The following is a 65,815-nucleotide window of genomic DNA, read 5'->3' as shown; positions in this document are numbered from 1 at the left end:
GATCTTGGGCTGGCCCGGCGCCCTGGCGGACGAGAGGGGACACGTGAGGCGCACACACACCAGACACGGGTCATCTCTGACGCGTGCCCTCTGCCCGCACACTCAACGGCGCCAGAAAGCTCTGGAAGCCACCGAGAACCCGCGGGGAGGGGCCGAGAACTGCATTTGAATGTTTCCAAAACAACACATTTTAAATCTCATTGTGATCGACCTCCTCTTCTCTTAAAGTTTTTCCCGAAACCCAAACCCAAATGAGTCAGGCGGTCCCTCCCACGGCAACACAAGAAGGAATGCCCGAAGCATTACACCCAAAGGGGGCCCCCGGGTGCTGACTTTCCCCCTTTGGCTCATCTGCGATTTCTGAAATTTCCACCCAAAGTAACGGACCTCGCGGAGGATTCGCGGGTCTCTCTTCACCACGTGAGCGTCCAAAACGGGGAAGCACCTTGTGCGACCTGGGGTCAGTGACCGCACCTCTGTCGCCTGAAAAGTGGGGACAAACCCCTGCCCCGCGGTGCTGCTGCGCAGCGAGGGCTCACACGGGAGTCTACGCTAGGGTGACTGCCCCCTTACGGGGGCAGAGGCCGCAGCCCGAGTCCTCGAGGTCAAGCACACGGCACTCCACGCAAGGGTGACGCGCCAGACGGAGGGCAGGACACGGCCGAGCGCAAGGATGGAGAAAGGCGGCGGGGGAGTCGGGGACCGAGCGGGGCGGAGCCCCGAAGGCGGCACCAGCAGGGCGCACGCGCAGGGGGCGAGGCGGAGCCGGGCACACACCTGCTGAGGCCGTCGGGCTGCACGGCGGCGCAGGCAGGCAGGGCGGGGGCCCTGCCGAACTGCAGGCGCAGAGGCTGCTTGGGCTGCAGGCGGCTGACGAGGCCGTCGCTGACGGGCAGCCAGTCCAGGCTGGGAATGAGCAGCTGGCTGGGCAGCAGGCAGCACTCGTCGACGAGCGCCTCGTCCGGCTCGCTCGTGGGGCCCTCGTCACGGCCTGCGGGGAGGGGACCGTGGGGGTGCTGCGCTGGGCGGCCCTGCCCGGAGCGGGGCACCGAGGCCTCCTTGGAGCTCGGAGCAGCGGTCCCGGGCTCAGGCCCCAGCTCTACCCTGACCTCCCGAGCGTCAGGACCCACTTATTCGCTTAACGAGTACACGGGCAGCGCGGGGCGTCCTTCCGAGAACAGGGCCTGCCGCAAACACGCGACCCGGTGACACAAGACAAGCAAACGGGCGCAGACGTCTAGCGAGCACCCGTGCTGGGCGCTGGGGACCACGACCGTTCAAGCTGGGGGAGCCTGCCCTGGGGGAGTGGGGCGTCTCGGCCAGGACTCGTGTTTTGATGGGGGGACGAGAGCCGAGGGCCGGCGTCTTACAGCAGATCCAGAGCTTGGTGAGCAGGCGAAAGAGCAGGGACATGCTGTCTTGGGTGTCTGAGGTGGCCGTGTACACGGGCAAGCAGCTGGGCTTTAGCAGGCCCCAGATCCGGATGACGACCATCAGCTCCCGCAGCATGCCCAGCGAGGTGCCGTCCCGCAGGAAGCTGTGTCCCGGCCGCAGCGGGGAGCCCTGTGGGGGAGGCACCCGGGCCACAGGCCTAAGCGCGTGCGGCATCCTATCCTAGGACCCCGGTGTGCGGGGAGATGGGCCGGCTTCCCTCGCACAGGCCGGGGGAGCCCCGGGCACCGGCCCCCGGCTTTTCTGACGCGCAACGGACGGCTCCGGCTCCTGGACGCCACGCAGTGCCAGCAGGGGAGGGGAGGCGGTCCCCCCCCACCCCCCACCCCCCACCCCCCGGCACGTAATGCGTGCGGGGGCGGGGACGCGGCCCGCTGGCTCCGGCGGCAGCGCAGCCGGGACCGTGGAGGCGGGCTGGGGGGAGGGGCCGCACCTGGTTGGGCAGACTGGCCAGCAAGTAGAGCACGAAGTCGCCCACCCACTGCAGCAGCTGCTGGAGCGCCTGCAGCGTGTTCATGTCCAGGACGAACTCTTCCGTCTTGAGGTTGATCATGACCTTGTCTATGTCTGGGAGGAGACGGGAGGTCAGGCGCCCCCCGGCCTCACGGTTCACGCACCCGGGGGCCGCGCCGACGCCCGGCAGCACCCACTGCGAGAGCCGGGCCCTGGGTCAGAGCGGCCCCTCTGCGGCCCCTCTGCGGCCCCGCCCCCCCCCCCCCCCAGCCTGGCCCGGCCGATGCTCCCCTGGGGCGAGCCCGGTGGGGGCCGGGGCGGCACCCACCGGCGTCCGTGATCTTGGCGCAGACCTCGGTCAGCCGGTCACCGGGGCTCTTGTCGGGCGTGTTGAGGAAGTGTGGGCGCAGGAGGGACTTGAGCGTGGAGCTGACGGCCACGAGGAAGAGCTTGGCGTGGTAGTCGCACACGCGGGCCACCGTGCAGGGCGACAGCTTGCACAGCGAGGCCTTCATGGCCAGGATCCGGGTGGACAGGACCTGGGCGGGCAGGTGGCGTGAGCGGGCGGCCCCCGAGGGGCCCGGAAGCGGCGCCCTCCCCCTCCCCCCCCCGCGGGGCGGGGCAGCAAGGGCGAGGGGCGGGGCGGGGAGGCAAGGGCGAGGGGCGGGGCGGGGAGGCAAGGGCGAGGGGCGCCCCCCCCCAAAGAGGCCCTCCACCTGCTGCAGGGCCGCGTTCTGGCGCGTGTACTCCTCGTGCAGCCTCTCCACCAGGCTCTGCACCATGGCGGGCTGCACGTGCAGGAGGGTGTCCCACCAGTCGTAGCCGGTCACCATGCAGTACTCCAGCAGGAAGAGCAAGTGCCGCAGGGCCAGGCTCACGTCCAGCGCGTGGCCCATGGAGGGCGAGATGCGAAGCATGCTCAGCTGCAGGGGAGGACGGGGCGGGGAGCGCTGCGGGACCCCGCACCCCCTCCCCGGGCCGTCCCGCCGGCCAGGGGGTGGGGAGGCCGCACGCGCTGTGTCTGCGCTGCGGCGGCACCTCCGAGGCCCCGTCACACCCGCCCGGGGCTTCTGGGGGACCGGCCTGTCACCAAGCTGCGTGGCCGGCGCGGACCCACTCGAGGGCCACGGGGGTCTCCGCAGAGACACAGACCCTGTTCTCCAGAAGCGGAACGCCTCACGCCAGGCCAGGCCCGTCTCCTGGAGACCCCAACGGCGGAGCAAACGAGCAAGGGATTCGCTCACGAGTCAGGAGTCGCAACGTGAATGCAGAAGCCGGTTTCCTAGTCAGCACGGGAGGCGGGGGGATGGGCGGGCACGGCCACAGGGTGAGCGCACACAGCTCGCCCCTTCCTCCAGGCCCCCTTCCTCCAGGCCGAGGCCAAGTCCCTCCGGGAACAAGGACACCCGCTGAGCACCCGCTACCCTTACGCTTACGTGCTTCACCGCACTTGATTCCAGAAATCCTACGTGAACAGCAACCACCCCAACGGCTCCTGCCGAGCACCTACTAGGCGCCACAGACCACGCCGCAGGAGCTTTGATTAGACCTCAGAGGCGACGGCCTCGGGCCGGGGAGCAGCAGGGAGGCGGCTCTGAAGCTTACCTTCCCGTGGTTGTCGATGCCGACCAGGGCCAGAGACGTCCAGGAGAGCTGCATGGCCTTGAAGTGGACGGCGGGGCCGGTGGTCCGCGGGCGCTTGATGGCCGGCTCGTCCGCGGAGCGCGGGGCCGCAGAACTGTAGAAGACGGCCATGCTCTGCAGCGACAGCCGGTGCACGATGTGGACGCTGCCGTCGTGAAAGGCCAGGGCCAGCCCTACAGGCCAGAGCACAGGCCGCTCAGCCGCCTGGGGGCCCGCCCAGGGGAGAGGCGTGGCCCCAGGCCACCCACAGCCCACCAGCCGTCCCCCACAGCCAGCCGCTTTCCCCGCATCCTTTGCCAACAGCCCCAGGTTCGGGCTACGCCCCACCTCCTCCCCAAGGTGTGGCTGACGGGAGCAAACGGGTCCCTTCCAGGGAGACGGTGGGAGGGGACGGTGAATGCAAAGGCCCCGGGGCCCAGGAGCACACAGGGGCCTCGAGGGGAGGATGGGGGGTGGGGAGGCCTAACCCCCACGACCAGTGGGCGGCAGGGTTAGGGCTCACGTTGAGTCCTGACTCACCTGAGGTCAGGGACACCTGCAACTGAGCCCAGGACCGACACCTGAGGCGCCATAACAGAGCGCTGCCTACCTAAAAAGTCCGCCCCAAGTTCCCAACCTCGTCCTTACTGGTCGCTAACAGCCCTTTATGCACGCAGTGTTCCGTTAGCCACTCTCACGGCCTGGGAGCGTGTGGGATCCCGGAAGCGGGGCCGCCTGGCGGACAGGGGCGGGCCCCACGGCCCTAAGACTTGAGCCCCGGGCTCAGAGCCCACCGCCCCCAGGGGCTCGCGCCAGCTGTACCGAGGCCGGGGTAGAACTGGGTGTCGCTGGCCACCTTCAGGTCAGTGTTGGTGAGCGAGATGGGCAGCTTAGGCAGCGCCACGGCAGACACGCGGTCCAGGTCGTTGGTGGCCGACAGGATCCGCCACTTGAGAATCATGGGCTGTTTGTCACCAACTGAAAAGGGGGCCGGGGGAACGGGAAAACAACAACAGAATGAGAAATGCCACACGGCAGACCCCCGCCGGGGACGCCAGGCACGGCCGCCCCAGCACCCCCGTCTCCGGCCCTGCGCTGGGGACCCGGCCCCGCTCCGTCCCTCAAAGCACTCCATAGCCCAGGCAGCGGAAGGGTCCACGGCAGGCACGTGACACATGTGGGCCACCAGTCCTGCCCTGGGACCTCGCCCGACCAGGAGGCCACAGGCAGTGGGAGGGAGGCCGCCGTGACCCCGGCTGAGGCTGGAGCAGAGAAGCAGGGTGCACCCCGCTCCCGGCCACCACAAGCCCTGGCGACACAGCCAGCTCGCGGCGCGTCTTCCGGTGACGGGACAGGTCCTGGGCGGAGCCCAGCTCGGCCCGCCTGCTAAGGCTTGAGCTGGACGGTCAAGGGGCCACAGATCCGCGCCCCTGCACCCACACCCCCCGGCAACAGGCAGAGTGCTTTCCGGGCGTCCCGGCGTGGCTAGAGGGCGCGGGCCAACATGATGCAAGAGGAGACACAGGGTGGATTTGCCGGGACGTGCCTGGGCAAGCCTGCAGGGACACGCGGCCATGGGGGGAGATCAGGTGCACGGCCCACGCTGCCGGAAGGTGACGGCAGGCACACAAACCAGGGAGGAGCGGCGGAGGCGGCGCCCCCCCCAGAGCCGCGCGGGGCCACGGCTGTGAGCCAAGTTGAGCTGGTTGTTACACGGCACAACCAACCGTCAAACAGCGTCTCCCAGCCGCCCACCTGTCTCGAGAGCTCGGCTCTGAACGGCTTGCCACAGCTCATAAACCTGCCGCAGACCCGAGCCCCCCAGGGGAAACTGAGGCCCAGGGAGCACTGAGACTGCCTGAGGCCAGAGTGTAATTTCGCATCTAACAAGGATGACGTCCAGACAGCACCCGCGGGCCAGTGGTCACACCGAGCACTGCACAAATGCTACGCGATGGCTGTGGCCAGGCTGGCCCTGGGGCTGGTCACCCACTGCACTGGGGCATAGGGACCGTGCAGACCTGTGTGGCCCTGCCCGCCACACACGGTCATGCCGGCCGCCAGCGACGAGCTCACTCAGGACGCGGGGTCCGGGGAAGGTGCTCCGTGCTAACCACTGGGCCCCCGCAGCGGGCAGCTTCTGTAACCACCCCATGGCCCCCGTGGGGGGGCAGGAGCTGCGGGGCCTCTTGACATGGCTTCATTCGTAGTTCCCGCTTAGCACCCTCCCGAGCAGCGAACCGCTCCAGGGTCCATTAGCGCTAATCAGCAGAGAGCCCTGCTCTCATCAGCTGCAAATGCTATTTGTGGGCCCCGGGGGGCCTTCATCCCCTCTGAGCTCCGGCGGTGAAAATCAAGTGGCTTTTCCGACTTCGCAGTCATTAAAGGCTGGGCCAGCACGTCCCGAGCTCTGTCGGGGGGAGTGGGCACGGTCTTCAGGGAGGCTGGCACCATCTGGAGCCACCGGGGGCTCCACATTGAGTGCAGGGACAGGGGAGGGGGAGGTGAGCCATTGGGTACGTCCTGGGGAAAGTCCGTCACCCCTCTGGGTCTGTTTCCTCACCGTAAACCAGGGTTTCTGGAGGGTTCTGTTTTTAGGATTAAGTGCCCTCTGTGGCCCAGGGGACCGTGTGTACCCCCAGCCCTGCCGCACCGCCTGCTTGCTCCCCTTCGCTCAGCCCGCTCTAGCTCCTGCCTCACGCCCCAGGACCTTTGCACCACAGCTCCCTCAAGCAGGCACATGCTCCCCGCAGGAGGTGTGAGAGTGAGGCAGTCAGGCGACCCGCCCGTGGGATGACCGGGTAGGACCTCGCCTCTCTGAGCCCCGGGTCAGGTGGCTGTCTGGGACAGGAGCGAAGAGGCTGCATCGGCAGGGGTGAAGAGGGTGGGGCAGGCTGACACGGCCTGGCTGCTCGGAGCAGCTCCCTCACGCTGCCCCGGGAACGGGGAGACTCACCCACAGGCGAGATCTGCTGGAAGACGTTGTTCACGGGAAGCCCCTCCTTCCGCAGAGACCAACATTCCACGATGCTGCTCGTCTGGCTGGACGCACACAGGAGCACCTGCGGAGGCGGCCGCTGGTCAGGAGTGTGGAGCCGGAATGGCGGATTTCCCCCAGGGGAGAGCAAGGGGGAAGCTTCACGAAGCCGGGGCCTTACACTGGAACCCGGGGTGACCGCTGGACAACTGCCCCAGAGACGTCCCCGTCCTGGTCCCGGGACCCGCAGGCTGTGGGGCCCAGCGTCCTCACGAGGTCCCCACGAGGGTGGGGCGAAGGGTCAGAGGCAGAGAGCCGGGCGGACCCCACGCTGCTGGCCGTGGGGATGAGGAGGGGCCGCGAGCCCAGGATGGGGCGCCTCGGGAAGCCAGAAGAGGGGGACACGGGGCTCCCTGGGGCCCCGGGGGGGGGGTGTTAGCCCCACGTCCGACCCCGGACCCCAGAACTCGCGGGGAGGAGCGTGCGGCCAGGGGAGCGGGCCCGGGGCAGGACTCACCTGCTCTGACATGTCACGGGCCAGGAACTTGAGGTGGGTGATGGCGGGGAACTTGTCCTTGCGGTTGAGGTCGGTGGTGCAGCGCATGAACAGCGAGGGCAGGATCTCGGTGTCGATGCGGCACTTCTCGCTGACCACGCTCACGCACACCTTGTAGAACTGCACGGGGGAGGCGCTGCTGCCGTCCGCGGTGGCCACCACGATGTTGCCGCCGCCCGTGAAGGCGATGTCCGCCAGGGCCACGCGGCCGCGCAGCCGGCACAGACTCTCTGTTGACGTCAGCACCTGCCCGCTGGGCTTGAGCAGGGACACGGTGACCAGGCCGCTGACCGTCACCGCGATCCAGCCCTCCATTGGCTTGCCGCCGAACAGCGTGAGGGACGGCGAGAATTTGACGCGGGAGAACTTCTCGCCGAAGCTGGAGGCGCCCGACTGTGGGGGGAGAAGGGAGCACGGGGTCTGCTTACTGCCGATGCTGGACCCAGCTGAGGACGTCAGCAACAGATGGCCTGCCCAGACTTTAGGGGTCTGCCCTTTGTGACCTGACAACCCCCCCTCGGGGTGCAGAAAGAGGAATTCTGGGGTGCACTGGATTCTGAGAACAGCTGTCAGTTAAATGAACGGTTCACTGAGGATACCAGCCACCAGCTGAATGGAAGGTTCATTAAGGACAGCAGCCATCAGTTAAATGGGGGCTCACAGAAAACACAGGTGCTGACAGCCTGATTGAAGGCATGAATCGGGCGAGTTGGGCCTGGACTAGAAAAACCAAAGAGTGCTGGTGGCGGGAGAGGAGGAGCCAGATGGCGGGGGGACAGGCAGGGTGCACGGTCTCACCTACTGCAATGGCACCGGCTTGCTCGGGTGAACACCCACCTTTTCCACGTGCAACGCCAGCTTCACCCCATTGTGCAGCCAGGACAGCGCCACGATGGGGTCCCCCTCCACCAAGCTGCCCACAGAGCTCTCCCAGCTGTTGGCCAGGTGGTCGGCCATGCTCCAGCACTTGATCTGCCCGTCAGCATCAGCCGACAGGAGCCGGGAGCCTGTGGACCACAAATCCACACTGCAAACCCTCAGGGTGCACAGGGGCAGCGATTCCAGTGCGTTCAGGGCCTGGGAGGAGCAAGCTGGTGGAGGCTGAGCAGGGGAGTGGCATAAGGTGTGTTCGCGGGGATGTGACAATTGTAACAGATTGAGGGTTCGAGTCCCAGCTGTGAACTCTGGGGACGTGACCAGGAAGAGACAGAGTGTGTTACCCTGAGATTCAGGATCAAGGGAGAGCATCGCTATCCCCCTCAGTCTTGTAGAACCACCCATGCCCAGGCCGGGCCTCACCTGACTGGTCCCACTCCAGGCAGGTGATGGCCTCGCTGTGCTCTGAGTTGACGGAGTGCACATCCCAGGGGTGTTCCGTATCCAGGATGTGGATCATGCGGGTGAGGTCTGCGGGGACAGCACACAGCACAGCAGCGGTAACAACCAGGAAGCTACGACAACCCCGGGAGGGGTCAGGGATGAATCCAGCGACCATGCCACCCACGGGGGAGTCAGGGGCGTCTGCTGCTGACCACACAGACAGCCTCCACACAGGTGCTATGGAGGAAGAGGCTTCTGTGTTCCCTTGGAAACCGAAGCAGGCCTGAACCTGGCCACGGTGTTTTTACAAGAGACACAGAAAATAGAACAGGGAGAAAATGATCCCCAAAGGCTAATGATGGGCATCTCTCCACGGTCTCTTCCCCTTTAAATTTCTCTGCTTTTCTGTTTTTTTCCTAATACGTATTACCCAGACAGTAAAGGGAAAACAGCCCCCAACTAAGTACCTTAGACGTTTTCAAATGCAAGATAGTAACATGGACGGTCTGGAAGCCTTAGTGGACCCCGCTCCCTTGCCCCATTTCATCCCTCGGGGGTGATTCCAGCACCGGGTATAGGGAGCACAGCATCTGGCCTCTGCACACCTGCGAGCCTGGCGTCCTCACTACCCCGTTATGGATGAGAAAACCCTGAGAGGGCCCACATGGGTGAGGGGCAGCTCCCAGGCAGGCCTGGAGACCCAAAGTTCCCCCACAGGGACACACAGGAGCGGGGCTGGGGTCAAGGAGGCACACACCTTGGTCGTCATTTCGAAGGTCGGTGGTGAAGGCAATGAGGTTACGGCAGGACCAGGCACAGGCCAGAGGCACCGACGGACAGTGGGTACTCTTGGGCCATCTCTCCCACTCGCAGACGTAAGCCAGATCCATTGTGCCCACAGGCCACAGGTCACACCCTGAGGACAGTCACCAGCTCCTGGGGCTGGGGGGGGGGGGGGAGACTGGCTCATCAGTGACATTCACTGAGTGCCTGCAGGATGCCGAGCTCCACACTGGACACCCGGTTCCCACAGGGAATGAAAGGAACCCAACCGATTCTCTACGATTCCCTGCCCTTGGGTCTCATGTGCTGTGTGATTGAAGCTGAATTTTAAACAGGGGGACGGGGAGGTCTCGTCAGGGAGACAACATCAAAGCAGAGGTGTGAGGGAGCAAGACACACGACGTCTGGGGGAAGGTGGAGGGGACAGCAAACGCAAAGGCCCAGAGGCTGGACGGAGCCTGGGGTGTTCAAGGAGTGGCCAAGCAGCCCAGGCAGCTAGAGCAGATGAGTGAAGGGAAAGGGGGCCAGAGGTGATGAGGGTGGGTGGGGGGGGGGCGCTGGAGGCCTTCACCCTAGTGGGGTGGGGGGGAGCCCGGGGAGGGCGATGAACTATTTACATTTGCGCAGGACCCCTCCGGCGGGCTGGAGTGCACCACCAGGGGTGGGGCGGAGGGGAGTGCACTGGTCCCCGTAGGCAGCAATAAAGGCAGTGGGAAGCGCATGCAGGGGTCGGGCCTGGGTCCATCCTGGGGGAAGAGCTAGGAGACCCCATCCAGCGGAGGCAGAGAGTCGTGCCCCAGGCGGGACTTGCTGAGCCCAACAATGACAATGCTCTACGCGCAGGCACCGATTACAGGTTACTCCTTCTTTCACAGAAGCGCCGTCAGCTCCCTTTCTCTGAGTCATGACCCCCAGGTCCCGCTACGTCTTCGAGCCCAGACCAGGGACACCAAGGCCCCTCCCACAAGCCCCCCGCAAGTCTTTTAAGTTCTGCCCTCAAAGCCCCAGTCCCCATCCCCTACAATCTTTCCTTTCCAGAATCCCCTCCCAGTTTCCTCCTTGAGCCCCCGAGCCCGGCCTAAGCTCTCAGACTCCACCCCAGGGACCCCAAACCCTTCACCTGCCAGGTGTTCACGGGGCCCTCCTGGTCCCACCGCCAAATCCCCCGTTATCCTCGAGCCCCACCCCCAGCCCGGGCCAGACCCCCCAGTTAGTCCCCGGCTCCACGCAAGTTTCCGCCACAACCCCCCAGACCCCGCCCAGCGACCCCGGCCAGCCGCGCGCCCGGCCCCCTCTGACCCCGCAGGCCCCGCCCCGGGCCCGCGGGTCCCCGCCTCCTCCGGGCTGCGTTCCCACCCTCCCCCGGCCGCGGGCGCCGAGCGGACGCTGGCTGTCCCCTGCGGGCCCCGAAGCCCCGCGCTCACCAGGCCGGCCCAGGAGCCAAGCTGAGCAGGCGGCCGCGGCCCCGAGTCTCTCTAGCTCCCCGGTTCCGGCGCCGCCATCTTCCCCGGGACCAACGAGTCGCCCGCGCAGCGCGGCCGCTTCCCAGAGGCTTCTGGGACGGCGGCGACTCCGCCCCTCTTCCGGGATATTTGCATATGGGACTTTACAGCGTCCCAGCAGCCACCTGAGTTATATTTGGTGGAACAATGAACACTTTCTCAGTTTCAGTGAGTGATCGCATTTGATCGCACTATATATTGTAGGAATCTAGGGGAAAGATGGATCGCTGACTCCTTTTAAAAGAATTCACCCTTTGTGTAAAGACATTTTCTTTGGGCACTATAAATATCCTTGTGCTGGGCCGCACGTTTGTGCTCGCTTCGGCAGCACATATACTAAAATTGGAACGATACAGAGAAGATTAGCATGGCCCCTGCGCAAGGATGACACGCAAATTCGTGAAGCGTTCCATATTTTGCTGCTCTACTCCGGGCTCTTCCGAGCGGGGAAACTGAGGCTCCACAGGTGAAGCGACTCTCCCTTCACAGGCCCTTCCCCGATTTTCGGGTCCTCCCGCGGGCTGCAGGGGAGGGCTGGAGGCTTCGGGCCTGGCCCGGCCGGGGCACCCCGCGGGCAGGGGGAAAGGCTCCTCGTGCAAGTGGCTGCACCCTCTGGGACCCCGGGCCTCCGGCGTCCATGCCAGCCACGTGGACTTCCGCGATTTAGCGTCTGCCCTTAAAACTCTTAGGATGCGTGTTAAACGGGCCCCCGCACACCCAAGCGCCCGGACCCGGCCCGAGAGAAGGAACCAGGCTCCGTGCAGAAACACACAGGCCTAGCTGGAGCCTCCCGCGGCTCAAAGTGACAACGACGGGGGTCCCGGGGCTCATGTATAAAAACCCCACAACGACGGGGGTGCCTCAGAGAGACCCAAGGCTGCGAGGGCCAAACCTGGACCGTGACCAGAATAACACCGGATGGCCAGTCGAGCTAGAAAGTAAATCTTCATGCGTCCCAAATGGTTGCATAAGTGAACGCCTGAGGGAGAGGAGACAAATGTCCCTGCGGCATTCTCAATAATTAACATAGATCTTCTGTCCTCAGGGAGGTGGTTCCCAGCCCCCAGTCCTCTGTGTGGGGGGCACGCACTAACGCCTTCCGGCCAGGATAGTGCGGCGGGGAAGGAGCTTCCCAGTGCGGAGCCCCACCGGCACCCCCGGCCGGGAGACCAGGCTCGATGTCAGCAGTGAGGAGCCTCGTGGGCAGCGGGGCCCCCAATGTGATGGCACCAGCGAGACGCTTCCCTCAGCGTCTGAACCCCCCGCTGGGTTCATCCTGCAGGACACTGGGCCAATCCCGGACACACACAGGGAGGCCACGTGAAGACGCAGGCAGGGGCTGGAACGAGGTGGCCACAGGCCAAGGAATGCCAGGGACCCCCAGAAGCTCGAAGAGGCAAGAAGGCCCCTCCCCTGGAGCTTCACAGCCCTGCCACAGGTTGGGTTTCGACTCCGGCTTCCAGGACTGGGAGACAAGAAATTCCTGTGGTTTTAAGCCACAGCTGGGGTACTTTGTCCTGGCCACCCCAGGACGATCACACAAGTGACTTTTTGGACGGTGGGCGGCTGGGAAATGGTGGAGCTGGGGTTGGAACGTGGGCACCTGGGAAGGGCACGAGCCAGGCGGCAGAACCAGCGGCCTCTCCCTACACGCCTCCTCAGTGTAAGGCTTCATCCCCAGGCCTTCGGCCCTCAGCGACTGAGACTCCACACATCCTGAGCACCTCTGTGCACCGGCCCCCCCCCCCAGCCATACCCCCAAGGAAAGCCCCACAGCTGGAGACCAGAGAGCAGAGCACCAGAAATTTATTGAACTCTCCACTTTTCCCAAAGCACAACTAGACACACACACACACACACACACACACACACACACACGGGAGGGTCCCCCAGCCCTGCTCTTGTGGGACATGCCAGGGTGGCCAGTGAGAGGTCAGCCCAAGGCAACAGGCCAGAGCTAGGCTAGGGGGAGGGCAAAGGGACACGGACAGGGGAATGGGGCAGTCCTAGGGCAGAGGCTTCTGGCTGGAAGAAGTCCTGATCCCGCAGGATGAAGGGAGGAGGGGTGTAGAGCAAATGGGGCCCCAAGAGCCACCAAAAGCCACCCGTGGAGGACAAACATGTTCCAAAAGGGTGGCAAGACCAGCCTCTAAGATGCAGCCCCTGTCCTAGGGCGTGGGGCACACGCGCAGGCGCACACGACAGAACACGCCTGGAAACGGGGCGGAGCCCCAGGCCCCCCCCTCCCCCACATCCAAGCCAAAAGCTGGGGGATGGGGGAGGATCAAACAGGGACTGGAACAAAGTCCCCCGATTTATCAGTTGGGGCAAGTTTTTGGTTTTTCTTCCCAAAAGGGAAATTTAAAAATCTACAACAAATCATGCCAAATTCATTAAAAGTGATAAAAACCCAGCCTGTCGCTCCTTGCTTAAGTTTCAGACGGGGCCGAAAAAGCTGAACGAAGAAGGAACACGGAAGTGACCAGGCCGGGTCTCCTCGCTCAAACTCAAGTCCCGGAGCGGGGAGCTGCAAGGCCAGGACAGTCCGGCGTGGGGGGCCAGGGCCTCGCGTTTATCTGGGAGAGGCGGGCTGGGAAGGAGTCAGAGTGATAGCCCCCCCCCCAGGGGTAGAGCACGTCTGCAGGGACAAATCCTCCAAATAATAAAGATACTTTAGCGAATGGCACGGGAGGCCTGGGGGAGGGGAGGCCGGGGGCGGGGGAGGGGGGGGCGGCCATCAGCTGCGCTGCTCCAGATACGCGGACAGGAGCAGTCCCGGTGGCAGGAAGTCCAGGTGGCGGTTGCTGACTTTCATCTGCCTCTTGCCCTCCAGGTCCGCACCTGTGAGGGGCAGGGGGCGCAACGATGAGGACAGCATGGGGGAAGGGCCCACGAGGTCACCGCCTCCATCCCTGCCCTCTCGGGGGGTGGCGGGGGGGGGGGGCTGCTTCCGCATCAGGGCTCGAGTGGCCCAACCCCCACCCGCCCCACCGCCCTTCACTCCCGAACCTGAACCGGCCATGCACACCCGAGCTCATTCCATCTCCCCTCCTCCCATCTTGCCAGGGCCCCTCCTCCTCCTCCGTGTCCGGGCCGTGGCCCAACTCCTGCGGGGAAGCACCCCAGGACGGGGTAGCACCCCCAGCCCAGCCCCTCGGTCCCGAGTCTGTGGGAACAAAGGGAAGGGAGCGTGGGAGGGGCCGTCCCTGAGTTGCCATGGAAACCGTCACCTCAGCAACTCCGGGCAGGAGGGCGCACCCAGAGGCAGTGAGGACTCTCCCTGGGGCACTGTGTCCTGAGAACACCCCCGTGGTAAAAGCGGAGACACAGGCCCCAGGAGGGGGACTCGCCGAAGTCACCTGGGCGGCACGGTGGAGGAGGGCTGCAGGGAGAGCTGCAGCTAAACAACCTTGCACCCAGCATGGAGCCAGACGCACAGGGAGCTTCCAAAGAACTCGAACTTTGCTCATGCTGCCCCTCCTCCTCCAGAAGCACCGCCCCCCCGGTACCCAGGCCCTCTGTGACTCGGGCCTTGGTGTCCCCAGGGTGCATCAGCCAGGTGGGGCCCCGTGGGTCGGCAGCACTTACTGGCTGAGATGAGGTCCATGTACTGACAGATGGCGTGAAGCAGGAGTCTCTCGAAACTGGAGAGGAACGGAAGGTAAACGGTGGAGAGCCAGAGCCAGTCCCTGGAGGGGCACATTGGGCTCATCCCCACCCTGTCACCTGTTGTCCAGCATGGCCGTGTACACGGCCTGGGGAGACACAGAGAAAAACCTCAGCAGCCTCTCCTCCCAGGTCTCCAGAGTCTCCTGCAGGGGAAACAGGTCTAGGGGTGAGGCCAACTATGAGGCTGGGGCCAAGCTGTCTACACCCCATGCCCAGGGGAGCCTCTGGAGCCCAAAGCCCTGGGTTCAAACGTGGCTTCTGACCTGCTATATGAAGCTACATAACCCTTTCCGAAGATACCAGGCACTGAGATATCCCCATGCTTCTGAACCCCTGTGCCCTCCTCCTGGTGAACTCCTACACATCCCGCAGTACCCACTGTCATTGCCCCTGCCCCTCCCACCCTCATGGAAAGCCCATTCCCGGCCCAGTTCCTGCACTCTGATCACACTGGCCTGTGTACTGCCTTGTCTCCAATACCATCTGCACTGGGTAACGGACTACCCCTGACACCACCACCAATTGAGAAAGTGAGGAAAAAAAGGTAATTAAAAAAAACAGGCAGGTGGAAAAAGATGAGGCCTGGCCCGGTATTCACCATGGGGATGCGGCTCCGCTTGAGGACAGTTCTCAGACGCCGGCTGATGCGCTGGAAGCACTCACGGGGTGTGTAGGCTGGGTCCTCTGCAAGAGTTCTGGGCTTGGGGCAGCGTCTAGAGCAAGCCCCTGGCCCGCCCCACACACCGGCTCCTCCACACCTGTCCCTGGGCACCGCCCACACACTAGGCTCCTCCCCTCCCCGGGCAACGCCCCCCCACAGGGCTCCTCCCCACGTCTCCCCCAAGCACTGCCCACTCGCTGGGTCCCTCCCCACTCCCCCCCAGGCACCGCCCACACGTGGCATCACTCCCCTTGTCCCTGGGCACCGCCCACACGCCAGGCCCCTCCCCACCTCTGCCCGGGCACCACCCACGCACTGGCTCCTCCCCTCCTCTCCTCCGGGACCCGCCCCCACACTGGCTCCTCCCCTCCTCTCCCCCGAGCACCGCCCACACACCTGGCTCCTCCCCTCCTCTCCCCCCGAGCACCGCCCACACACTGGCTCCTCCCCTCCTCTCCCCCGGGCCCCGCCCGCACAATGGCTCCTCCCTGTCCCTGTCCCGCCCACACACCAGGCCCCTCCCCACCTCTGCCCGGGCACCACCCACACTGGCTCCTCCCCTCCTCTCCCCCCGAGCACCGCCCACACACTGGCTCCTCCCCTCCTCTCCCCGGGCCCCGCCCACACATTGGCTCCTCCCCGTCCCTGGCCCGCCCACACACCAGGCCCCTCCCCACCTCTGCCCGGGCACCACCCACACACTGGCTCCTCCCCTCCTCTCCCCCCGAGCACCGCCCACACACTGGCTCCTCCCCTCCTCTCCCCGGGCCCCGCCCACACATTGGCTCCTCCCCGTCCCTGGCCCGCCCACACACCAGGCCCCTCCCCACCTCTGCCCGGGCACCACCCACACACTGGTTCCTCCCCTCCTCTGCCCTGAGCACCGCCCACACACCTGGCTCCTCCCCGTCCCTGGCCCGCCCACACACCAGGCCCCTCCCCACCTCTGCCCGGGCACCACCCACACTGGCTCCTCCCCTCCTCTCCCCCGAGCACCGCCCACACACCTGGCTCCTCCCCTCCTCTCCCAGGGCCCCGCCCACACATTGGCTCCTCCCTGTCCCTGGCCCGCCCCCACACCAGGCCCCTCCCCACTTCTGCCCGGGCACCACCCCCACACTGGCTCCTCCCCTCCTCTGCCCCGAGCACCGCCCACACACCTGGCTCCTCCCCGTCCCTGGCCCGCCCACACACCAGGCCCCTCCCCACCTCTGCCCGGGCACCACCCACACACTGGCTCCTCCCCTCCTCTCCCCCCGAGCACCGCCCACACACTGGCTCCTCCCCTCCTCTTCCCCCGAGCACCGCCCACACACTGGCTCCTCCCCTCCTTTCCCCCGAGCACCGCCCACACATTGGCTCCTCCCCGTCCCTGGCCCGCCCACACACCAGGCCCCTCCCCACCTCTGCCCGGGCACCACACACACACACACTGGCTCCTCCCCTCCTCTGCCCCGAGCACCGCCCACACACCTGGCTCCTCCCCGTTCCTGGCCCGCCCACACAGGATCAGCTAGGCGTACACCCTCCGTACCTCTGGTCCCCCCAACCTCCCGTCCAGGCCCGCACCTCTCCTTCGATCCTCCCCGCGGCCGGGCCCCCTCCTCCGTGCCTTGCTCTTGCCCTCATCCTCCAGGTAGCGGAGAACCCGTTCCTGCTCCTCCCCAGAGCGGTTCATGAAGTCATTCCAGACCTAGAAGAGAGGCGCGCTGGACCCAGGCGTCCTCAGCCCCGGGTTCTCCATATGGCCAATGCACACAGAGGGCCACAAAGTGTGCGGAAATACCCCTTGTAGACACGTTTGCCCGCTACAGGGTACCCGCAGACCGCTCCTCCAGCAGGGATTGGTATGGACCAAATGTGCCCTCGGTGGAGTCCTTCATTCCCAATGAGGGGCAGATGAATCGGGAGTGCCGGAAACTTCTGGGGTACGTGGGAGTTCTGGCTTTGTCTGGGGATCCCCAGGGAAACAGAGAGGGTGGGCATAGAGGAACCAGAGGGGGATGGGTGCAGATGGGTGCTCCTGACCGAGGGACCAGCATAGGCCGCGTGCGGCAGCGGAAGCGAGAACAGAGAGGAGGCCCGCGTGGCCGGAGCAGAGGGAGGCAGTGACCAGGGCACGGGGGCCCCACCTCCACGTAGGTCTCATTGCTGCAGGCCTCTGCGAAGATGCCGGGTGCTGCGGGGGGGGCCAGGTCCCCATCGTCCAGACCAGCTGTGCCCCCGTCTGTCTCCAGCAGCGTTAGGAGGTACTGGGCTAGATGGAAACAGATGGTCTCTGGGCTGGGGGGTGGCATTTGGGGCCCCCCAGTCTCCTTAGAAACCCAAGGACCATGTTTCCTCCCCTGGCCTCTGTATGTATGTAGGGCCTTTACGCTCTGGCTCACACTGGTCTCCCCACCCCCGTGCTCCACCTGTCTTTCCCAGAAGGCGCAGAAACCATCTAGCCTCCACCTCCAGAACTCCTCCTTCTCCGGGCTCGTTGAACTCCTATGCATCTTTCAAAACCTGAGCTCCAACGCCCAGAGCTCCGTCTAGCCCACCGCCAGCATTGCCAGCTCAGGGTCAGACTCAGGGTAGAAGCACCGGGTGATACCAACAGACACACAGTTCTCATCTGGGCCCCAGGAACCCCCCCCCCCGGAGGTGCCCCCAGCCCCCGCTCACTGTTCTCTAGACGCTGAAGGCTCTTCCGCCCCTTGGCCTTGGGCACGAGGTCAGAGTTCCGCACGGCCTGGTTGATGAAGTGTTGCTTCCGCTTGGATGCTGACAGCCTCTTCACCTGGGAGCCAGCTAGAGCGGGCAGGCAGCCCGGAAGGGGCCTGTGGGCCGGGGTTGGGGTGGGGAGGCAGGCCTCAGGGCCAACACAGGCCAGGACCCCCACCATGGCCACTGCCGCTTGGTTTCCCTCAGCAACGGGAGCCCTAGACCCTTAAAATTGCCGTTTGTTTCATGGTCACATCCCCCAGGAGGCCCGTACAGTCGTGATGACAGATTAGTAAACTGGGGCTCGGAGAGGAGCAGACACTGGCCTGCATTCACACCTTGGGTGGGTGGCCAAGAAGAGTTCCCAGGCTTCCGGATCTTACCGCAAGCTAGTGGGACCCAGAGTCTCCAGGTTTGAACACTGCCCTCCTCTTGGAGTTTTTCTCAAGAGGCCTTATTATTATTATTATTTTTTGAGACTTTTTAAAAGTTTATTTATTTACGCAATCTCTGTACCCAATGTGGGGCTCCCAGCCGGGCACCCCATCAAAAGACTTGATTTAATGGAGCAACCCCCATGCCAGCAGCAGAGACACCGAGAAACATCCCCCGGAAGCTGAAGGTGACGGCCAAGTCTATCTGCCTTCTGTCCCTGGAGTCCCCCTGAAATGTGCCCCCCTTGGAACTAATCTGCTGTCCTCCAAGCAAATGGCATTAATGTGTAGATGAATTAGCCGCATGGCCAGGCGTCCCACTGGGGACCCACGGGCCAGCTGCAGACACGACACGGGGCCGGGACGGAGCGCTAGATGGAAACATCCTGGCAAGTTCCGGCCTTCCAGGTCAGCCCCTGACGACCCCCAGACCACAGGGGGGATGGTCCCCACTGGGCCACAGAACCCTCACACTGCAGGGGCAATGGTGGATCCTGACCCTCAGGGGGTCTGGGCGCCAGGATGGCCCCTCCCGCGTCCTAACTCCCTCTCCCTCTGTCTGCTCCAGCCACAGGGCCTCCTCACCGCCCCTCCGGCAATGCCACACGCCGTCCCACCCGCCGGCCTGTACCCCCTGCCCGGTGCACGCTCCCCCTGCGTCTGAATGGCTCACTCCTTTGAACGTTTCCTTTGGCTCTGTTCTAACCTGTCAGGGAGACCCCGGCCCCTTTATGCAATATGTCACTGCTTTGTTTTCCTGATCACCGTAGACTGCCAGCCTCGTCCACCGAAGTCCCCACGCACTCACCCACCGAGACTGGCACCCAGCAGGTGGTCCGAAAACCGACTGCCGCATCGGTTCTCAAAAAAATCCCACAATTCCAAGACTGAGTAGGACTCCGAGTCCAAAATGCCCCCCAAACCTTCTGGTACCCAAAGTTCCCAGGACACAAATTAAAAACAGAAGTGTGGCCTCTTCCCTCCAAGCCACCAGTAGGCTCTAGAAAACCGTGAAACTCCAGGACTGTGGCAGAGACCTTGTAGGGGTTAGGAATGAAGCGAGTGCTCCGTGGGGTCTATACATATGTGAAGCGTCCCCAGCCTTAAGCATCTGTCCTCTGTAGAATGGCCATTACATCTTGGTCAAAAAGCAAACAGGCTGATGAGACTCGGCACGGCATGAGGTCACAGTGGAGCGGGTAAGCAGCACGGGCTCCCCGGGGAACAGTTTCTGCCAAAATCCATGCTGCTGTCTGACGAATAAACTCACACACGCACTAGTACCCATCAACAGGAGCACACGGCAGAGGTACGGTTCGGGTCCTGGAATCTCAGCCCCGAGTTCAAATCCTAGCTAGGATGCTTCACGGTGGAACCGGGAGCCTCAGCTCACTCTCTGCCAAGTTAGGACAAGAATGGCCTCTGTGTGGGGCGCCTGGGTGGCTCAGTTGGTTAAGCGTCTGACTCTTGAGCTCAGCTCAGGCCCTGATCTCTGGGTTATGAGTTCAAGCCCTGTGTTGGGGCTTACATTAAAAAAAATAATAATAATAACAAACGGCCCCTGTGAGTCTGAAAGGGGACACTCGGGGCCACAAGGGGCCAGGGCAGACATCAACCCAGCTGCAACTTGCTTGGTTTCCTCCTGTCATGGGGAGCTCACCCCCTCTGCCACGCTGTTGTGAATACTCATTTTCACCATCACTATCGTGCGGGAGGCTGGTGATACTATGTTGAGGCCCATTAAATTAGCAACTGAGACACAAAGTCATTATCTCAAGATCCCACAGTCGCGAGGAAGGCGACCGGCCGGCACGGGGAGAGGTAAGTCAAGTCAGCACAGAGCCAGTGACTGTGAGGCCGGATCCACACTGAGGGCTGCCTCCCTGAGGCCCACCCCAAGCCCCAGTTCACCGTAGCTCTCCCCGGGCTCCAATGTCTATGTCTCCACCCTGGCAGCTGGACAGCGTCCAGAACGGCAGCCTGGTGGGGCTGATAACAGAGTCCGCATCCGGCGCGGGGGGTGGTTATCAGGAGATGTCAGAGCAGGGCTGAGTCCTCAGGACCTGGGGCTCGGAGAAATGGGGCTTCCCCACCACCTCTTGAGAGTGGCAGAGCCAGGATTTGAACCCGGTCGGAACAGCAACACCCCCTTGAACCATTCGGCCTCCTGCTTCCCTCTGGGCCCCTCAGACCACCCCCCACACCTGGTTGAGACCCAACGGGGCCCTCCCTTGCTCCACCACCATGCATGGCTCCCCAGAACCCTGAGGGCAAGGCCCAGCTCCATCTTGACCTGGCATCAGAAGCCCTGCCCTGCCCTGCACCGGGACCACAGGGGCCTGTGTCCGGCCCCATAGGCTTCTGGAGGGCTCGCCACCCTCTCGTGGGCCTCCTGCGCTGAGCCGAGCCCTGGAAATCGAGTCCCACCACCAACTCAAGCTTGCTGACCTCAACCAAATTCCAGCAGGAGACAAGAAACGTGTGGTCTCCAGGGCCAACGACCGGGCCTGGTCCCCGCTCGAGGAAGAGAGGACAGCAGAAGCGGGCAGGACAGAGATGGCAATACCCACAAGTGCCCAGCAAATCGGATCTGTAACGAAGGCTGACGGGAGAGGGACGTGTGGCAGCACAAAGGTTGTGTAAAACACACCTACACATCAAAAATCAGTGCCTCACCCCATCCTCTGCTCCCTTCACCGTGCCCCAAAGCCCCCAGGAACAGTCTACCTCAGGGCCTTTGCTGAGCCTTCTGCCGGAAGTACCTTTCTTGGCACAGTCTGCCGTCGGCTCAGATGCCACCTCCTGGGAGAAACCGCCGTGCTCCTGGACAGCCCGACCAGCCCCATTACCCCGCCTCACCTGTTGCTGCCCAGAACCAGCTGGTCTGCTCATCTATTTACTATTTAACCCTCCTTTCCCGAACTACACGCTTGCAGACGGGATGGGGTCGGCCCCGCCCCTGCTGTGGCCCGGGCACCTGCCCACAGAGACCGCTTCACGGATGGGGAAACCGGCAACGCAGACGGGGTGCCTTAGGCTTCCTGGACCTGACAGGCCTCAGGAAATGCCCGTGTCCTCAAGGTGCCTGTCCAGTGAGGGTGGACAGGCCCCAGGTAGAAACAGCTGCTAAGTCAGCTTGGGTCCGGGGAGAACAGCCTCCTTTGTCTCCCCCAGTTCTGTTCCCCGCGGGTTCTGAAAGGGGGCCTCTTGCCACCTGCTCTGTTGGGCTCCGGGGTACCTTCTCTGGCACCGGTCCCCCTCCCCCAGGAACAAGCAAGAGAGGAACCTACTTCCCCAAGCAGGAAACCAAGGGGGGGAGGGCTCCGAGCGGAGGTGACTCAGGCTGGGGCGGGGCCCCGCGGCCCCCAGCAGCGGCCACACCCCGGGGGACACGGGGTGCCGCGGTGGCACCCACCTGGCAAGTTAATACCCGCTCCGGGTGCTTAAGGCCCCTTCAAAGAAGGGAAGTCCCACGTCTGTGGAGACCCACGTGGCCTCCGGGCAGGTACCGGGCGGAAATCGTAACAGCACAGCGGCAACGAAACAGAATGAGACGCTTGGGACAACACAGAATGCGCGCGTCCTTTTGCGGGGCACCTCTGAGCGCAGGGTCCCTGACACCCCCCCACCTCGTCCCAGGCACTGCGAGAAGAGGCCGCTGGTCTATCTCGTTGTACAGATGGAGAAACTGAGGCACAGAAGCTGGAGTGACCGGCACACGGACGGACGACGAGGCAGCCGATTCCTCGCTCCCCGCCCCCCACCCCCCCAGGACCAGGGCGACAGCGCGGTTTTCGGCATAAACACCCCGCTTCCGCGGAAGTGTGCCCGGCCCCTCTGGGGTCCCACCTGCAGCGGCGGCCCCGCCCCCTCCCGCTCCCGCTGACCCGGTGTTGAAGCACCCCCCCCCCCGTTAAGTACTCAGACACGAACAAAGAGCCCTGTGTCCTCGGGGGGTGGGGGCTGGAAAACCCCACGGGGCGCGCACAGGACTGGCTGTGGGGTGCAGACCCCGCGTGGGGGGACAGCGGCTCGTGCGTTAGCGCCCGCAACACCAAAACGGACTCGGGGGACGCGGCGCGCAGCGACACCACCTCGCCACCTCACCCGAGCGGGCGGCCAGGCGCGCGACACCCCCAAAGCGAGACAATACGCGGGCGCGGGGCTGAGGGGGCACTTCTGGGCCCCGGGGGCACGCCAACGCACGAACCGGGTGCCTCCCTCCGCCCAGCAGACGCGCGGGCCGGCCGGGGGCGGGATCCCCCCGGGGGACGACAAAGCCCCCTCCTCCCACCCCCACCACCGTCCGGGGCACCCCCAAGGAAAAGGGGCGGGGCGGGCCTGGGGCTGCAGCCGGACCCGAGGGGAGAGGGGAGAGCGGAGAGGGGAGAGGGGAGAGGGGAGAGCGGAGAGGGGAGAGCGGAGAGGGGAGAGCGGAGAGCGGAGAGGGGAGAGCGGAGAGGGGAGAGGGGAGGGGCCCCGGAGTCCTGGAGGGCGTGCCCCGCCCGCCCCGCCGCGCTCACAGCGTCCGCCGCCCGCCGGGGGCGCTTCCCACCGCCGCCGCCTCCGAGCCGCCCTCCGGGTTCTCCAGCGCGACCATGGCTCGGACGCTGCTGCCGCCGCCGCCGCCCGGCAGGGCCTTCTCGGGCCGAGCAGGAAGTGACGGGCGCCCAGAGGCGGGCCGGGGCGGGGCCTGGAGGCTGGACGCGCGGGGCGGGGACCGAGGCCGCAGGGCCAGCCAGATCCCGGGGCACACACGGGGAGACCGAGGCGGCGGGTAGCGAGATCCCCCCGCCCCCGAAGCCTGGAGGCCGGTGGGCGGGGCACCCAGCCTCCAGGGGCTGGTCGGGGAAACCGAGGCCTGGGGAGCTAGGAAAGAGGGGGGCATCCATCTCAGAGGCAGGAGACAGATGAAATGACCCAAGCCGCGCCCCCACCCCGGCCCCCAGCCCCGAGTCCACCAGACTCTCCCAGTCCTGTTTCAGTGCGGCCCCTGGAGCCCTGACTCCTTTACTCATCTCTGAAAATAGACGTTAAAAGGGGGGGGGGGGGGCGCCTAGGTGGCTCAGTCGATTAAGCTCTGACTTGGGCTTGGGTCATGCGGTCAGTGGGTTCGAGCCCTGTTGGGACTCTGTGCTGACAGCTCCGAGCCTGGAGCTGCTTCAGATTCTGTGTCTTCCTCTCTCTCTGCTCCTCCCCCACTCACACTCTGTCTCCCTGTCAAAATAAATAAGCATAATAATTTAAAAATTTTTTTAATAAAACAATTTTTTTTTTTTTTTACATAGGGCAACATCAGTTCCCACCCCCTTTCACCCCTGAGGATTTGTTCATTTAACCAATGTCCACTGTCAGCAGGGCCCAGTGATGGGCTCTGGGGTGTGGCAGTGGCCAGGACAGACCCTTCCCCCTCGGAGTGGGGCAGGAAAGAGGAGTTCTCCGAGAGAGGGACTGGCAGGCTGCAAAGTGAGAAGAGTGTGTCAGGCAGAGAGGACAGCCAGTGCAAAGGCCCTGGGGTATCCAGAGCGACCGGAGCAGGGTGATGAGTGAGCATGAGGGGGAAGGAGGCACAGGGCCGAGGGTGGACCCGTGAGCCCTGCGGTCCTGTGATGGCGGGCTGGGAGCAGAGAATCGAACCTGTGGAATCTGGCCGGAATACACCCTTCAGTCTACAAGAAAAGTGGAAACCAGGACCACGTGAAGAGACGCCACAGGGAGACAGCGGCCGCAGACAGCCTGTTGGAAATCGTGCCGGAGAATGACCGGATCACTTTAACAAACACACAGGGTAGGGAGGAGGGGCTGCTAAAAGAGCCCCCAAAGCACGTACTATGTGGCATCATACAGATAAATGTGAAAGGAGCCAAATGAATCAAAGGTGATATAAATCCAGAAAGAAGGCGCCTGCGGGGGGGGGGCGGCCAGCAGGGGGTCCTGGGGGGGTTGGTTCCCGCTGGTTCTGGGGGGCGGGGATTGGTTCCTGCTCCCGCCCCCGAGAACTAACTGCCCAATAAATGTGCTAATTCTAGAGCATGCGACCGGGCCTCCCCCCCATTCTGGGGTCTCCTTTCTGGGGAACCTGGGTTGGTACCCTCCTGACACCCGCCTGGACCCTCGGCCGCCCCAGGAGCTGCCGCTGCTCTCCCCACAGCCCCCACCTCAAAGAAGTTTCTCTTCCTTTTCTGATTGTTTAAGCCGTTGTCCAGAATCGTCCTCAAGATGGAACGCGGGTGGACAGAAAAAGTATCTGGGGTACGTGGGGTACACGTGCCCTTGCAAACTGCCCTCCACCTGGTTCCTACCCCCAGTGGCACAGGTGCCCACGCCCCCAGTGCGAGCGTCCAATAGGGGCAGCCAGTCAGGCAGGGGGCCACACCCCCATCCACAGCCAAGGAGTCCCCGCAGGCTGTGTACTTCAAGAACAGATATCTTCTGGGGGCGCCCGGTGGCTCAGTCGGTTAGCGTCTGATTCTGGCTCAGGCCACGATCTCGTGCCCACCTTGGGCTCTGCGCCGACAGCTCAGAGCCTGGAGCCTGCTTCAGATTCTCTGTCCCCCTCTCTGTCTGTCCCACCCCCCCACCCCCCGCTTGTGCTCTGTCCCTCTGTCTCGCTCTCAAAAATAATTAACGTTAAAAATACATATATGAAAAAGAACGGGTGTCTTCGAACTGCCAGTTCCCCGGCAGACCTGCCCTGCTCTGAGCCTTCCATGGCTCTCCCGTGCCCCTTCTCCCAGCCTCTGATGGGGGCTGGCCTCCCTGCCAGCCAGGGCCCACCCACCCGGAGCCCCAGCCACGCGGAAGACTAACAGGGCGCCTTCTCTGGTCTCTGTCTTGTCCCCGCCGCTTGCCTGTCCTCTGAGTCTCAACCCCCTGGTTAGGCGCGCCCTCTAGGGTCCACAGCAGCGTCCACACAGCCTCCCCCCTCCCCTCTCCCCTGGTCCCCCGAGCCCCACCTCCAGCCTGTCCCCTCCAGGGCTCCGGGGCCAGACTGTGCAAGGAGAGCAAAAGGGGGAGAAGGTGGCTGTGCACGTGAGTGGAGGGCGCACGGGCAGGTGAAGGAGTGGCCAGCGGCTGCGGGAGAGGCGGGGACCAGGGGGGCGCAGGGTATAAAGTGGCCGCGGCTGCGTCGGCAGCAGAGAAGCCGCCCTGCCCGGCGGAGTCGCCCTCCGGGTCTGGTGGCCTGCAGCCGAGACCCTTCCCAGGCTCCGCGGGCGTGTCCCCAGCAGGCAGCGACGAGGAAGGCCGCCGCCTGGGCGCAATCCGGCGGGCGGCCTGGGGGAAGAGGGCGGCGAAGCCATGCGCGCCGTGGTCACGTCCGCGCCCAACGCGTCCTGGTGGGCGCCGGCCAACGCGACGGTCTGCCCGGGCTGTGGCGCCGACGCCTCCGACGGCCGGGCCCCTGTGCCGCGGCCGGTGGACGCCTGGCTTGTGCCGGTTTCCTTCGTGGCGCTGATGCTGCTCGGGCTGGCAGGGAACTCGCTCGTCATTTTCGTCATCTGCCGCCACAAGCAGATGCGGACGGTGACCAACTTTTACATAGGTGAGCGCCCGGGCACCTGCCGGCCACTCCGGGGGTCCCCTGAGAGGCCCAGGGGGCCTCCTAGCGCGCTGTGCTCTCCCAGACGGCACCCCCGCCCCCCGCCCCGTGCAGGGAGCAGGTCCCGTCCCTACTGTCCCTGACTCTTGGGCTAGAGCTCGAGAACTCTGGAGTCTGGACAGTGGCCGGTGGAGAGCTTGGCCTGGCCCTGAGGAAGGTGTCTGGTTAAAACGTGGTTCTTGTGACACGGTGTCCTATGAATGAAAGTAGGGAGAGGGGCTGCTAGGCCCGCGGGATCCCGGTTTGCGACCCTTGCGCAAATGAAAGGCTCGGTTCACACATTTGTATGATGGGCCGACCGACTTGGCTCAGGTGAGTGCTCGATTTCCTCTATTCTGTGGTGGCTGCTGGGCAGCGCCACTGTCTCCAGCTTGCAGACCCGGAGGCAGGTTCAGAGGGGATTGGGGCGTGCGCAGCTTTCCCAGCCCCGACGGGGACGCAACCCCAGCTCTCCCAGCCGCGACGGGGACGAAACCCCAGCTCTCCCAGCCGCGACGGGGCGCAACCCCGGCTCTCCCAGCCCCGACGGGGGCGCGCCCTGGCTCTCCCAGCTCGGACGGGGGCGCGCCCCGGCTCTCCCAGCCGCGACGGAGGCGCAACCCCGGCTCTGCCAGCCTCCACGGGGGCACAACCCCGGCTCTCCCGGCTCGGAAGGGGGCGCAACCCCGGCTCTCCCAGCCCGGATGGGGACGCAACCCAAGCTCTCCCAGCCTCGACGGGGGCGCGCCCCGGCTCTCCCAGCCCGGACGGGGACGCAACCCCAGCTCTCCCAGCCCGGACAGGGGTGCCCCCCGGCTCTCCCAGCCTCCATGGGGGCGCAACCCCAGCTCTCCCAGCCTCGACGGGGGCGCAACCCCAGCTCTGCCAGCCTCCACGGGGGCGCAACCCCGGCTCTCCCAGCCGCGACGGGGGCGCGCCCCGGCTCTCCCAGCCCGGACGGGGACGCAACCCCAGCTCTCCCAGCCCGGACAGGGGTGCCCCCCGGCTCTCCCAGCCTCCACGGGGGCGCAACCCCAGCTCTCCCAGCCTCGACGGGGGCGCAACCCCGGCTCTCCCAGCCTCGACGGGAACGCGCCCCGGCTCTCCAGCCCGGACGGGGGCGCGCAGGGCGCAATGACTGTCGCTCAAACGGCCACGAAAACCCGTACTGAGGGGATGTTTGACGTGTACGAATGGGGGACTGGAGGGCGCCCCAATTTCTCTGCCGAAGGACGCCGGGGGATCTTCCAGGCGGTCTTGCGGGTTACTCGGAGAAAGGCAAGGAAAGGGTGGGGGCTGGGCCGGGCTGTTGGGTGGCTGAGGCCCCCGCGTGTCCCCTCCTGCAGCCAACCTGGCGGCCACGGACGTGACCTTCCTGTCGTGCTGCGTGCCCTTCACGGCCCTGCTCTACCCGCTGCCCGCCTGGGTGCTGGGCGACTTCATGTGCAAGTTCGTCAACTACATGCAGCAGGTGCGCGGGCTGGGGAAGGGGCCGCGGAGCCCAGGGGCGGGGCCGAGGAGGAGGTGGGGCCTGGGCCTGGGGACAGGAAAGGGGACCGCGTAAAAGGCAGAGATACAGTTAGGGACCGGGCTTGCGGAGGTGGGCCGGCGCCAGCGGCCCGGTCAAACCCGCACTGGGATCCCCCTCTCTGCCCCTGGAGGCCCTCCCGCGGCATGTCCCGTTTGTGCCCGGGTGTTTCGGTGTTTGTGCCCGGGTGCGGGTGGGGGCACCCGCGGGGTGGGCGCGGACGGGGCAGGCCCCACACCGCACACGGGACGAAACGCCCGCTCTCGCCCCCTCCCCCAGGTCTCGGTGCAGGCCACGTGCGCCACCCTGACGGCCATGAGCGTGGACCGCTGGTACGTGACCGTGTTCCCACTGCGCGCCCTGCGCCGCCGCACACCCCGCCTGGCTCTGGCGGTCAGCCTCGGCATCTGGGTGGGTGAGTGCAGCGCGAGCGCCGCACGGGGCGAGGCGGGGGGGGGGGGGGGCGACAAGCCTTCGTGCCCTGGGCGCCCCCACCCCCACCCCCCGCCCCGCCAACCGCCCCTCACTGGGCTTCGGCCGTGCGTACATCTGGGAAATGGGCGCTGCCGCCGAAGGCGCGGATCCCGGACGACGCGCGCCTACGAGGCGCGCCCAGTGACGCTGCCCCAGGGGGCACCTGAGGGTAGGCGTCCTGGCCTCCTGGCGTCCCTCGTCCCCGGGGCAGGGTCTTCACCCTGTCGTGTGGCGCAGGCTCGGCCACCGTGTCCGCGCCGGTGCTCGCCCTGCACCGCCTCTCGCCCGGGCCGCGCACCTACTGCAGCGAGGTCTTCCCCAGCCGGGCCCTGGAGCGCGCCTTCGCGCTCTACAACCTGTTGGCGCTCTACCTGCTGCCGCTGGTCGCCACCTGCGCCTGCTACGGGGCCATGCTGCGCCACCTGGGCCGCACCGCCGTGAGCCCCGCGGCCGCCGAGGGCGCCCTGCAGGTGAGCGGCCGCCGGCTGGCTGGCTGGGTGGAGGCACGGTGTGGGGGACGCGCGTCTGGAGGAGCCGGGGAGGGGGTGGGGGGAGGGGCGGCGAAGTGGGGGGGAGAGGGGGCGGCGAAGTGGGGGGGGGGACGTGCCAGGCTCACGAAGGGGAGCTCTGGGGGCGCCCGGCCGGCTCAGCGAGTAGAGCAGGAGCTCACGGGGTCGCGAGTTCAGGCCCCACGCCGGGCCCCGGAGCTTACTTTAAGAGTGAGCGACCGGGGGCGCCTGGGTGGCGCAGTCGGTTAAGCGTCCGACTTCAGCCGGGTCACAATCTCGCGGTCCGTGAGTTCGAGCCCCGCGTCGGGCTCTGGGCTGATGGCTCAGAGCCTGGAGCCTGTTTCCGATTCTGTGTCTCCCTCTCTCTCTGCCCCTCCCCCGTTCATGCTCTGTCTCTCTCTGTCCCCAAAAATAAATAAACGTTGAAAAAAAAAAAAAGAGTGAGCGACCACGGAGGGGGGCCCTGCGGGGTGGCCCCGGCCAGCCCGCAGCTTTTCCTCACCACCCCTCCCCCCCGCAGGGCCGGCTGCTGGCAGAGCGGGCCGGCGCCGTGCGGGCCAAGGTCTCGCGGCTGGTGGCCGCGGTGGTCCTGCTCTTCGCCGTCTGCTGGGGCCCCATCCAGCTGTTCCTGGTGCTGCAGGCGCTGGGCCCGGCGGGCGCCTGGCACCCGCGCAGCTACACCGCCTACGCGCTCAAGATCTGGGCGCACTGCATGTCCTACGGCAACTCGGCGCTGAACCCGCTGCTCTACGCGTTCCTGGGCTCCCACTTCCGGCAGGCCTTCCGCCGGGTCTGCCCCTGCGCCCCGCGGCGGCCCGCCCCCGCCGCCCCCCCGACGGAGCTGCGCCGCCTGGCCGCCCCCCCGGCCACCGCCGGGCCCCCGAAGCCCGGGAGAGTGCGGGTGTCCTGAGGGAGCGTCCGGCCCCAATCCGGGCGGATTCTGCGGGGAGAGAGCTGGGCCCCTGTGGGACAGGTGCCGTTTGAACAGCAGCCGCTCCTATGTGGTTATTAGTATCTCGGTTTCTGTGCAAGATAATCATAGTGAAAACGTCCCCCCACCATGTCCCCTCGCTACGAATTTGCTGTGATGTCTGCTCCCACTGATATCCTAATTACTTACTTCTGTATTTCCTGAAATTGAAGACACTTTGATACTGGCACTGTCTGGAACGTTCCCCCAAAGCACCGACGGACGTCTTTCGCACACTGCCTTGCAATCGTAACGTTATAAGCTTCGTCCCATTTTCAGAAATACGGACGTGTGAACAGCGTGCGATTTTTAAAGTGCTGAAATAAAGTAGTGTTACTGCTACCCGGTGAGTGTCCAGCGTCCCGGCTGGGGAAGGGGCGGGTGCCACGGAGTGCACAGGTACTCCCTGGAGCACGTGCACAGAGCCGGTCGCGGGACGGACGGCTCCTTGAGAAAGCGCCCCACAGCGGAGGGAGGCAGAGGAGCGGCCGATTTTCACTCCCGGGCCTGTGGGGTAACCGGGCTCGGCTGGGCCGGACCTGGAAGGCCCCAGAAGGCCTTCCCGGCAGGCCTGGTGGCGGAGCAGTCCTCTCCCCACCCCTGTGGCTGTTGGGTTTCCTCCCCGCACGGCCGCCTGGTGCTCCCGGAAGTCAGGCTCATCCCTTGGCACAGGTTCCAGGAAGAGCCTGGAGGCCCGGGCTCAGAAGCCCCACACCGCTGTTTGCACCCGGATTGCTGCGAGCCGTCAGAGCCCCGCCCCGCCCAGACGTCGCTTGGGTGGGGCTGCCGGCGCAGGATTAGCTCAGCCTTCCCCCGACAGCCCTGCCGGCTGAGGCTTAGTCACTCCCGCAGGACCCCCGCCCATCTCCGGGAGGGCTCCAGGGCGCCCAACTTATCTGGAAACGGCACGGCCCTGCAAGTAATCCAAACTGGCAGCGATGTTCATGTGAGACCAAGAGGCCAAAACACAGCTCATTTCGACACTCGCCTGAAGCTGGCTTGTTCTTGGCTTCAACACCAGCCTCCAGACCGGGCAGGACAAGAGGGTGGAATTCTCCCCTTTGCCCACAGGCCCTGCCGCCCCCGCCCACTCCCTGCCCTCCAAACTCACCCTCTCTCTGCAGCTGCTTGAACTGCTGTCATCCCTCTGGCCTCTGGGCCTTTGCACGTGCAGGCCTGGCTGTCGTGCCAGCTGTGCCCCACTCATAAGCCTTCCTGGAGCTCTCTGCGCCCAGTGCTGCCCCCATCACGTTTCTGATGTCCCTGTGTTGTACCTGCTGGCTGCCTGTCTCACGTGGTCCCCCACGAATGCCCAGCGCCCAGCGCATGGTCGGGCTGATTAGATATTTGCGGGATGAATGACCAAGTGTGTTGTGGGGGTTAAGAGAGAAAGTGTGTGCAGAGGGAGTGGCACAGTTTCTGCAGGAAAAACGTGTTTTTTTTTTTTAAAAAGAAGGTGAAGGGGGCTCTGGGGTATTCACGTCAGAGAAATAAAAGCTCCGGGACAGAAAACCCGCACACTTAGCTCACCTGCGGCAGCCGACACGCGGTACCTTGGGCGTCCACGACACGCGTGTGGGCAAGCACACTCGCCCACCCACACCATGGGACACAACTCAGCAGCAGACAGTTGTGGGCGCGGGGCAGACACGCGGCCCCTCGGACGCATCTCCCAGAATCACGCGGGGAAAATCAGGCAACCCCCAAGGTTACACGACGCGTGTGGTTCTAACAGCACCTGGAGGAGAGAGCGTTATGGGGATGGAGAAGAGACCGGTGGTTGCCGGGGTGAGGGCAGTAGGGGCGGTGAGCGAGGTGGGCAGGGGGCAGGAGGGACCCTCGTGATGGCACACTCCTGTCCCATAAAACGGGGAAATCCAAAGAAGGTGGGCGGATCGCATCAGTGTCAAAATCCTGGTTGTGATACCGTAGTGCAGTGTTACAAAATGTCACTGTCGGGGGAAGCCTGGCCAAGTTCTGCGTCAGGATTCACGATTATCTCAGGAAAACACACAACGTTGAAGGGCTGAAAGGGAGGTCTAGGAAGAGGAGTCGTTTGGGGCCCATTTAGCTGGACCTCGTTTTCGGAGCCCCTCCCGTGTGCCAGGCTCTGCGCTGGGGGTCGGGCCACGGCAGTGAGGAGGGGCTTCCTGTACACAGTCCCTGCCTGGTCTCGGACGGAAGGGGCAGACTACCTGGAGAGATGCAGAGTTAGAGCAGCAGAAAGGGTCATGAGAAAGACATGTGTGCCCCTCGTGGGTCACTGGGAGCCTGACCTTGGTGGGGGTGAGTCCGGGAAGGCTTCCTGGAGCAGGCAAGTCTGGGAAATGTGAACGCAGCTCGGAGGTGGGGGAAGAGCACAACAGATGGGGAGCACAGACAGTGCAAAGGCCCTGGGGCAGGAAACATCTGGTGAGAAAGAGCTAGAAGGCCTGCGGGGCCAGAGGAGAGTGCAGTGGGAAGACTGCCAGCTGCAGGGATAAGCCGGATCTTTCCTGAGGGTGATGGGAACCATGGAGGCTCCTAAGCAGGGAGGGACACGGTCCAAGGTAGGTGGAGACTTTTCCAGTTTATTATTTCATTACTACCACGGGTCTTGCCTTTTGAGCTGCCAGGACCAGGCATATGCCAGCACAGCCCATCCGAGAGAGCGGGTGGGATGGGCCTCAGGGCCACCTGATGGGGATAAACCCTGGGGGTCTGGGGTAGGGAAAGGGGCTAATTTCAATTTCCGATAAACAATGAAAAACTTTTTAGTGTAAGTAGGTCCTGTGCAAAACTTAGGATACACTTAAAATTTAACCGCGAATCCGGTATTTATCTGGCAATTCTACCGTAGAACATTCAGAAGGAGCCACAGGGGAGAAAATAACTCCGCGGGCCTCAGTTTCCCCGTCTGACCCGGGAAAGTCGTTTTCAGGGGACACGGCGCCACCTGGCGGCCTCAGGCGCCGGCCCCGCCCCTGACTGCAGTCCCGTCGGTGCCCGGCAGGTGGGGCGCGCACCCCACCGAGGTTCCCGGCTCGACCCCCACAAAGGAGCCGCCAGCGCTAAGGGGCGGTCGCTCATGCGAACCCCATACCAGACCCCGGCCCAGCGTCTCCCCGATGCGGAATGGGTCAAGCGAGCCGCATCATGAACTCCCTGGGTCGCAGGCACTTTCGTCTCCTCGGTCTTGTCTATGAGAAAATATTAAACGTGATACTTTACTGTTTTTACAAAACCTAATATAATTTAGGCTGGATTCATTAATATACATCCGTTATTGGTACATTTGCTTTTCTCTTACTTTAAAAGTTGTTACAATCGCATTTTCGTGGACCCCGGCTTGCAGGGCCAGGGCAACCCGGGAGCCAGGTGCAAGTGACGGAAAACAGGGTTGAGTCGTTTCCACGGGGCCCAGCACCCCTGTCCGGGCTTGTTTGTTTTGGAAATCAAGACGGTGAATTGTTCCCCTCCACCTCTGTATAGACAGACGCCAAAAGTCCTGTGGGATGAGGGAGGGAACACACGAATTCACTCAACCAACATTTATTGAGCAACTACTATGTGCCAGGCACAGCCTCAGGCCTGGAAACCCTGCTTCAAGCAAGGAAGAGTGGGTCAAATGAATACCGGAAGTGAATACCGGACGTATCAAAAACAGAAGCACCTGGATGAAGACAAAACAGGGTGACATGATGGGGTCACGCCTGACCCTGAGAGGTCAGGGAGGGACCCTCTGAGGAGCAGAGGCTCCAGTGTGAAGCAGGAGAGGGCACGGGCCATGGGGTGACCTGGAAAGGGGACGCCACACAGAAGGACTGGCCAGTGCAAAGGCCCAGATGTGGGAACATGTTTGAGGAGGAAAAACATGGGGAGGTGGACTGTTTGGGATCTGGGTGAATTTTTTTTAAAACTATTTTTTCAATCTTTTTTGTACATTTATGTATTTTTGAGAGACAGAGAGAGACAGAGCATGAGCGGGGCAGGGGCAGAGAGAGAGGGAGACCCAGAATCCGAAGCAGGCTCCGGGCTCTGAGCTGTCAGCACAGAGCCCGACGTGGGGCTCGAACTCACAAACCCGAGACCATGACCGGAGCCAAAGTTGATGTTTCACCAACTGAGCCACCCAGGCGCCCTCCCCCGCCTTTCTTTTTTGATCTGGGTGAATTTTTAAGAGGGTGCTTCCCCCACCCTCCCCCACCCCTGAGTGGGGAGCTGGCTACTTTGTCCCCGGGCGGGGGGGGGGGGTGTCCCAAACCCGCAGGGGCCTTGCAACATGGTCTGGACGGGAAACCTTATAGGACTTGGGTCTCTGTACCCATTTCCCAGCTTGCAAAACAGAGACCAAAGAAGGGTCAGCACCCAGTGGAAATCACACAGCAGGACCAGGAGGACCGAGGTGGAACCAGGGCCTGCTGCCCACTCCCAGTGGAGCCAGCAAGTCTGTGAATCAATTCCCAGCTCCCTCCCTGGGCTAAAAATAGGATGGCCTCACTGGAGGCAGCTGGGAATCCTGCAGCCCCTCACCCTCTAGGACTGGGCACCTCTGGGGAAGTCGCTATGTATGGACAACTCTCCCCAGGGAAATGGGGGAAGGGCAGCACCCCCCACCCCGCCCTTGAGAGTACCCCGCCGTGCCCCTCCTTTTGAGCAGAAGGAAATGGAACCCTCCAAACGAGTATACAAGGAATGAATTAACGTGGACTCCTTTGGGGGTGCCTGGGTGGCTCAGCCTTTGAACGCCCGGACTCTTGATTTTGGCTCGAGTTGTGGTCCTACATGATGCGGAGGCCATGGCATCCGGCCCTGCGTTGGGCTCCCCACTGAGCGTGGAGCCTGCTTAAGATTCTCTTTCTCCCCCTCTGCCCCTCTGTGTACACGTGCGCTCCCTCTCTAAAAAAAAAAAAGTATAAAAAACAAACAAAACATGGGCTCCTTCTACAGGGGAAGACGGAGGCAGAGAGGCTCACGAATCTAACCTGGGTGGGGCAGGGAGTGCCTTCCGATGGCCTTGGCTCTATGATGGGGAAGAGGCTTTGCTGCACTTGGCAGAAGTGGCTCCTGGTGGGGGGGGGGTGCCTGGACCCTTATGGTGGCTTTCCTCCCCAGCTCACCTGGGTCTCTCCAAACTTCCCCTCTTTGGGCAGATGTCTCTGAAGCGGCTGGGAGTGGGTGCTTAATAGCCTAAAGGTGGAGGCCTCTCACCACCTGCTGCCATTAGGCTACAGGAGGCCCTGGGGCTCCAGGGCTGGGTTCCTGAAAGCGGTGGGTGGGCAGGACTCCAGCCCTGGGGTGGGGGCAGCCTCCAGGCACTCATCCCCTGGGCTTGGGAATCCCACCCCCCACCCCCACCTGAAGCAGGAAACCTGCAGTTTGCACTGGAGGCTTGAGGTCCTGAAAAGATGTCAGTATCGTGAGCCTTAGGGTACATGAAACCAACACTGAAAACCGGGGGCCCAAGCTCCACCCGGTAGGACCGTGGACAAGTGGCCCCCAGGCCAACTGCCCACCCGTGCTCCCACTTGGTTCACATCTGGGCTGCAGCCGGGCCCCCGCAATTAGTCCCAAGGGTGGCCCCTGGACCTCAGACCTCCCAGCAGAGCCCACATCCACATCCCCACCTTCGAGGCGCCCTACTCTGTGCCTCGGCGTCGCTCTCTTTGAAATGAGGACATTAAGAGTCTCTCCTACACAGAGATGTGAACGTGCATAGGGCACATGGCGGGCAAGGGGAGGCTCAGAATATGAAAATTATTATCAAGTTATTATTACCAAGGAGATTATCTTGTCTCTCCTCCTAGAGGGTGACAGTCGGGGGCAGGGGTCGTCACGATTTCACAAGGAGTCTTCCCGAGGACCAGCACGCACTCCCCCACCCCCACGCTTGTGTCCAAGCAGCGCTGCCCGCCCCCCCCCCCCCGCCCCCGGCGGCAGCTTTCCCTCTCCTAGGCCTCTCCCCACCCTGCAGCACCCCCGACGAGGGCCCTGGCCTCCTCCCCTAGCCCCCGGCCTGCTCTCATTTCTCTTCCTCGTAGCTCCAGTCATCACCGGGTCTTTAATCCCCATTTTACAGATGTGGCAACAGAGGCTCTGTTGGGGGTGGGGTGGGGGGGGAGGGGCGAAGTCTCTAGCGCCAGGTCGCTGGGGTATGGGACAGGAGTGAAACTCCGAGCCCGGAAGGGCAGGCCCGTCCTAGATGCCGGGAGAGCTGGTGAAGGGGTCCCCGACCCGGCTCGGGTCCCTCCAGCCCGCCCTGGCGGAGGTCTAAAGCCCTCCCCTCCCCCTCGGATGCTCCCAGTCCCTCCCGCGCCCTCGGCGTCCTGTGCGCTCGGGGCCGCGGCGCGCACTTTGCCCACCGTCCCTAAGCAGGGGGCGGGGCCTCCCGCGAAGCTGTTCCCCTTCCCTTTTATTATTTATTATCATTTAAAGGGGCCGTGACCTGAAAATTTCTGGCCACTCTCTCCCCCTCCCCAACACTCCTGGGCTGGTGGTGCGTCCTCGGACCGAGCGCGGGGGTCGAGGGGGCGTCCGGGAAGGGGGAGGGGGCCTCACGAGACCCCTCCCCGCGTCCCGGGCCGCAGCGCTGAATCACCGGCGAGGTATTTGCATCTGAGAGCGATTTGTCACCCGGTGATTTGTCTGCGGGGCGGTGAGCGCGCCGGCGGGGGGAGGGGAGGGGCGGGGGAGGCCGCGCGCGGGGAGACTCTTACCAATCGGGTCGGATGGGGGTGTAGACGCGGACTCGGCGGGCGGCTCGGTGAGTCGGCGCGCGGCACAAACCCGGCGGCGGCCGGGAGCCAGCAGCGCGCAGCTCGCGGCCCGGGCCGGAGGCCAGGCGCGGCCGGGGCAGGGCCGGACGCCAGGCGCAGGGCATGCGCCCCCCGAGCGGGCCCTGCGCGGTGAGGCGGGGGGGAGGCTGGCCTTTTAAGTTGCGGGTTCCGGTCCCGGGTGGGCGCAGTGCGCCCGGGAAGCCAGTGAGGGGGGGTCTCCAAAGTTGGGCAGGCACAAGGGTGGGGGCCCAGGACCGGGAAGGCGACTCCGGTGGGTCCGAGTTGGGGTGGTTTTCTCCGCGACCCCCCTCGGAGACCTCACCCCCTACCACATTGCGCTAGGGCCGTCGGGGGTCTCGAGTGAGCGCCGCCCCCCACCCCCCAGCGGAAGGAAATGGTCTCTAGGCGCGCGCGGGGGGCTGCGCTCTGGGTTCTTATCTCATTTTTTTTTCTCCCCGGAATCGGGTGCTTTATTCCCGACCCCCGAGCGGAGTGGGAACGCCGGGTGGGGAGGGCAGTTCCCTAGCGACCCTCGCCAGCTTGGAGGGCTTACTTATGAAGTGTCGGCTCCGGAGCTGAAAGGGACCCCTGGAGGGGGACCCCCCTCCCCATGCCCGCGCCCGGGCGTGGGTTCGGCCGGGCAGCCAGCGCTCTGGCGGGGATCCCCGGGAAAAGCCCCCCCCGCCTCGGTCAGTGCCCCCCAGACACAAAAGCGGGCGCAGGAAGCGCGGGGAGCGCGCGTTTGTCAACTCCAACGTTCGGCGTCCGACCCCAGGCGGCGGATTTGTCAATAATCTTCCGTTTTTAGTCGCCCGGGCCGGAGGGGTTGCCCCCCCCCCCATGCAAATCGGTCGCTTTCCAAGAAGCCTTTGAAATCCGGACTGGGGTTTTTGTCGTCTTATTTCTTCTCTTTCTTCGGTTTTTCTTTTCTCACTTCCTCCGGGCCGCCCCACTCCCGACTCTCCTAGCCCCCTCCCCAGCTTTCTGCCCCACCCCACCCCCTCTTCCTTTCGTGGAGTGAGGGGCCCCTTTCGCCACCCGCGGGCCCCAGCCTTGCACAACTCTTTAAATAACCGTGTTTTGCAAGGCCCCGGCCCAAGCGGGTGACCTCTCTCTCCGGGAGGCATTGGGGGGAGGGTGTGGCCCAGGATCCCTCTGGCCCCCTAGTCAGGTTCCAGCGACCACCCAGCACACCCCCACCCCTGCCTGGTCCTGGCCTGCGAATGCCTCTCCCTTAGGGTTGTCATAAAGTGGGGGGTAGGGGCCGAGGACAAAGGGCTCTTGGGGGAGGGGTCTGGAGGGGGTGGGCGTCGCCAGCTTAGGGTTAATGGCGGCCATGGGGGCCCCAGGCAAGGCCCAGGGGAGCTCTGGGGTTCCCACCTGCCCCCTCCACCAACCCCAACGTGGAGGCCTGCCCTGCTCCCCTCCCCCACTGGGCGACCCGGAAGGGTCATTAAACCCAGCAGGCCCGGGGGTGGGAGGCTGGGGGGGGGGGGGAGTGGCTTCCTCTGGCCTCTTCCTTCTGCCCCCCAAAGAGGAGGGGGGTGTTGCCTGGAGCGTTTCCGTAGGGAGGGGGGGGGCTTGTCTTGAAGTTGTCAAATGTGGGGGAGGGGTAGTGGACCAGACTAGACACTGGGCATGAAATGTCCCCTCAGCACTTCTTAGGGCTGGTGGGGGGGTGACCACCAGTCCTGGGAGGGGTGGAGAGTGGGGGGCTTGGTGCTACTTCGCTGCCCCTAAGGACACTGTACTGGTCACCCTCTCGCACTGTGGCCTCTGAGAGGGTCTTTGTGCCCTGAGACCCCGTCCCTACTGGTTACCAAGGTCCTTTGGGGCCATGACCCTCTCCCATTTCCCACAGGGGTCACCCACCGCCCCCCCCCCCACTGCCCTTTCACCTATCCAGATGGAAGCAGCAGGGGGTCTGGGGAGAAAGCAGAGGGCCACTGGGTCCCTGTGGCTCTGCAGGGCCCCTCCCCTGACTGGGTGTGTTGAGGGGGGGTCTGTACTGCGAGACTCCCCTGAGTGGCGTCAGGCTCGGATTAGCAGGTCACTATGGGAGTTGGGAAGGTGGCCAGCCTGGGGAATGGGTGTGAACTAGCTAGCGACCAGGAGCCTCTGCCCTCCGGCCCCTGCTGTGTGTGGGTCCCTGTCTGCCCCCGGAGTGGCTTGGGGGTTCATTTGCTGGGTTAGGGGCAGTCTCCTGTCCCCTCCCCCCCTCTCCCGTCCCCCTTCCCCATGATGTGCCGTCTGTGTTGTCACTACTGGGCCTGTTGGCTTCTGCCCGGTTTGTTTTACTGGCGGTCTGGGCGGGTGGGGGTGTGGCCTGGGCTTGGGGGGGGCGGGGAGCTGGGGTGGGACCTGCGTCCTTCTGTTTGGTGAGGCCTAGCAATGCCAGGTTCCGGGTGTCCCTGCCTGAGACCTTGGCAATTAGGGCTGCTGGTGGTTTGAGGAGACCCCAGGCTGGGGCGCAGCTCCTTGCCTTCTGGGGGCGTTGGCCCCATTTGGGGTCCCAAAGGGCAGGAGGACTCCCCTGCAGAGATCACGTGGGGTGGTGAGGGAGGCTCTGATGTCACTCAGATCCTGGTTCAAATCCCAGCCTTGCCGGGAACGTGCTGTGTGTCCTCCAACAGGGCATCTCCTGGCCTCAGTTTTTCTCATCCGTAACATGGGGACCATCCAGCGCCTCCTTCCCTAACGCGACATGGTGCCTGCCGTGTGCCTGCCTTTACCGTCACAAACTTGCTTCGTCCCTGCTTGAGCACAGAGGTGGGCGCTGTCAGGACGCCATCTTGCAGATGGGGAAACTGAGGCCTAGAGAGGTCAAGGCTGAGGAATGGGATGGGAGCGTGAGTGAGGAGGGTGATCGCAGGACCTGTATACAGGAAGCCCTCGGTCTGGGCCAGCCACAGTCTTGGTTGGCCTGAGTGCAGGGGGGTGGTGCCTGGAGCCATCTGGACGGGGCTGCACCAGCAGGGGTCCAAGCAGCACCTGGAGCTCGGAACCAGAACCCGGAACCCATCTGGACTCTGGTGCCTGGTAGCTGGCTGTGGCCAATCGGAGGCCGGGAATGCCCCGTCCCCCTGCTGTGTTTATGAAGCAATAATCCAAGGTCTTCCCCAGGAGGTGGGGTCAGGACTGGTGGGGGCCACCTTCAGACCCTCAGGAGTTCAGTGCAGGGTGACCCCGCTTCCCAGCCTCCCAGAGGGCAGACACGGGGGGGCGGATGGGGAGAGCACCATCTACCACCTCCAGGGAGGCCTCCAGGTCTGCACCCTGATGGGAATGGTTGGGAGAGATTTTCCCAGAGGCCTTTGCGGTCTGACCTCAATCGGGAGGACGGGGCCGAGGAGCCCTGGAGTGTGGTCTGACGGTCTCTCCTGCTGCCCCCAGGTCTCTGCAAACCCGTGAATGAGCCAGACACCAGCCGCCGTTGCCCGGTGCCTGGCGTGAGAAGGAGGCACCGCTGGCATGCCCTCAGCCTGAGCACGGCGGCCCCCGCCCCCACCCCCCGCCATCCTGCACTGTCCCGGCTCCCCTGAGGCCCCCACACTGCAGTGCGGCCAGGCCCCCTCCCCGCAGGGGCCGCCCCTGCCGCCCACGTCTGGTGCCCGGGGCGGCCCGGCCCGCAGGGCCATGAAGCTGCAGGCGGTGATGGAGACACTCCTGCAGCGGCAGCAGCGGGCACGCCAGGAGCTGGAGGCCCGGCAGCCCCCACCGCCCCTGCCGCCCGAGCTGCCTGCCGGCCCCCCGGCCCGGGCCAGGGCTGCCCCGGATGAGGACAGAGAGCCGGAGAAGGCCCGGATGCAGCGGGCCCAGATGGCCGCGCTGGCCGCCATGCGGGCCGCTGCTGCGGGCCTCGGACACCCGCCCAGCCCCGGCGGCTCTGAGGACGGGCCCCCCGGCCTGGAGGACGAGGACACGGCCCGGGAAGGGGCGCCAGGCTCACCTGCAGCCCCGGGCCGAGGCCGGGAGGCACCAGGACGTGCCGAAGGTGACGAGCACTTGGAGGACGCGGGCTCCGACGGCGACCTGTGAGTCGGGGGTCTGCGGGCTAGCCGCGAGCAAGCGGTGGGTGAGCGTTCGATGCGTACCAGGCGGCTCTGGGCCCTGGGGACACAGCCGTGCGGGCAGGACCAGACGCTGTCCTGCCGACTGCTGAGATCCGCGCTGTCCCTTAGAACCTTCTGGAGGACGGTGGACACGTACCAACCAGGACAGGAGCCACCGTTCAAATCGCGGGGGCCCTGAGTTTGTAGCTTTATGCCATCTTGATCTAAGGGCACTGACCACGTGTGGCCAGGAGCCCCGGGCCCGGCGAGGCTACAGCAGGTTCAGTGGCCCCGGGGGGAACCTGCACAGAACGGGTGCTGGCTGGCCCGCTGGCGCGTTCCGCCTGGATCGCGCGCAGGCCCCGAGCTGAGTGCTGGCAGGGCCCCGGCGGGACCCTTCTGGGAACACGTTGAACGAGCAGAGAAACAGGGTGATTGTGGGTTGTGAGAAGGAGTGCCGAGAAGACGAAGGATGGGGGTGGGGAGAGGTGTCTGGGGCTGGGAACAGCATGCCTGGCAGAAGGAACAGCCTGAGCAAAGGCCCTGCGGCAGGAACTGGCTGGGCGACCCTCCAGGCCCGCCAAGGAAGCCTGTGCAGCGAGTGCAGGAGGGGTTAGCAGGTGGGGCTCTGTGCCGACGGGAAACAAGACAGCGTAGACTGTGGCCCACGCCCCTCCCAGCACCTGCAATGGGGTGGCGGCCGCTCTTCTGTGCAGAGAGAGGGAAATCGAGGCCCTGGCGAGGAGCAGACCCTGCCCTGGGGCTGCAGTGAGCTGGCGCCATCTCCCCTGACCTGTGCCCTCTGCCTGCCCCAGGAAGCCAAAGTGGGAGGAGGAGGAGGAGGAGGAGGAGCTGGAGGAAGAGCTGGACGAGGAGGAGGACGAGGAGGAGGAGGACGAGGAGGAGGACGAGGACGAGGAGGCGGAGTACGAGGACGAGGAGGGGCTGGGGCCCCCGGGCTCTTCCGGCCTGGGTCCCGCGGCTCTCATCCCCCGCAGGGCCCCGCCGTCCCAGGCTTTCCGGGGTGACGGCGGGCCCCGGGTGCTGGGCAGCCAGGAGCGCCCAGGGGCCGGCCTGGCCCACGCTGGAGGGGCCGCCCACGTGGCGCCCCAGCTGCAGCCGCCGGACCACGGGGACTGGACGTACGAGGAGCAGTTCAAGCAGGTGGGCCGCGCGTCGTGACGGGGGCCTCGGGGCGGGCGGCACCCAGCTGCACGCTGGGAGCCCTGCAGAACGCCCGGCCGAGGTGGGGGCCCGTGGGTGGGACCGGCCGGCCGTGGAATGCGCGGATGTGGGGGAGGGAGCAAAGCCAGGAGAGAGAAGCGTGGGGGCTGCTCGGGCACGGAGTGCGTACCAGGAGGACCCGCAGAGAGACGGCAAGGAAAGGGGCCCAGGCAGAGGCCACGCGACCCGACCGGGTTCGGCCTGGGTTGTGCGTTCGGGGTGAGGCCCAGCGGGTGGACGTGTGGGCAGAGAGGTGGGGGCTGGGGCATACGGGCCGGAGGCCTTGCCGGTCAGCGTGGAGTCTGGCGTGTCGAGGCCACAGCCGTTGGTTGAGCCGGGGGTGGCCACGTCGCTGTGGACTGCAGAGCGGCTCCCTGGGGCTACAGAGGGGCGGGGAGGAAGCAGGGCCGTCCTGGTGCCTTCCCTGCGGGCGGCCGGGGCAGAGGAAGTGGCCGGGCGGGGGACCCTTTGAAGTTGGGCCGAGCTGGGCTGGGCAGATGGAAACCAGATGGCGTCCGGCCGGGCTCACATTCCAGTCCGTGGCCAGCTGGGCCCTGCCCCGACCTCCAGGAGTGGCCGGCGGGGGACCTGGCGTTCCCCGGCCCAGGGCCTGAGCCTCGAAGGGCTCCACTGGACAGGCCAGTGTGTGAGAGCTGGGAGGTGGCTACGAGTGGCCTCCCAGAATTGGCTGGGGGCCCCTCTTGGCGGAGCTCTGGAGGAATGGACCAGGAACTGGCCTCCGGGGACAGGGGCATGGGCTCCAGCCTCTCTTGGGGAAGAGCGGTGTGCATCCTGCAGTCTTCCGAGACCTGCCTCAGGCAGAGACAGGACCCGTAAAGTAGAGGACCTGAGATCGGACACGTGCTGAGGGGGACAGGCCAGGAGCTATGAGGAGGGGAGGGGTGTAGAGGGGGGACGGTGCCCCCCACACCCCCTTCCTGCTGGAGGCTCCACCCCTGCGTGTGGACGCGCTCCTGCTCCCTGCCTCAGTGTCTCTCCCCTTCAGAAGGAGACACCAGCGGGCTGGGTTTCTGCCTGTCCCATTTTGCAGATGGGAAAACTGAGCCACGGTGTTGCTCTTAACGTCCTCTGGGTCCAAAATAACACAAATGGGCACAGTGTGGGCAAGTTATATTTACTTGTTCACGGAATATTTACAGAGAGCTCCAGGCTCGGGGGCTGGAGAGCTGGATAGATGCACCCAGCATTATAGGGTCATGGCCAGGCCCAAAGGGAGACTCAAGGCCACACAGTCCTTGTGAGGTCAGAGTTCGACAGGACCCCTAACCTCCCACCCCTGCTCAGTGGCCTCAGCCCCTGGGGCTCAACACTGACTGGAGGCAGGTCACAGGCTCAGACCCCAAAGCCCCCGGGCGTGTCAGGAACAAAGGGCCACGGTAGCCACCCGCACTTGTCTGGAACACGATGGTGATATTTCAGGGATGCCCAGGGGTGGGGAAACCGAAGCCAGAGGGGGTCAGGGAACCCCAAGCCACGTGCATGTGGTCAGTGTCAGGGTCATACTGAGCCCCTACAGACAGAGCCCCCGTGCTGTGGTGTGGAGGTCCGTATACCAGGAAACACTGAAACTGCTGAGGCGGTCAGGGGGGGACACGTGGGGGGCCAGGTGGGAGAAGCCTCTCGGGCTGTGCCGTGAGGGTCAGGTGCACGCACACCGAGGGATGGTGCACCTGGCGGAGAAGACGGCTTGGGCAAAGGCTCTGAGGCGGGACCCAGACTGGCTCGTGTGTGGAGGCCAGATGCTGCCAGGCTGGGCCCCGCAGGAGACGGAATCAGGTCCCCGGGCAACGGGGCTGCGGGAGGTGCGGGCCGGCGGGCGGGGAGGGCCTCTCTGCAGCACGGGGACTCGTTCCCGCCCAGCCGCGGCAGGTCCAGCTGGCCGAGCACCTGTGTCGCCGGTGTCGGCACTGTCCTGGGCCATGTTGACTCTGGCGCCTGCCCCACAGCCTTCCTGGCACGTGGCAGCCGGGCCGGCCGGCCGCCCACTTGGCACCGTCTCTGCCTCTTCCTCCCCGGTCTTGGCAGGGCCTGGGCCGACTTCCCCTACGAACCCTCGATAGCCGTGAAGTTCCGGGTGGCTGCAGGTCCCGGGGCGGCCAGGGCGGGGAGGGACCCGGGGCAGCAGGCTCGTGGCCACGGAGCCTTCCCTTGAGTCACTGGGGCCTCCCCGCTGTAGGGCCCTGGGAACACGCGGGGACGGGGCCCACGCGCCTGGAGTCCGTGGCCAGGATCGGGCAGCTGCAGCAGCCACTAGGATCTCAGGCTCCTGGCATCACACGTGGCATCCTGGTGGCTTCCTGTCCCCGACACAGTGTGCCTGGGCTCTAGAAAGTGGCATTGCGGGATTTTAAACCAGACTTTTTTTTTTTTTTTTTAACCCTGCCCCCCCTCCAGCAGACTTTTAACCTCAGATCTTTGGCTGCTTAAGGATCGGGATCCCTGGTCTCAGCTCCTCAAACGTGGGGACTGTTTTCAACAGCTTTATTGATATCAAGTCTCATAGCACGTGATTCACCCAAAGTGTGCGACTCAGTGGCTCCTAGCGTCTACGCGGAGTTATGCGTCCATCACCCGTCTCTTTTAGAACATTGTGGTCACCTCAAAAATGAACTTTTGTAAATGCATCTTTTAGTTCTTACGCCCCCACCCCCTCTCCCAGCCCCTCCCCCACCAGCCCCCTTCCTGTGCCTGGATGAGCCTGTTCTGGACGTTTCACACACGTGGGCCCACACCCCGTGTGGACTCTCGCGTCCGGTTCCGTCTCTGAGCGTCGTGTGTTCAGGGTCCGACCGCGGGGCGGCGGGTGTGCGCGCCTCACTTCTGCTGCGGCCGAGGGACGTGCGCGTGCGTGGTGGATGCACCTGAGGGGTGTGCACGCGCACGGCGGACACGTTCAACTGTGGGTGTGCGCGTGCGCGGCAGACCTGGTCCCCCTGTGGACGTGCGCGTGCGCAGTGGACACACCGGAGTGGCGTGCGCCGTGGATGCGTTCGTCTGCAGATGTGCGCGTGCACGGTGGACGCGGTCGTCTGTGGGTGTGCGCGTGCGCAGTGGGTGCACCGTGTGTCTGCCCTCACCTGTGGATGGCGTCGCTCACACCTTGGGCTTTTGTGAGTCGTGCTGCCGTGAGCACGTGTGCGCGTTTTGTGTGGATGTGTGTTTTCAGCCCTCGTGGGCACAACCCCAGGAGTGGGATCGCTGGGTCGGGCGGTAACTCTGTCTGACCTTTCGAGGACCCGTCGACCGCTTCCCCCACAGCGGCACCGCCGTTTTCCTCCCCGTGGCCGCACGAGGCTCTGGCCTCCCCACGTCCTCACCAGCACTTGTGATCACCAGCGATTACGACTTTGGCGCCCAAGTCAAGGTGGGGTGAGGTCTCACTGTGGTTTGGGTTGGTGTTAAACGTAGGGGTGTCTTCCCCCGCTTTTCAAGGTGATGTCCTTCCGCTGCCTACCCTGTACACGTAGGGTGACAGCTCCGGCTGGCACGTCACCTAACCGTGCAGGAAGCTGAGGGGCCTCTCACCGGGGTCCCCTGCACACACCGTGGATCCTGCCGGGGAGCGCACTTGAGTGCTGGACCTGTTGTTCTGACGGAGATTGGCGTGGGGTGGCTGGGTCGACCGCCCAGTGACACGGATGAGGTGTCTGCGCTGGGACCGGACTCCAGGGTGCGCTGGAGAAGTGGACACACGGGCGGGGGGCGAGCCCTACCTCGGCTTTGGGGCTCTGGGGACCCCTGGGCCTCTGTCCCCTTTGTCTGCAGTGGAGGCGACGGGTCCAGGGCCTCACATCAGGTGTCAGGACCTGGGGCCTGGACACACACGGGCACTTAGGTGGGAAGGGCCACCTGCTGCCTCAGGCTCCAGGCCCCAGGGGCCTCTGTGTCCTCGCTGGGGACCCTGCCCAGGCCTCCTGGGATCCATTTTATGCCTGTGGGTGTCCTGCTTCCCTACAGCAGGCCCGGCCCAACGCAGAGTGAGGCTGGGGTCACATTTCATTTTTTTTCTGGCCCTTTCATCTCGCTTAGGTTTTTTTTTTTTTTTTTTTGGTTTTTGTTTTTTCCTAGTTACAGAAGATACACGGCTGCTTTTTTAACTCCATTTTCGATTCCAGAAGTAACACTGGATACCATTGTCGTGGAAGGAGAAAGGGAATTTGCTGGCCTTCCTTTGGCCATTCATGTCCAGAAATGTGTCCTGTAAGGTGTCAAAGTGCCATGTCTCGGGCTGCCAGGCTGGCCGCTGCTCCCGTCCTCACTCAGTGTCTCTGTGGATCCGAGCGCTCCCCGTCGCTGGCTTCTCCTTAGCTACTGTGGTTTCCCCGTGGGGCTGACGACAACAGTGTCTGTTTCCCTGTTTGCCTGTTGTAAATGATGCTGCCATGAACATCTTTGGCCCTGGGCAACATAGGGTGGGGGTGGGGATTTGGGGAGGAGCTGACAGATTTTCTTTGTCTTGCCTGGGAGCCCCCAAGGCTGCAGGGAGCCCTTAGGGATTGGGGCTGGGCCAGGGGGAAGGTTGAGGAGAAGGTTGCCCAGACGCTCTGGGGCTGGGGCTTTGCGGGATACGTAAGAGTTTGCTAGATGGAGAGAGAAGGGTAGAGCGTGCGTCTGGGAACAGTGTGGCTGGAACATCCAGTAGGAGGGGTGGGGGTGAGCAGACATTAGGGCAGACGGAAGGTGGGCTCTAGGGGAGCCTTGGCAGGGTCTGGAGTGGGGCAAGTGAGCGATGTGGGTGACCCCTCTGGGCCTGTGGTCTGGACAGGACTGGAAGAGGCTCAGTCTGCTGGGCCAGGGGCGCAGGATGAAAATGTTTCTGGTGGAAGAGGGTGTCCTGAACAGAGGGCACAGCCTGGGCAAAGGTTTAGAGGTCAGACGGTAGGTCCTGAACCTGGCGACATCCGTCTGCCGTGCTTGGAACAGAGTGGGCAGCAGGCCAGGCCCTGTGTGTCCTGGGGCCCGTCTCTGATGCCCAGCCTCTTCCTGTGGCGCCAGGAGCCCGGGGCCGTGTGCTTGGGGGCGGGGAGGGTGTTGAGAAGCCCCTGGGAACTTGGCCCACCCCGCCTGGGGCAGCGCCTGCCTCATCAAAGCCGCTGTGGCTGCTGGCACGGAGCCAGCGGGCCGTGGCGGGCATGGGGAGGGTGCCCGCCCGCCAGCCCCTGGCACTGTGCCCCTGCCCGTGCCAGCCCTGGGAACCGCACTGACTCAGCGGAAGAACCTTATCTGGCCCCTGCGCCGCCACCAGCCACCCAGTCACCGCCGTGGGGTCACGGCCGCCGGGGCCTGGCCCCACGCCCACCACCCGTTCCCCACCCTAGTGGCCGCTGCCAAGCTCCCGGCCCGCCCCACGCTTTCTAATAACACACGCAGCCACTGCAGGGAGTGGTGCCCAGCGGGCAGTGTCCACGTTCTGTGTCCGGTTAGGGGATGGGCACGGGTGAGCCACACGGGGTGCAGCCCTCAGACGTGGGGGTGTGGGGGGGGCAGGTGCGGGGTCCCCGGGACATGGGGGCGGGGGGGGGCAGTCTCCAAGGGCCCCGTGTTTGCTGGCATCTGTGTTCACCGGAGCGGGGGGTCTGGGGGCATCCTGGGGCCCTCCGGGTGTTTGTAACCCACGCGTGTGCTGATGCTGAGGCTTTCCTGCGTGTTCATCTGAACATCCTGGAGCCATGCGAACCGCCCTACAGCGTCTTTTATGCGTATCTGTCGCCTCCGAGGTGTGTTTGTGCGTCCCCTCGCCTGCTGTGATTGTGCACACGTGCACGGGCACCGCGTGACGGGTCCCTCCCCTTCGTGGACGTGTTGGTGTGTGTCCTGCGGTCTGGACGTGCTTGTGGAAGGCCGGGCCCATGTGTTCCCATGTGTTTCAGAGAGTGGGGAGCCCAGTGCATTGCATGTCCCCTGGGTCCCTGTGTGATGGGCTGACCGTCCCCCGTGGCCGTGTGCAAATACAGGGAGCTGGAGGCCCGCGTGCGTGTGAGCCTGGTGTGTCCACGCCCCCCCCCCCCCCCCCCCCCCCGTGACGGGCTCACCTTGGCCCTGAAGCGTGAGGTCGAGGTGCGACCCATTAACCATTATCCAGAAAGTCCAGAAAGTCACATTGTCCAGGTCAGTGATGGCTTCAACTGGCCCTGGGGTCAGCTCAACCTCCGAACCTGCCTGCCCCCTACTGATGTTCCCCAGGGAGCCCTGAGGTGTGAACAGGGCCTGGGGGCAGGTTGCGGGGGCGAGGGGGGGGGCTGCCAAGTTCAATTCCTTCTTCAGCTCTGTGGGATCTTGGGCAGGGACAAGCTCTCCCTGACCCAGAGGTGTCGTGGGGGGGGGGGGGTCTGCTGGGTGGGGCTCTGCTCTCTCTGTGCCTTAGTTTCCCTGTCTGCGTCGTAAACCCCCTGTCCCTAAGTTTCCAGATCCCGGGGCCGGCATCGCCCCTGGGGACGTGGAGGGGCGTCTCCCTGGCTGTTTGCAGCCGCCCTGTGACCCCATTTACAGACGCTGTCGCCCTGCTGGGTCAGGGGAGCGGCTGGGTGCAGGCTGGTGGGTGGGCACGCGCAGAGGGCGGGGCACGGACCGCCCCTTCTCCGCTGGCCAGGCTGCACGCGGCTGAGGACAATTGGGGGGGTCACGGGGTTAAACGGTAACCAGTCTGCCTATTGAAGGCCCCAGCACGGGACGCGGCCTTGCCCCGCTGGCAGGGGTCTTGTGGGGTGTGGGGGGGGGGGCACAGAGCCAGCACCACCCACCACCCCCTCCAGACCAGGCCCGGCACCTCAGGGCCACACTCTGGTCCTCCCTGACAAGGAAAGGGGACAAACAGAAACATTCCAGGAAGAAACGCGCTGTGCGCTGATGGTAGTCGGTCCCCCGGACTCCACGTCTGCCGGGACGCCAGGACGTGGGTTTGGGAACGGTCTCCTCGGGTGTCGTTAGTTGAGATGAGCCTGTGCTGGAGTGGGGTGGGCCCTGAGTCCGATGACCCGTGTCCCTGTAAGAAGAGAGCCTTGCAGGCGGACCTCAGGCAGCCGCGGGAGGCCTGGCCTTCTGTGGACCCTCCGTGGGGATTGGTTGGGGGCGGGGTCGCGGCCGGGATCCGGGCGGGAAGTGCCAGGCTGTGCCCCCGCGAGTGTGCCTGCCTGAGCCTGGTCCTTCCACGAGAGCGCGGGGTGTCTGCTGTGAACCAGCCTGCGTCCTGGGCCCTGGGGACGCATCCGTGGACAAAGCAGGCAGAGGAGGCCGTCCCGCGGCGTGGGGGTGTGGGGCCCAGTGGGCTGGGCTGGCACCGTGGCAAGGGCGGGCTGTCTGGGGCCATTATCTTCGAGAGAGTGAGGGCGTGTCTTGTTTGTGTGTCTGGCTGGAAGGGAGTGTCTGTGCCTGTGCCAGGGACCACGTTGGGGTGGCGTGGCCTGCCAATCCATGGGGAGGGCCGTGGGTCTGTGTGCGCCCTTGGCCGTGTACGGGGGCTGTGGGTGTGTCTGGGCAGGGTGGTGGGTCTTGGGGTTCCTCTCCAGGTGCGGTGGCCCCTGGGCGTGGGTCTCACATCTGCCCAGGCTGGCGTGGTGGGGGGTGGCCTTGCGCCCTAGTTCCTGGTCCAGCTGTGTCCCTGTCTGCTTCGTGAGGGGTCTCTGAGGGTCCCCCCCCACCCTGGTGGCACCTGCCCAGCCCCCCGGCCCCAGGGGCTCCCCGTGGCAGGCCAGGTGGGGGCTGCTAACTTTCCTAGTGTTTTTCATCGCCCCCACTTTGTGGCCAGATGCACAGATGTTTCCCCAGGATTCGGGCTGGCTGGAACCAGTGTGGCCTGCCAGGGTCACCGGGCTTCCTGCTGGGGGAGCTGGGCCTGGAGCCGGGTCCCTGGTTGCTCTGCCTCCCCTGGCCCAGACCCCTCCCCCCCCCCCCCCCCGCACCATGCTTTCTCCTCAGTTGCCACTTTCCCAGGTGGCCCCTGCCCGTGGTGGCCTGGGGACAGTCCACACACTCGCTGACTGGGTGCCGGATTCTGGGAAGGACAGCGGGGCTTGAGGTCTCTCGTCTCTCTCTGGCCCCCGCAAGGGGCCAGAGGGCCCAGCCACCGGCCCATTGCTGTCTGTGCCCCCCCTGCGAGCCTCAGTTTCCCTGTCTGTGAACCGGGCAGCGTTAGAGTGAGTGCTGGCTGTTGCTGTAGTTAATGAGCACTCAGGTGTCCTGGCAGAGGAGTGGTGGGGCGGGGCGGGCGCCAGCCTCGTGCTGCCTGGGGCTGCCCCTCCGTGTCCGGCTCCTCTTGTCCCTAGGACGGTGGCCCACGTGGAGGTGGGGTGCCCAGGAGGTAAGCTCTGGTGGTCCCGCTCAGCCGCTGGCCTCCCCGGGGCAGACCCAATCCTTCCTTGTGTCCTCCGTTCGGGTTCTGGCAGAGGCCCCTGTGGGTGTGCCCAGCGGGGACCCCGGGGCCCCTTCCTCTCGACTCCTGGGCAGAGGGAGGGAGGCGGGGGGCAGCCCCCTGGCTCTCTGCACTGGGCGCCGCTGGCCGGCGATGGCAGGATGGGGACAGCACAGCCAGGGCAGGGACATCTTCCTGAGCCTTCCCAGCCACCGGGAAATTCCCTTTCAGAGAAAACCCCACGATGGGACTTTCAGTTCCTGGGTGCCGGGCCCTGGCCACAGCACTGGACCCCTGGCCGCTCGGAGCCGGGAGCCAGGTGGGAGCTGCGGGGCTGTTTGGTGACCCTTGTACGAGATGCCCCAAGGCCGAGTGCGACATTGGATATCTAAGTGCTTGGGGTTGAGGGGAGAAGATTCAGGATTCTTGGCTTTCTGACCTGAAGCGTTTGCCCAGAGTGCCAGGTGCTTTAGGGCAGGGTCTCTCCGCACTCCTGCGAGGCTCCACACGGCCTGGGGCACCCGAGGGCCGGGTCCTGGGTTCCGTGCTGCCCTGCAGGTTTCTCTCAGCCCCCCTGCTTCCTGGTCCGAGGTGGGCTCCCCTCGGCCAGTGGGTGAGGGGCCCCCACAGGGACTGGAGGCCGGCGGGATTTGCCTGTCATTTGCATGCTGCGTGGGGCGAGGAATTGCCGCTTCCCCACCTCTTCCTAGAATTGTTCCTCAGCCGCCCTCCATCGAGGGTGCGTTCTCAGGGCTGGACCTGTGGGTGTGCCCCCGTGGGCCTCAGTTTCCCCAGCTTTGGCATGGTGCTGGCGGGCGATCAGCTTGTCTGGCCATCAAGGTGGTTCCTCCCCCGTCCCCCACCCCCAGCTACGTCCTGGTCCCCCTGGTCCCCACCTCGATGCCGCAGGTGCCCCTGCCCACTTCACTGAGGCCCCGGGGTGGCCCCGGCCGTGCAGAAGGCCGACCGGGAGAGGACAGCAGTGTGGTGTCGGGGCACATGCCCGGCCCGCACAATCTGGAAATCCAGAAAGAAGTGCCCCTAAGCTTCAGCTCCACGTTAAGCCTTATGACTCGTTTCTGGAGTTTTTTATTAATATCCGTCATGGGTGGGGTGCCGTCTTTTCAGAGAGGGGCACATGGCCGGCCGGGGGTGCGAGGCCGAGCGGACAGATGTTTGTGCCCTGCCCAGAATCACTTCCTCAATCTCCTGCGAGCCCCGTGGGCTCACCACATCTGTGTGGAGGAGGCTGAGCCGGCGCTGACGGGAAATGAAAGGCGGCCTGGTCGCCCAGGCGGGTGCCCCAGGGGTCAGGTGCACCAAGAGGGCGGCTCACGGGAAGGGCGCGAGGTCGCCCAGACGTCGCCTAAGGCCCTGCTGTGTGCGGCAGCCAGTGACCCCCGCCCCCGGGGCCGCTGTGCCTCCCTCGGATCCTGCCGTGTCCCCCACTGGCCTGCGGTTCTCTTGGGCAGCGTCCAGCAGCAGCCTTGACATACAGAAGGTGCTCAACGTGGCTGCGAAACGGGTTGTCTCGGCCGACGCCCGTGGGCTGACACAGCTCCCGCTCGGCGTCCAACTCTTCCGAGAGGTGTCGCGGGAGTTTCCACGGCAGAATTTTCCCTCAGGTGCAAAACTCCCCGGGAGCCCGGCCGGGCCGTCCGCTGGCCTGCGTGCTTGCAGCGCAGGGACGGGGCACCGGCTTCCTGGTCACGTCATCCCTGCCCCCTGCGATGGGTAGACTGGGGCTCGGAGCACAGACAGGGAGGGTTCCCCACTCTGGGTTCTTCCACCCCGACCCACCTCCCCGCCAGGTGCCCGCTGAGCTCCATCCTTTCTTCGTTTACCACGTTGCTCCGGGGTCACTGTCGCGAGGGGTGGGGCCCGAGCTTTGCCACGTTGGGGCCGTGCCACCTTGGACGAGGCGAGCTGTTGGCGGTCCACAGATGCTGCCAGGAGACCTGCCCTCTGCCCACCTCCGTTTCCCCAGGTGCACAGTGGCCTGGAGGAGTGGTGGGGAGGCCCAGTGGTTGCCGCCCTGCCTGCCCGGCCCCAGCACCTGCGGCTGTTTCTGTGAATGGGGGAGGCTGGGGCGGCCCCTAGGGACTCTGTTCCCGGCCCACCTGGGGCCCCGGCGACAAGGCTGGACATGCTGAGTCATCTCGGTCGGTGGGGAGAGGCTTTGTGCGGGGGATGGGAGGGGGCCCAGGGCCGAGAGCCTCAGTGAGCCTCCTTCCTTCCTTCATTAGCAGGCGCCGAGCCCAGCACCCGCAGCCCCCAGACCTGCCCTTGGGGGCTCTCGTCTGGGTGTGGGGGGAGCCCTTCGCCGAACGAGCACAGTCATATGCCCGGTGACAGACGCTGGGGGCGGTGGGGGTGCGGAGCCTCACTGGCCGTGCTGCCCCGGCCTGGGGGTCAGACCCGGCCGCGGGAGCAGAGGCTTCGGTGGGAGGAGGGCTCCAGCTGGACCTGGCGTTATACTGCAGAGGGGCCGGTGTGGTGGGGCAGAGGTGCCTCGGGGAGCAGCTGCTGGGCCTGGAAAGCAGGAAGCCTGGGCTTTATCCTGACAGCGATAGGGAGCCATGGTCGGCTTTAGAGCAGAGGAGACCCGATGGCATCTGTCTGTAGAGATGAAAGGTCCCTGGACCCTCTGCCCCTGGGAGCTTGCATCTGGTTTACCGTCCTGGTCAGTCTCCGGAGTGGGGGGGTGCGGGGGATAAAAAACTGTTGCCACCTTCTCTGCTGTTTCACTTTGTCTTCAGGAGTTACGGTGAATAAGCCCTTCTCCCAAACCCTGAGGACGTAAAGACAGGCGAGGGTATACCGATGTGTGTTAGCAGCAGGCCCGTAAGGACAGCCCTGCGCCCACCGGCGGGTAACGGACGAGCAGCGCGTCCACCCACACGCGCGGGAACGCTGCTCGCCTCCAGCAGGCGCGTCCACAGGCGGGAAGGGGGCTCATGGGGGCGGGGCCTGGCCGACCGGGTTGGGTTTGGGAAGATGGAATGTTCTGGAATTACATAGAGATGGTGGTTGCGTAACTCCGTGAACACATCGATGCCGCCGAGATACTTTGAGATGGTGAATTCTGTGTGATGCGGATCTCACTCCCGTGGACCCTTTTTTTCCAGGGTTAGAGACAAGCAGGTGAGGTTACACACTTGGCGTCCTGGGCCCCCCGGCCCTGCCTGTGACGCTGCCACCCACCGACCCTGGTTCCGGGCCATGGAGGAGGACACACTCCTGGTGTCCTGTAGGCTGTGTCGGGCACTGCAACAGCAACCCTTTCTAACGGGCTTCCTGTCCTTGGCGTTGCTCTGCCTTCCCTTCCTTGGTGGCTCGGGGCTCACGGGCCCCGGACGGCAGGCACTGGGCTTTCTTGATGTTTCCTAATTTTGGTTCCTCTCTCTGCCTTGTAAGGACAGCGGCGGCCTCCCCCCCCCCCCCATCTCCCTGCGGGCCCAGCAGCCTCCTCCTCAGGTGGAGCCCTGCGGACTTTGGAGCCGCCTGGGTGGCAGGAGGGGGCCTGAGCAGACACCGTTAAAGGGGCAAAGGTCCTCCCAGGGGCCCTGCAGGCGGTTGCTTTACAGCCTGGGCCCCTCGGCCTTGGGCTGGACGCCGCCCCCCCCCCCCCCCCCCGGGGGCCCCGTGGTGGGCTGGGAACCGGCTCAGGGTTGCCCAGGTGGGGCCTCCTGGGGATGTGATCTTGTCGGAGCGTCATGCCTGGGGAGGGGGCCGCTTGTATGCTGGGTCCTGGTGGTGCCCTCCCCGCACAAGCACGTCCCCAGGCCAGGCCCCTCGCTTTGCGGGCTTGGTGGCCAAGGGCGGGGGGGGGGGGAGGGGTCCCCCGCCGAGGGTGAGCTCCCTGGCCTCTGCAGGGCAGCTGAAGGCCCCCCCCAGCTCCCAGATACACAACTTGACCTGGTCAGCGGTATGGCCCGCTGACCAACAAGGAGTCTCCTAGCACAGACAATGCTCCTTAACCACAAACAAGAATTTCCTGTTTGCCCATCCTGCGCTTGGGGGTGGGGAGCGCTTACCTTGTTTTTGCCACTACCTGGGCCTCCCACACGGCTGCCCCTCAGTGAGAGCACTTGGGAAGGGGTGAGGGCAGGAGGGGCGGCCAGTGTGCGCAGCCAGGTCTCGGGTGGGGGACGCGGGAGGGGACAGGAGCTCGTGCTCAGACTGCCGGGCTCTGGCTGCTGCATGGGGTGACCAGGGAGGCTTGGCCCTACCGGCTCTGTGCCTCAGTTTCCTTTTCTGTGAAGTGGGTGGGGCTGGGGTGGGGAAGACCACTTGGCAACAAGGGGTCCCCCGGCCTCCGTCACCCTCCGCCACAGCCGAGAGACAGGCAGGGGGCCCGTGGGGTGGGGCCCAGGGAGGGGCATGGCTGCCCCTTTCCCTGGCGGAAAGCTGGGGCCCCCAGGTGCCCGTCTGCCCAGCGTAGGATGTCACTCGCCCACAGCATGAGCCTTGCGGGGCACATAACAGATCTGGAAAAGGGTTAGCGGCCCCATCCCCTGGCACACTGAGAAATCAAGGCCCGTGTGTTAAGCGGCCGCCTGGTACCCGGTCGTAGACATTGGGGACGAAGCAGACAGGGTCTGTGTGACCTTCTGCTGGGGCACACGGGCCTGTGGCCAGCCCCGCATGTAAATCCACGTGGCTCGGGCAGTGGAAGGGCAGGGGAAGAGCGTCAGTAAACGAGAAAGTCGCCCACGGTCAGTAAACATGTTCCAGTGGGAGCAGAGCATGTGCCACGGAGATGGGGCAGCAGCCGTGACCCCGGGGGGCGGGGGCCCCGTGGGGGGGTCGGGTTTGAGGAGAGAGCGGGACTCGAGAAGCCAGCGGGGGCGGTCCAGGCGGGAGGCGCTGCTGGGGCAAAGGCGCGGACGTGGGACTGGTTTGGAAGCTGGAGGAAGTGGGGGCGGGGCGGGGGGGTCTCCGGGGCCCTCGTGGGCTGCAGGGCCGTTGGGGGGTGGCTGGTGCCACTAGGTCAGGCGGGGCCGGGGCGAGAGCGGAGACCGGCGCGGGTCGTCTGTCTCAGCCCCCGGCCCGAGGGGGGGGCTCCGGCGGCTTCGCGGGTGTCCAGCCTGGGTTTGCGGCCGTGGCAGGCGACTGGTTTCAGTGCCCCCTGGCCCACCTCAAGCGGGGCAGAGGCCTGGGCCGAGCGCGGGATGTGTTGTGTCCCCGCGGTGCGAGTTGGAGCCTCGTGAGGACAGGCGGTGGGCGTGCCGGCCTGCAGTGGGGCCCGGACACCGCCCCCCATGCCCCCGTCCCTCCAGCCTGGCCGGGGCAGCAGGGGAGCGGAACTTGGGGCCTGAGCCCCACAAAGCTGGGGCGGCCTTTACTGCCTGCCTTTGTTGTCAGCTGCCCACAGCAACAGCCGTTAAAGCGGCCTCCCCCCGGCAGCCGGGGGCCCTGCACATCCCCCTTTACGGCCTCGAACAATACCCTGGCCCCACGGGGGTCTGACTGGGCCCTGCCACAGGCCTGTCCACCCACCATGTGGCCTGGGGGCTAACAGCTCCCCCACCTAGCCAGCTGCCAGGTCTCCGGGGAGCTGGTCTCCATCCTGAGCCTCAGTTTCCCCGCCTGGGATACAGGGGTCACGACGGATACAGGTCACCTCCAGGTGAAGCTGTCGTGTTTATGGTGAGCTGTCCTCGCGAATGGGAGGACTGAGGCAGGAGGGGCACTGAGGTCTCTCGGGACCGGGTCCAGGGAGGTTCAGGCAGGGTGGACAGCCCCCCCCCCGCCCCCCGCCCCCGCCCCCGCCCCCGGTCAGGATCTCACAGGTGTTGCCGCCTATCAGGAGGGGCCTGTGTGCGCGGCCGTAGCAATGACCACAGACTGTGAGACTGAAAACAGCAGGAATTTATGTTCCCGAATTCTGGAGCCAGATGTCCGAGATCCAGGTGGGGCAGGGCCATGCTCCCCCGCGGCTCCAAGGAGGGTCTTTCCTGCCTCTTGCCGCCTCTGGTGTGGCCGGCGGCGGCCCCTGGCGTCCCTCAGTTGTGGCCTCGTCCTCACACGGCCTTCTCTGTGGCCGTGTCTCTTCTCCTAGAAGGACACGTGTTGTGGGATTAGGGCCACCCTATCCCGAGTATGACCTCAGCTTAACTGACCACATCCTCCACGACCCCATTTCCAGATGAGATCGCACAGGTGGGGGTTCGGGTGGAGGTGAACCTGGGGACACCTGCTGTCTCCAGCGAGACTCCCAAAACGTGGTGATGCCCCTCTGCCCGGGCTGGCCCACACTGAGGCAAGTCAGGGATCACCGAACGACCATTCATTCACCGACTGCCGTGTGCTTGACCCCACCTAGACACTAGTGACAAACCACACGAAGCCCCCACATCCCACACGAGCGGGCCGACAGGAGACCCGACCAGCGTGTAGTCCCACGGGGCGTGGTGCAGGAAGGGTCAGGGAGGAGAGTGGGTGTGAGGTCCCAGGAGGGGGCTGTGCGTGGCAGGGTGTGTGGGCGGGAGAGGCGGGGACGGGGCAGGGGAGGATGGCCGAGGTCCACCTGCAGGCCACACACCCTCAGGCAGGGGGAGGCGTGGGGCCTCCCTGACCACCATAAATCAGCACAGGAATGTAGCTGGCCAGCCTGGCTGGGGCAGGGCAGAGACAAAGACTCAGCCTGGACCACCCCGGCCTGTGCCCGGAGGCCCCGCGTTGTTGTCTCTGTTCCACCGATGGGGGAACCAAACCCCAGAGAGGGGAGGGAGGCTGAGGGGCGGCCAGCCCCAGAGACCCTGCCTCCGAAGCCCCCGGGGATGTGGCAGGCGGCAGGCGCTGGGCGTTGGCGTGTTCTTGGGCCCTAATGATGGACTGTCCCAGCCGGGGCTGATTGGTGGTTTCAAGGCCCCCCACAGGCCTGATCCCTCTGGGTCCATTCCCCAGGGCTTAACGTGAAGGTTGCTCTTTGCCGCCGCCCCCCTCCAACTCCACTCTCCAGTCACCTCTGCTGCCGGCCCCTGGGAGCAGGTGGTCAATGCAGCCGGGGACCCCCGAGCCCCTCACCCAATGACTGGAGAGCCCAGGGCAGAGTCTGGGCCGAAGGGCCCTGACATTCCCAGGCTCTGGGTTCTCGCCTGCCTCTGGGCCTCAATTTCCTCATCTACAAAACAGAGTCGCCTCTTGGGGGGCAGCACCAGGATGTGGCCTCTGCGTGCTGGCTGTCTGCACCGGCGTTGTCTGTCTGGGACGAATGGTGTCTCCCAAATGACATGTCAAGACCCAGCTCCCGGCCCGAGAACGAGCTCCTGTGGGGAGCAGGGTCTTTGCAGGTGTCGTTAGTTAAGGGGGAGACGAGGGGGCCCAATCCAGTGGGGGGTGTCCTCAAAGAAGCAGGGTTCCGACAGGTGCACGGAGGAGCCCGTGGAGGTGCTGGAGGGACACCTGGGGCTCCAGGAGCGGGCCGGCAGGAGGGACCCGCCTCAGGAGACCCCTGGGTCTGGGCGCTGCCCTTCAGGGCTGCAGGAGACTCAACCTTTGTTCTAAGGGGCCCAGCATGTGGCTTGGGGGCGGCCAACCGCCGTGGGAGACACACGCAGGTACCCATGTCTTCATCTGAAACTGGGGTCGGGCTCTTTACGCTCCGTGGGGCCTCAGGACCTCGGACCTGCCTCTGCCGGCCGCCCCTCAGTGGGGATGTGGCGCCCGTGCCCAAGCGCTGACACCGGCTGACCCTTCCCCTCCCTGACCCCACAGCTCTACGAACTGGACGGGGACCCCAAGAGGAAGGAGTTCCTGGACGACTTGTTCAGCTTCATGCAGAAGCGAGGTGAGGCTCGCCCACGGGGGTCCTGGGGACTGGCGCCTGCTTGGCAGTCGGGTCTGATGGGGGAGGCACAGGTGGGAGCGTCTAAGGGGTAGGTCCTTGGGTAGGAGGTGTCTGGTCCCCAACCCAGAACCGTCAGGTCAGGCCTTTTTTTGCTGCCGAGACCCGTGGTGCGATGGAGTCCTGGCTCCCAGGGACCCCCGGCCACCGCCCCCAGGGTCCCCTGCAGCAGAGCCGGCCTCCGGGGAGCAGAGGTGGACGGCCAGGAGGGCAGCTGGGCCCCGGGACAATAGAAGTTCCTCGGGTTGGCTTCCCGGCCTTCGTGGTCTTGACACTGGTGCAAGGCCAGTCCCGGCCCCTCCCCTGTGCCTATGGGGGCGGGGGGGGGGGGGCGGCTCAGTTCCCCCGTCTGTAAGACGGGCCAGAAACAGTTGCCACTGTGTGGCGGCACCCCACACATGCTGAGCACAGGGCAGCATTTATGAAGTGCCAACAGCGTACCAGGCCAAGCCCCCGCCTCTGCAGCCCGTCCCACCCCCTGGGTCTGGGGTGTAGTGGATGCCGAACACGGCCCGGCCGGGAAATGCCTGGTGACCGAGGCCTGGAGAACAGGAAGATGACTGGGAGCAAAGGCCCAAGGGGCAGGGACCGGTCTGGGTGGACGCCCCGGTGGGGAAGCTGAGACCCAGACCCCAGGGGGTCCCCCGCACCCCCACGCGTGGCCTCGGCCTCGGCTCTGAGCTGCCACGGGGCGAGAGGCCTGGCCGGCCGGGGGCCCTGAGGGCACCCACTGCACAGTGGAGCTCATTCCTCTGCCTGCTAGACAGCCCGCCTCGTGGGCCGTTCAGGGAAGGAAACTGAGGCCGGGGAGGGGATGCATCCTCCGAGCCCTGAGGCAGGAAGGGGCGGGCCCAGCTGGGGTGCTGCAGGGTCCACCTGGGGCCGCCGCAGGGGCTGGCCGCCGCTGGCTTTGTCCAGGGCCTCTTTGCGCCCCTCCCTCTCGAACAGCCTCTGTAAACACAGGCCCAGCCGCCCAGCCGGAAGGGAAGGGCAGGGGGCTGCGGCCTTCGCATTAACCCCTCCCGTGCCGGGGCTGGGGGAATCCAGACCCGGTCCTGGGGTGGGGGCCCCCTCCTTGTTATCACTGGGACCAGTCACATCCAGGGCCCGCTGCCCACCGTGTGGTCAGAGAGATCCTCCCCCACTCGCTTTATCGACCCGTCCACACCTGCCGGAGCCCCCCTCCCCTCCCCCCCCCCCCCGCCCCCACCACCCTGCCGTGGGGCCCCGAGCTCCCCGGCCCAGAGCCCACTCATCCCGCCCGAGACTGGGCCTGGTGTCCTGGAGGTCGGGAAGTACTGTGAGCCGCCCTTGGGTATGGGTGAGGCGGGGGCCACACGTGACCGTTGGGGTCGGCGTCCAGCTCTGCCATCCTCGCCGAGCCGGGCTCCCCTGGAGGGCAGGGAGCGACAACTCCTCTGCAACCCTCAGAACCCAGCCCCAAGTGCCCCTTTCCCTTGCCATCTTCTTGGACCCTCCCCTTCTGTAACTGGCAGGCTTTGGGGCTGAGAGTGCATTAGATCCCTCCCCCCTGGGCCCCGGACACCATGCCCTGCATCCCACAAGCCCTCCTTCACTCCAGACACAGAGAAAGTAATTTTTTTTCACGTCACAAAGGAGAAGGCTCTGAGAATTCTCTGGGGGCTGGGAATGCGGGAGGGGTCCTGGCTGCACCCCACCCTCCTGCTGTTTCCTTGAAGACCTCCCCACCCTCCTTATCTCCCTGCTGCCCCCACTGCCCCTGTCCTCCACCGGTGCCTCTCTGCTCTCCACCCTGCTCCTTCTGTAAACATCCGTCCAGGCCCCGTGCAGAGCCAGGGCGCGGGGTCCCCAGAGGATCTTTTGTGTGATTCTTTCTGTTCCTTCTCAGTGCAGAACCTGAACCAATGTCCCAGGTGGGCCGGGGCTGGGTGAGCCCCTGACACTTGTCGCTTTTTCCTCTCTCTCTCTCAGGCTGAAAAATGGAATTGGGTAGGGTCGGTCGGGGGGGGGGGGGTGAGGGGGGTTAGTCTGAGATCCAGCTTTCTCCACCCTCTCCGGGTTGTCCTCAGTTAGTGGGGGTTTTGAAACCTGGAAACGACAGAAGTGGCAGGAGGTGACCCCAGAGCATCTGGCTCTGGGGCCCAGGAACCAGGGTCCCAGGAGTGTGGACCGGCTGGCCCCTCGCGTGAAGCTGGGCTGGCCCTTCTCCAGGAGCCACAGCCCGGGGCCTCCGTTTGCCCATCTCTGGGGTGCGGCGACGTGCCCTGTAGGCTGTGACGCGGGCCGGTCACATCTCACTGTTGCTTCCTGAGCCCACGCCGTGTGCCAGACTGGGCTCCAGGGGATCTGAGCCGGGCGACCCCAGCTGACCAGGACAGCAGCCAGGGGCCAGATGTTAGAGCAGGCTTTCCGCGGCAGGGAGAGTCGAAACGGGGGGCTTCTCCACCCTTGGCCGAGAAGGTGCCAGACAGGCTGGGCCACGGGCTTCTGCGTCAGGGGCACGGGAGGAGGACAGGGACGGCAGCAGTTATGAGGGTCAGTGTGGGTGGAAAAGGGGACCAGCCCGCCACCCCGCTCTCTCAGCTGCACGGTGGATTAGCCAAGTGCTGCCTCCTCACGGCTGCAAACCCCTGGGAAGCGCGGGACCCGGAGGGCACCTGCCTCGGGGATGCAGGCGGGTTGTTTTGGCCACTGTGCTTGTTGATGGAGCCACGCTCACAAGGGCCGTGTTTCTCACACACGTCCCCAGGTTGGCCCCGCAGCCTGTCCCGGGTCTCCGCACCCCCGGGTGAGCCTCTGATGGAGACACGGGCCTCCTTGTGCTCTCTCAAGGGGGGGTTCCCCCGGCGATTCTACCCCCAGGAGACACATGGATGTCTGTGGTTGTCATGACTGGAGAGCTCCTGGCCTCGAGGGGGCGGGGCCGGGGAGCTGCTGAGGCCCCGCAGAGGATATCCTGCCCCCGTGTGCCGGCGACAGGAGAGACCTCTCTGGACAGGCGCGTTGGCCGTACACGTGCCGTCCGCTGCGCCTGTGGCTCTGCCCCCACCCCCCTCACATAACCTGCACTCCCTGCCCCGCGCCTGCAGGGACGCCCGTGAACCGCATCCCCATCATGGCCAAGCAGGTGCTTGACCTGTTCATGCTGTACGTGCTGGTGACGGAGAAGGGCGGCCTGGTGGAGGTCATCAACAAGAAGCTGTGGAGGGAGATCACCAAAGGCCTCAACCTGCCCACGTCCATCACCAGCGCTGCCTTCACCCTGCGGACCCAGTGAGTGCCCGCCGGCGCCCCGCATAGGGGAGGCGGGAGGGGCGGGAGGGGCCGGGGCGGCCGCGGAGAGCCAGTCCTGACGTCAGGGTGCGGGTTGAGGACGGTCCGCCCCGAGCTCACTCGGCTGGGTGGCGGGATTGGCGAGGGCGGTCCTGGGGGGGGGGGGGGGGGGGCCGGCGCCATCCTTTCCCTGCCCCTGCCGCAGGTACATGAAGTACTTGTATCCCTACGAGTGTGAGAAGCGCGGCCTCAGCAACCCCAACGAGCTGCAGGCGGCCATCGACAGCAACCGGCGGGAGGGCCGGCGCCAGAGTTTCGGGGGCTCCCTGTTCGCCTACTCGCCGGGCGGGGCCCACGGCATGCTGTCCTCGCCCAAGCTGCCCGTGCCCTCCCTGGGCCTGGCCGCCAGCACCAACGGCAGCTCCATCACCCCGGCCCCCAAGATCAAGAAAGGTAAGGGCCGCGCGTCCCTGGGGCCCGGACCCCATTCTGCTCCGGCCCGGGCTTTCTGACCCCCTCTGGGTCCTGCGCCCCCCAGTGGGCGTGACTAAGCCTGGCCCTTCTCCCAACCCCTCAGAGCAAGCAGACATCGCTAATCGTTCAGGATCGGGCACGGTTTCCCAGCCCGTGCCCGCGGCAGACATTACTAATCGAGCACCGCTTCCCCAGTCCGAGCTGCTGCACCCGTTTCTGACTGGGCGCCCGGTTCCTTCCCAATCCCTTGGCCGGTGTTACTAGCAAATTACTGTAGCGTCGCCCGAGTTTCTGCCTGTGGGCGGCAGTATTGACGGCCGGAGTTTTCCCGGTCCCTTGCCCACGGCAGACCTTACTAGCTGATTGCTGAATTCTTTTCCCTTTGAGCTTCAGGACCTTCTCAACACTGTCCAGCAGGGACCCTCACGGGTGTGGTGTGGGCCCACCCCACTAGCCCTTCAACCTTCCCCGGATCTAGTGCTGGGTGTGTCTGGGCAGCTCACTGGCCCCTCCTGGGCCCGGCTTTCCTGCTGGGGAAACGGGGAAAGCGATCCCTTCTTTGTGGGTTTGTGGAAGGAGAGCCTTTGGTGTCTCCGGCCCCCAGCAGGCAGCGGGCCCAGTTTGCGAATGCCTGGTAGGGAGCCCCCCCGTTCGTGGCAGGCACCACCAGCCGATCACAGCCTTCTCACCCAGCGAGCCTCTGAATCCTTCCTAGCACAGAAACACCAACGGCACACGTGGCGGTGTGGCCTCAAGCAGGCGAAGCCCCCTGCGTGTCTCTCACCTGCCACCTGGGCTGGGACTCCCTGCCTCCTGGGGTGGCCGGGGGATCCAGCGTGATCCCCACGACTTAGGCCTGGTCAGATCCTAGGCGAATGGGGTCCCACTAGCGTCACTCGGCCCTCTGTGGACCTCAGTTTACCTACCCCCACCCCTGGGGAGCTCCGGTGATGCCCACGAGTCAGTATAAACGTCCGCCGGGCGTGAGGCCTCACGCGGGAGCTGGGGAGGTGCTGGCCAGCAGGGAGGAGGGTTTTCTGATGGCTGAGGTGGTGTTTGAGTGAGCCCAGAAGACGGGGACAAAGGAGAGAGTGCCAAAGACCCTGGCAGAGGTGTGCGGGGGAGGGGGGGGGGAGGGCGCCCAGGGGGCGCCCAGCATGCAGGCAGCGCCGGGACAGGCATGGGCAGAAGAGTCGGGAAGAGAAGAGACAGCAGGTCACGGTGGGACCAGCGGGTAGAAACCGCGATGGGGACATTTGCTTCGACCACAGAGGAGGTGAATGGTTGGCAGCTGGGTCTGGGTTCGAGTCCCAGCTCCGCGCCCCCCACCCCCACCCCCTGTGGCTTTGGCAGCATTTCCACATCCTCCGAGCTGCCTCCCCCGTGAAGCGGCCGTAAGGGGGTGGAGGCAGGCGCGCGAGTGTCGAGACAGCCCCTCGAGGCGGTTGGAGCCGAGCGCGTCAGACAGACACGTGGCGCTTCCCAGCTGCTCCAACTAGTGCGTCCGCAGCAAGTGCTGTGACAGCGTCTCTGTGCGACGTCCGTGCTGGATGCGACTGTGACACTGTCGGTCCCGTCGCGGCGGTACCCGGTGTCAGGCTGACCTTAGATGTGGCGGCGCTCGCCTGCTTCCGCGGAGAGGACGTGCGCACCCCGTCGGCGGAGGTGTCCAGGCGCATGCGCGGTCCTGCCGCGGGCGGAGGGCCGCACCGGGCCGCTGCGGGTCCCTCCTGCCCACCCGCTCTTCTTCTCTCCCGTCTAGAGGAGGACTCGGCCATCCCTATCACGGTGCCCGGCCGCCTGCCGGTCTCCCTGGCGGGTCACCCTGTGGTGGCCGCCCAGGCGGCAGCGGTGCAAGCGGCGGCGGCCCAGGCGGCCGTGGCGGCCCAGGCGGCCGCCCTGGAGCAGCTTCGGGAGAAGCTGGAGTCTGGGGAGCCGCCTGAGAAGAAGATGGCCCTCGTGACTGAGGAGCAGCAGCGGCTTGTGCAGCGGGCCCTGCAGCAGAACTTCTTGGCCATGACGGCCCAGCTGCCCATGAGCATCCGCATCAACAGCCAAGGTACCAACCCGGCGCCCGAACCCTCCCTGCTGCGTGCGCCCGTAACAAAGTAAGGGCCTCGTAGTCGACATATGTAAAGAGTGCCTGCAAATCAATAAGAAAAAACAAAAAAAAGCTAACCCCATAAAAGACCCGGGCAGCGGTGACGAGTAGTAGGTTCATGTGGAAAGCCGACTCGGGGGTCTGCGCGTTAGCGAGGAGACGCCCGTCGGAGTTTGATAGTATCGAATGTCGGTCAGGATACGGGAACGTGGGCCCACCAAGTCTCGCTGGTGGGAGTCTAAGGAGGTGACAGTTGGGCAGCCTCTTCCCAAAATAGAAAACATTCTTGCCCTGCGACCCAGTGGTTCTCCTGGGATCTGCCGCAGACGCTCCCGGAAGCACACGTAGCCGAGGGCGCTTCCCTGCGGTCACTGGCGTGATGCTGCTTGTGATAGTGGAGCCTTGAAGCCACTCGTGTGTCCATCAGCAGGGGATGGAACGAGTCAAGTCTAGACGGCTCTGTGGCCGTTAAGACCCGTCATCGTGAGAAAAGCCAGTTTTAGGCAGATACGTTCTTCCTCGGTAAATATTTATTGAGTACCTACTGTGTGTGCCGGTGACAGATCCGGTCCGCGCTCGGTGACTCGTGAAGTCCAGCGGGGGTGACGGAAGCAGGCCCTCGCACAGACGCGTGTATGACTGCAGATGGCCCTGTTTCTTCTTCCCACAGCCTGCGAGAGCCGCCAGGACTCGGCCGCGAACTTGACCAGCCCCAATGGCAGCAACAGTATTAGCATGTCGGTGGAGATTAACGGGATCATGTACACAGGTAGGACCAGCCGGGCCCCACGCCGTCCTTGGGCGCTTGTCTCCCCGTTGACTCGGGAGCCCCGGGTTGCCCCTACCCCCCGGGCCGGCCGGCCGGAGCCCATAGGAGACCGCAGTGAGGTAGTCTGCACGGCGTCCGTAGCACGGTGCTGGGCACACGGCAGCTGCTCAGAAGGCACACCCCTTGTCGCGTCCTTCCTGTGGCAGGTGGTGTTGACGAGTTCCTTCCCAACAACCCGAGTAGCCAGCCGGGAGCTCCCACGGGCCACCAGGAGGTGCCGTGGACACAGAGCGGCTCCGCTGCTAAGGGAGGGCGACTCCCAGGGACGGAGAAGGGGGGGACCTGCGGCCTCCCTGTCCCCACAGCCCCCGTGGGTGACTTTGCGGGGTGTCAGTGCTCAGGACCTTTCGACTCGGTGACGTGTTTCTCCTCCTGTCCTCGCGTTAGGAGTGCTGTTTGCTCAGCCACCGTCCGCTCCCAGCAAAGGCGGTGGTGGTGGCAGCCGGGGAGGGACCAGCGGGACCAGCAGCAGCAGCAGCACGGGCAGCCAGGCCGGGCCGGCGGGCTTGTCCACACCTGCCACGTCTTCTACCTCAAATAACTCATTGCCTTAACCGCACCACTCCCCACCTGCCACCCCCCCGCCCCTGCCTGGGTGGGGGGTCGAGGTGGGCCACGCAGGGGCCGGGACGGCGGAAGATACGGGTGGGGAGGGGAGGTATCCACAAAGGAGCCGCAGCTAACGCCAAAAAGAAAAGAAAAAAATATATACATATATATATATAAAGAAAATTTAATAAAACAGGGGAAAACCAAGGAACACTTGAATTACTCAGGTTTCGGACATTCAGAGACACGAATTGTGAGAACAGCAAAGGAAATCGGAAAAGAGAGAGGCATATGTCTCCTAGGCTTTCCTGCAGCCCTGCCGGACCGACCGACCGACCGACTGGGGTCTGGGGTCTGGGGTGTGTTTGGACCAGTTGCCATGGGAGGCCAATCCTGTTTACCTCATACATCTCTGCACTGTGTGTTTTCATTTTTGTCTGTTTTTTTTTTTTTTTTTTTGCCTTTTTTTTTTTTCCCATTCATCACACACCACACCCAGCTCCTTGTGTTGAATGAAACCCCTGAGCCACGATCAGTAGAGTTTTTTTTCTCGTTGCTTTTTGGGAACTTTTTTTTTTTTTTTTTTTTTTTTTTAAGAAACAGTGATACTCTATAGGGTTTTTAAGAGGTTTCGGGGTTTTGTTTTGTAAATAATCTATTTTATTCTTGGGGGAGGAATCAAACCTTAGGAAAAGGATATATATATATATATCTATATATTTGTGTTCATTCAGGGAAACTGGACTTGAAAATGCAAAAAAAAAAAAAAAAAAAAAAGAAAAGTAATACCCTTTTTATTTTCCCATAACTGATTCGGGTTCCTTGTGCGTTTCCTGTAGCGCAGTGGGCAGCTGGCAGGCCCAGAGCCAGGAGAGGTGATGAACTCAGGTGCTACGGGGGGTGGGGGGTGGGGGCGGGTGTGAATTCAGACCGGTGACCGGCGAGGCGACCGTGACATCCGTGGTCCTGTCTGTTCGCTGTGCTTTTCGTGCTGGCGCTGCAGAGGCCGGAAGTCTTAAGTGGAAAGCGCAGGGTGAAGGACCTCGGCGTGGGAGGGGGCTCCCTCCACCTGTCCAGTCCCCGGGCTCCTGTCTCAGGGATCAATGTGGCCTGGGGGCTCCCGAGTGAAAGGGCTACTCCGGGAGATTATCCATACTGGG

At 64.7% G+C, this 65,815-nt stretch overlaps 4 protein-coding genes, 1 long non-coding RNA gene and 1 other non-coding gene across 15 annotated transcripts in view; 3 read left to right on the top strand and 3 right to left on the bottom strand.

Moving 5' to 3' along the window:
* The window catches only part of MED16 (mediator complex subunit 16), an 11,943-nt gene extending 1,250 nt beyond the window's left edge, over positions 1-10,693 (bottom strand). The window contains exons 1-14 of the mRNA XM_047100770.1: positions 10,589-10,693; positions 9,139-9,323; positions 8,361-8,468; positions 7,899-8,068; positions 7,023-7,454; positions 6,485-6,590; positions 4,351-4,506; positions 3,511-3,722; positions 2,622-2,828; positions 2,234-2,444; positions 1,886-2,019; positions 1,371-1,563; positions 778-991; positions 1-22 (exon numbers count right to left, since the gene is read on the bottom strand). The exon at positions 1-22 is cut by the window's left edge and continues 62 nt beyond it. Of these exons, the coding sequence (XP_046956726.1) occupies positions 1-22; positions 778-991; positions 1,371-1,563; positions 1,886-2,019; positions 2,234-2,444; positions 2,622-2,828; positions 3,511-3,722; positions 4,351-4,506; positions 6,485-6,590; positions 7,023-7,454; positions 7,899-8,068; positions 8,361-8,468; positions 9,139-9,271 (2,298 nt within the window). The 5' untranslated portion in view covers positions 9,272-9,323; positions 10,589-10,693. The remainder of the gene's footprint in view (positions 23-777; positions 992-1,370; positions 1,564-1,885; positions 2,020-2,233; positions 2,445-2,621; positions 2,829-3,510; positions 3,723-4,350; positions 4,507-6,484; positions 6,591-7,022; positions 7,455-7,898; positions 8,069-8,360; positions 8,469-9,138; positions 9,324-10,588) is intronic.
* A 285-nt stretch (positions 10,694-10,978) lies between these two features.
* LOC124527711 (U6 spliceosomal RNA) lies at positions 10,979-11,085 on the top strand. Its single transcript, XR_006965945.1, has one exon. It is a non-coding gene; the product is annotated as a U6 spliceosomal RNA (small nuclear RNA).
* Positions 11,086-12,456: 1,371 nt separating this feature from the next.
* On the bottom strand, positions 12,457-22,767 carry R3HDM4 (R3H domain containing 4). 4 transcript variants are annotated; one of them, XM_047100743.1, is made up of 10 exons: positions 20,899-21,924; positions 20,585-20,738; positions 17,664-17,818; positions 17,129-17,253; positions 16,566-16,689; positions 14,934-15,019; positions 14,393-14,478; positions 14,255-14,310; positions 13,897-14,048; positions 12,457-13,507 (listed from the first exon to the last, which is right to left on the bottom strand). In XM_047100743.1, exons 1-10 carry the CDS (start codon positions 21,026-21,028, stop codon positions 13,478-13,480), a joined length of 1,098 nt encoding a protein of 365 aa, XP_046956699.1. In that variant the 5' UTR covers positions 21,029-21,924; the 3' UTR covers positions 12,457-13,477. The 4 variants fall into 4 exon arrangements, with proteins under 4 accessions (XP_046956699.1, XP_046956696.1, XP_046956700.1 ...); XM_047100740.1 differs by lacking the exons at positions 20,585-20,738; positions 20,899-21,924 and adding an exon at positions 22,660-22,767; XM_047100744.1 differs by lacking the exon at positions 20,585-20,738 and having other exon boundaries at positions 20,864-21,917.
* A 2,605-nt stretch (positions 22,768-25,372) lies between these two features.
* Positions 25,373-29,136, top strand: KISS1R (KISS1 receptor). Its single transcript, XM_047100765.1, has 5 exons — positions 25,373-25,679; positions 27,062-27,186; positions 27,523-27,658; positions 27,955-28,187; positions 28,747-29,136. Exons 1-5 carry the CDS (start codon positions 25,436-25,438, stop codon positions 29,134-29,136), a joined length of 1,128 nt encoding a protein of 375 aa, XP_046956721.1. The 5' UTR covers positions 25,373-25,435.
* A 1,780-nt stretch (positions 29,137-30,916) lies between these two features.
* On the bottom strand, positions 30,917-35,955 carry LOC124527703 (uncharacterized). Its single transcript, XR_006965941.1, has 3 exons — positions 35,892-35,955; positions 32,486-32,683; positions 30,917-32,375 (listed from the first exon to the last, which is right to left on the bottom strand). It is a non-coding gene; the product is annotated as an uncharacterized LOC124527703 (long non-coding RNA).
* ARID3A (AT-rich interaction domain 3A) lies at positions 35,643-64,862 on the top strand. Of its 7 annotated transcripts, none has more exons than XM_047100868.1 (10): positions 35,643-35,780; positions 38,585-38,720; positions 39,345-39,985; positions 40,819-41,167; positions 57,318-57,390; positions 60,519-60,702; positions 60,908-61,155; positions 62,939-63,235; positions 63,948-64,046; positions 64,494-64,862. In XM_047100868.1, the coding sequence occupies exons 3-10, from the start codon at positions 39,588-39,590 to the stop codon at positions 64,658-64,660; spliced, it is 1,815 nt and encodes a 604-aa protein (XP_046956824.1). In that variant the 5' UTR covers positions 35,643-35,780; positions 38,585-38,720; positions 39,345-39,587; the 3' UTR covers positions 64,661-64,862. The 7 variants fall into 7 exon arrangements, with proteins under 7 accessions (XP_046956824.1, XP_046956825.1, XP_046956829.1 ...); XM_047100870.1 differs by lacking the exon at positions 35,643-35,780 and adding an exon at positions 35,922-35,938; XM_047100869.1 differs by lacking the exon at positions 38,585-38,720.
* The last annotated feature ends 953 nt before the right edge of the window (positions 64,863-65,815 follow it).

The sequence above is a fragment of the Lynx rufus genome, unplaced genomic scaffold (assembly GCF_022079265.1).
Source record: "Lynx rufus isolate CCGP_SWC_20201006 ecotype Redwood Valley unplaced genomic scaffold, mLynRuf1.p SCAF_53, whole genome shotgun sequence".
Taxonomy (NCBI): domain Eukaryota; kingdom Metazoa; phylum Chordata; class Mammalia; order Carnivora; family Felidae; genus Lynx; species Lynx rufus.
Note: the sequence above shows the minus strand (reverse complement) of the source record. Positions and strands in the feature narration are given on the sequence as shown.

Excerpts from the sequence above, each read along its gene's own strand:
- R3HDM4 (XM_047100743.1), bottom strand. The coding sequence starts at position 21,028 with ATGAGCAGACCAGCTGGTTCTGGGCAGCAACAGGTGAGGCGGGGTAAT. Across the intron at positions 14,479-14,933 it reads AGCGGAGCCGCATCCCCATG|GAGACTCTGGAGACCTGGGA; the intron begins GTGAATACCGGG and ends TTTCCCCTGCAG. Across the intron at positions 14,049-14,254 it reads CATGGACCTCATCTCAGCCA|CCCTCCTCCACCGTGCCGCC; the intron begins GTAAGTGCTGCC and ends CTCTCCCTGCAG.
- KISS1R (XM_047100765.1), top strand. The coding sequence starts at position 25,436 with ATGCGCGCCGTGGTCACGTCCGCGCCCAACGCGTCCTGGTGGGCGCCG. Across the intron at positions 27,187-27,522 it reads TCGTCAACTACATGCAGCAG|GTCTCGGTGCAGGCCACGTG; the intron begins GTGCGCGGGCTG and ends CCCCTCCCCCAG. Across the intron at positions 27,659-27,954 it reads CAGCCTCGGCATCTGGGTGG|GCTCGGCCACCGTGTCCGCG; the intron begins GTGAGTGCAGCG and ends CGTGTGGCGCAG.
- ARID3A (XM_047100869.1), top strand. The coding sequence starts at position 39,588 with ATGAAGCTGCAGGCGGTGATGGAGACACTCCTGCAGCGGCAGCAGCGG. Across the intron at positions 39,986-40,818 it reads GCGGGCTCCGACGGCGACCT|GAAGCCAAAGTGGGAGGAGG; the intron begins GTGAGTCGGGGG and ends TGCCTGCCCCAG. Across the intron at positions 41,168-57,317 it reads ACGAGGAGCAGTTCAAGCAG|CTCTACGAACTGGACGGGGA; the intron begins GTGGGCCGCGCG and ends CTGACCCCACAG.